Source organism: Hydra viridissima, unplaced genomic scaffold (assembly GCF_058129835.1).
Source record: "Hydra viridissima isolate aposymbiotic clone 2 unplaced genomic scaffold, HvirCarnegie_v1 scaffold_3, whole genome shotgun sequence".
Classification (NCBI taxonomy): Eukaryota; Metazoa; Cnidaria; class Hydrozoa; order Anthoathecata; family Hydridae; genus Hydra; species Hydra viridissima.
Window position 1 is genome coordinate 29971 of NW_028324302.1, and position 70974 is coordinate 100944.

Sequence of the window (70974 nt, forward strand, 5' to 3'; positions counted from 1 at the left end):
TGCCCTGGGCATCGGACAGTCCTTCGGAGTCATAGAGTCTTTGACTGTTGAAAAGTCTGAGAGACCACCAAAGAAGGAGAAGGATGTGATGGACTGGCTCCAAACTAATGCAGAGGAGTACGGTTTTCATGAGGTTGAGGACATCTTTGAGGAAGATTTAGACTCCGGTTCTGACTCTGAAGAATGTGCTGCTACTTTCAGCTGTACCACAGTGGTTCCGTTTGCTCCAGCTGTAGAAAACAATGTTCCTTTAGAGGATAGCAACGACCATGCTGTAGATTTCTTGTGTGAACCTACCTCAACTCCTGTTTCGTCTGTTCCATCTGAACAAACAATCGCTGGTCCAGTTCTTGAACTATCCCCTGCTCTTGCACAACTAGTTCCTAATGAACAAACTGTTTGTATGGATGTAGATCAGACTCTAGCTGTTCCTGTTGGCACAGCTTGTTCTCCTCTTGCATTAACATTATTTCCTGATGAACCGGATTTTATTGAACACCATGCAAATCTTTCTCCAGTTTACTTTAGTGAGCAAGTGGTTGCCAAACCTGTTTCTGCTTCTCCTTCTCAGCAAGTCGCTTTCTGTCCTTCAAAAGAGGTCTTTTCTGTTCCTCTGACTCCTAGCCTTGTTGCTTTTCAGCAAACATTGGCCAAACCCAGTTTGTTTCTTTCATCTGATCCAGTTTCAGCTGTTCCAGTCCAACAGGCTGGTACTGTTCTTGCAAAGCAGCTCTCACCTTATGCTGTTCAATCTGTTGGTAGCCTATTTAGCCAAAGTCTTGCCTCTACATCCAGAGGTAAATTCTTTTTGATTTTTGATTTTTGACTTTTATGCAAATCTCAACAAGCTTTCAAAAAATGAAAATGCCCAAATCAACTCCTTGCCCTATTTTTATTGTTAAAGCTGTAAAAAAAACAAAACAAACCAAAAAAACAACACAGAAGTGTGTATGTATTTGTTGCAGGACTAATTCTGTGATTGCTTAAATGTTTATACAAGTGAATGATACTTAAACTGATTATGTTTTAGAAGTAAAAGATCCAAGAAGAAAAAAAATCAAGTTGGAAATGCCATCTTTCACTCAAGAACTCATCGGTAATGTAAAACCTAATTTATACAAAGATATATAAATACAAACCTCTTCTTGCACAATTTCAGATGGTTAACTGTTAACAAAAACTAGCCATCATTGCTAAGTGCACTTTTAGAAAGTTGTGTCTACCCGATTTCTAATGATGAAGTTAGAAACATGACCGTTAGAAATCATGCACAGCTTGTTATCATCTCTAACACTTAGAAACTGTTGATGGTTTTTATGAATTAGAAAAATGAACATGGTTTTATTTTATTTCAGGATCAACTCAGCCAAGAACAAAGGAAAACAAAGCAGAAGTTAGCCAATGCCATTTAGGTAATCTTTCAAAAACCAGTTATTGCTATCAGTGCAAACAATAAGGTCAACAAAAAAAAAATAAATAAAAAAAAAAACAGAATAAATCTTGTCTTACTTCAGAACCAAATGAATATTTGATTTAATCACTTTGTGTTATGACTTGAGTTTGTAAAATTTTAGATGAAATAGTTGAAAAGCTGAATGCTTGCCCTGGCCACAACGAATGGTTCAACACCAGAAGTTTTCCACGATGTGCAGCTTTGGTGTTGGCATACATCTTGCAAGACGTGTTTACAGATGTAAGCTCAAGTTGCTCGTACAAAGATTACCTTGGCATCTTGGCAAATCATAGCAGTGACAAGCTCATTCATGTCTTGCAAAAGTACTCCTACCAAAGCCATATTAAAGACAAAATTAAAAACATGAAGCTAAAAATTCAAAAAGAGGGTAGTTTAGAAAAGTTTGTTCAATATGGCAATATCGTGAGACCATTTATGTAGTTTAGATAAGTTTGTTCAGTTTGGCAATAAAGATGGGCCTTTTGTGTAGTTTGTTTTATCTATGCTTTTGCAAATATTTTTATCTGTTTCGCTAAAGACATAATAAACAAGAAGTTCTGTTAAACTGTTCTCACATTTCTTATTTAAAGATAGTTCAAACTTTTTTTTATCTTTAAAAAAAAAAGAAGTCGTTTTGTTATTCTGTGAAAACTTTTAATAGAGTTGCATTTAGAATTACTTCTGATGTTTTTAAGAGTTTGTTAAAAAGCAAAATAATATTTCCTGTGATGTTAAACTGCATAAGTGAAATTTAAAAAAGGAAAACTGCTCCAAACATTTTTCGGAAAAAGAAATCAAAACGTTCCTTATTTTAAAAGATCTAGACATCCATTTCTTCTTCAGCAAAATAGCGAGGCTTTTTTATGAACTCTTACTCTCTATTTTTTCATATATTTACACAAAGGATTTTATTTAGTTCAATGTAAACATACATAGAAGTATATTATGTTTTTTGTTTGTTTGTTTTTTTTTATGCAGTCTAACTTTTGTTTCACTTCTATTTTATTTTACGTTTATCTTGTATTTTATCATGCCTTATTGGTTTTTGCGTTTTGTGATGTCAAGCTGCGTAAGCTAAACTTAAAAGAGGAAAACTACGCTAACTTTTCTTTGAAAAAATATTCAAAAAGTACCTTAAACGAAAGAGAAAGCACACGAATCTTGCCATTCAATTCTTCTTCTGCAAAGTAGCGAGGCTTTTTATGTACTTTTGCTCTCTAATTTATCTCTATTTACGCAAAGGGTTTTATTTCAATGTAAACACGTATAAAAGAATACTTTGTTAAAAATAATTTTAAAGGAGTTGCGTAAAAAAAACGTCTGAATAAAGTTTCTTTACAAAAAAAAACAACTAAGAAACAAGCGCGCCTAAGAAAAACCAGATCGCGATTCACTAAGTCAATAGACGAAAGAAACAAACTTTAAAAGGTCTTTCTAGACAACAAGTTCTATTTTTGGCAATGCAGTTTTTGTATTTATGCAACCTAACTTTTGTTTGACTTCTATTTTATTTTACGTTTACCTTGTATTTTATCTTGCCTTTTTGTGTTTTGTGATGTCAAGCTACATAATCTAAACTTAAAAGAAGGAAACTAGGCTAACTTTTCTAGTAGAATATTATGTTGTTGGTTTTGTATGCAGCCTAACTTTAGTTTCATCTATATTTTATTTTGCGTTTATCTTATATTTTATCTTGTCTTTTTGAGTTTTGTATTTTGTGATGTCAAGCTACATAATTTAAACTTAAAAGAAGAAAACTAGGCTAACTTTTCTTTGAAAAATTGTTCAAAAACTACCTTACACCGATAGAGATAGCTCACGAATTTAAAAAGTTGCATCTATTCATCTTCTTCTTCAGCAAAGTAAAGCTTTTTATGCACTTTTACTCTCTAACTTACCTATATTTGCGTAAAGGATTTTATTTAATTCAATTTAAACATAACTAGTAGAATATTATGTTGTTGGTTTTGTATGCAGCCTAACTTTAGTTTCATCTATATTTTATTTTGCGTTTATCTTATATTTTATCTTGTCTTTTTGAGTTTTATATTTTGTGATGTCAAGCTACATAAGCTAAACTTTAAAGAGGAAATTTACGCTAACCTGTCTTTGAAAAACTATTCAAAAACTACCTTTAACAAAGTAGCGAGGCTTTTTATGCGTTTTTACTCTCTAACATACCTATTTTTGCGCAAAGGATTTTATTTAATTCAATTTAAACATGCCTAGTAGATTATTATGTTGTTGTTTTTTTATGCAGCCTAACTTTAGCTACATCTATTTTTCATTTTACGTTTGTCTTATATTTTATTTTATCTTTTTGTGTTCTGTGATGTCAAGCTACATAAGCTAATGTTAAAAGAGGAAAGCTGCGCTAACCTTTCTTTGAAAAACTATTCGAAATCTATTTTTGAGATAATCTAGATTTAAAAGAGGAACACTACGCTAATTTTGCTTTGAAAAAACTCTCGAAAACTAACTTATTCGATAGAGATAGCACACAAATTTAAAAAATTGTATCTACTCATCCACTTCTTCTACAGCAAAGTACTGAGGCTTTTTATGCACTTTTATTCTCTAACATACCTATATTTGCGCAAAGGATTTTATTTAACTCAATGTAAACATACATAGAAGAGTATTGTTACCCGTTTATTTTATGCAGCCTAACTTTAGTTTCATCTATGCTTTATATTGCGTTTACCTTATATTTTATCTTGCCTTTGTTAGTTTTGTGTTTTGTTATGTCAAGCTTCATAATCTAATCTTAAAAGGGGAAAACTGCGCTAACTTTTCTTTGAAAAAGTACTCAAAAAGGACCTAAATCGATATAGATAGCTCACGATTTTAAAAAGTTGCAAATAGTCATCTTCTTCTTCAGCAAAGTATCGAGGCTTTTTATGGATTTTTACTCTCTTATTTACCCAAATTTGCGCAAAGGACATTATTTAATTCAACTTAAACATGCCTAGTAGATTATTATGTTGTTGGTTTTTTATGCAGTCTAAACTTTGTTTCATCTATATTTTACGATTAACTTATATTTTATCTTGCCTTTTTGAGCTTTGTGTTTTGTGATGTCAAGCTACATAGTCTAAACATAAAAGAGGAAAACTACGCTAAACTTGCTTTGAAAAACTATTCAAAAACTACCTTTAACAAAGTAGCGAGGCTTTTCATGCACTTTTACTCTCTAACATACCTACATTTGCGCAAAGGATTTTATTTAATTCAATTTAAACATGCCTAGTAGATTATTATGTTGTTGGTTTTTTATGCAGCCTAACTTTAGTTTCATCTATATTATGTTTTAGGTTTATCATATATTTTATCTTTTCTTTTTGAGTTTTGAGTTTTGTGATGCCAAGCAACTTAAGCTAAACTTAAAAGTGGAATGCTACGCTAACCTTTCTTTGAAAATCTATTCATAAACTACCCTAGACAAAAGCTAGATTTAAAAGAGGAAAACTACACTATTTTTACTTTGAAAAAACTTTCGAAAACTACCTTAATCGATAGAGATAGCACACGATTTTAAAAAATTGCATATAGTCATCCACTTCTTCTGCAGCAAAGTAGCGAGGCTCTTTATGCACTTTTTCTCACTAGTTTGCTTATATTTACGCAAAAGAATTCATTTAATTCAATCCAAACATATATAGAAGATTATTATTTCACCTACATTTTATTTTACGATTAACTTTTATATTACCTTTCCTTTTAGTGTTTTGTGTTTTGTGATGTCAAGCTACATAAGCTAAACTTTAAAGAGGAAAACTACGCTAAGCTTTCTTTGAAAAACTATTCAAAAACTACCTTAAACAAAGTAGCGAGGCTTTTTATGCACTTTTACTCTCTAACATACCTACATTTGCGCATAGGGTTTTATTAGATTCTAGTAGATTATTACGTTGTTGTTTTTTTATGCAGTCTAACTTTAGCTTCATCTATATTTTATTTCACGTTTATCTTATATTTTATTTTGTCTTTTTGAGTTTTGTGTTTTGTGATGTCAAGCTACATAAGCTAAACTTAAAAGAGGAAAGCTACGCTAACCTTTCTTTGAAAAGCTGTTCAAAAACTACCTTAGACATAATCTAGATTTAAAAGAGGAAGACTACGCTATTTTTGCTTTGAAAAAACTTTCGAAAACTACCTTAATCGATAGAGATAGCACAGGATTTTAAAAAGTTGTATCTAGTCATCCACTTCTTTCACAGCAAAGTAGCGAGGCTTTCTATGCACTTTTACTCTCTAACATACCTATTTTTGCGCAAAGGATTTTATTTAATTCAATTTAAACATGCCTAGTAGATTATTATGTTGTTGGTTTTTTATGCAGCCTAACTTCAGCTACATCTATTTTTCATTTTACGTTTGTCTTATATTTTATTTTATCTTTTTGTGTTCTGTGATGTCAAGCTACATAAGCTAAACTTTAAAGAGGAAAACTACGCTAACCTTTCTTTGAAAAACTATTCAAAAAGGACCTAAATCGATATAGATAGCTCACGATTTTAAAAAGTTGCATATAGTCATCTTCTTCTTCAGCAAAGTATCGAGGCTTTTTATGGATTTTTACTCTCTTATTTACCCAAATTTGCGCAAAGGACTTTACTTAATTCAACTTAAACATGTCTAGTAGATTATTAAGTTGTTTGTTTTTTATGCAGCCTAACTTTAGTTTCATTTATATTTTATTTTACGTTTATCTGATATTTTATCTTGTCTTTTTGTGTGTTGTTTTGTCAAGCTACATAAGCTAAACTTAAAAGTGGAAAACTACGCTAACCTTTCTTTGAAAATCTATTCAAAAACTGCCATAGACATAAGCTAGATTTAAAAGAGGAAGACTACGCTATTTATGCTTTTAAAAAACTTTCGAAAAATACCTTAATCCATTGAGATAGTACACGAATTTACAAAGTTGTATCTAGTCATCCACTTCTTCTATAGCAAAGTAGCGAGGCTTTTTATGCACTTTTGCGTTCTAATTTATCTCTGTTTACGCATATGGTTTTTGTTTATTTCTATGTAATGAAATACAAAAGAGTATTTTGTTAAAGATTATGCTGCAGGAGCTGCGTAAAAAAACTCTGGCGACCTTGCCTTAAGAAAAAAGCAACTGAAAGACATGTGCGCCTTAGAAAATTCAAATCGCGATTCACCAAATTAAAAGACGAAAAGAACGAACTTTAAAAGCTCTCACTAGACATTTGTGTTTATGATAGGCAATGCAGTTTTTGATTTTATGCAGCCTAACATTTTTTTCATCTATATCTTATTTTACGTTTATCTTATACTTTATCTTGCCTTTTTGAGTTTAGTATTTTATGATGTCATGCTAAATAAACTATACTTTGCTAATTTTTATTTGAAAAAATATTCAAAAACTACCTGAATTATAAGCTAGATCTAAAAGAGGAAAACTACGCTAACTTTTCTTTAAAAAAATATTTAAAAACTACCTTAAACATAAGCTATATCCAAAAGAGGAAAACTATGCCAACTTTTCTTTAAAAAAAAATTTAAAAACTACCTTAAACATAAGCTATATCCAAAAGAGGAAAACTATGCCAACTTTTCTTTAAAAAAATATTTAAAAACTACCTTAAACATAAGCTAGATCTAAAAGAGGAAAACTACGCTAACTTTTCTTTGAAAAAATACTCAAAAACTACCTTAAACATAAGCTAGATCTAAAAGAGGAAAACTACGCTAACATTTCTTTGAAAAAATATTCGAAAACTACCTTTAAACATGATTTAGATTTAATAGATGAAAACTACGCTAACATTTCTTTGAAAAAACATTCAAAAACTACCTTTAAACATGATTTAAATTTAAAAAAGGAAAACTACGCTAACATTTCTTTGAAAAAACATTCAAAAAGTACCTTAATCGAAAGAGATAGCACACGAAATTAAAAAGTTGCATCTAGTCATCCGTTTCTTCTTCATCAAAGTAGCGAGGCGTTTATGCACTTTTTATTCTCTAATTTATCTCTACTTACGCAAATGGCTTTTGTTTATTTCAATGTAAAACTTTTCAAAAGAGTATTTTGTTAAAGATTATGCTGCAGGAGCTGTGTAAGAAAACTCTGGTGACCTTTCTAAAAAGCAACTAAAGTAGATGTGCGCCTAAAAAAATCCAAATTGCGATTCACTAAATTAAAAGACATATACAACAAACTTTAAAAGTGAAACTATTCTTACAAGCGTATTTGGTAAAGATGAAATGTTCTTATGACATTTTAACGTTACGAAAAGGATTTTCTTCTGTTCAAATATTTATTACAATTTAAAGTGTTAAATAATGTTACAGAAACGACCTAAAACGCCTGTTGTATTAATTTAAACGAACAAAATAGATAAAAAAAAAAGAAAAACTATCATTAAAAAAAAAAAAGAAAAAAAGAAAAGAAATAGAAGTTGAGGAAAAATAAAAATAAGAACTTCTAACAAAGAGCTCTTCTTTTTATTTTTCAGATTTTAGATGCTTAATTCCTTGAATGAAAAGTTCAACTGATGACCCACTACTAAGGTTGTTCCTAGCCTTCCGTTCTCAAACTAGGCCATTCTGAGAGGCTGTTTGATTAAGTACCGTTGATAGTAGTATCGCACGTAAGAGACTTCTAAAACTCTGATTATTAATTCCTTGAATGAAGAGATGACTTCATACTCACTAACGAGGTTGTTCTTAGCCATCCGTTCTTAAACTAAGCAAAACAGTGAAGTTGTTTGATTAAGTATCACAGTTTGCTGATTTGCACATGCACCATTGCCGAAACTGTGATGCTTGGTTCCTTGATTGGATTGAAGAAGCTCATCACCATGCTTTTTACAAGCTGTCCGTTGTTATGTTTTGCAATTCAGTGGTTCTGTTTTGCAATTCATTTTCTGTTTGTTTAAGTATCATCGATGGTGGTGTCGTGCATGCAAACTTTCCGAAACTCTGATGCTTGTTTTTCTTGAATGGAGAGATGAGCTTATACTTTAGGTGACTTTTAAAACTGCAGTAATTAGTGCCTCGAATGGAAAAACCCTAACTCATTCATTACAGACCAAAGTTGTTCCTGGCCATCCGTTAACATATTAGGCAACAGTACAGCGAAGCTGTTTGTTTTACAAGCTTTTGTCGTTTCGAGAAATCACTACATTAAGCATTCGATGGTGATACACTACTGATGGCCAGGTTCTGATTTTCGAATGAAAAGAAGAGTCGCATCCGACCACCGGTCGGCTTTCGACGCAAAACAGCTGTACATACTCGTCCAACGTCCAGTGACTAACTGTTGCAACGAGAAAGTTAGCTTTATTTGTCGTGCAGATTGTCCGCATTGACGTAAAATGCTAGAAATTTGCTGAACGCTCGGTTTGCGCCGCCCAAGAGTCATTCTGTTTCTGCGTTGCCAGCATCTGTCGGCTAAATACAACTGTAGACTCCGCGCAAGCTTTTTCACCGCAAAAGTTGTACAGAGCCACACCGAAGGCTAAAATCGACTTTAAGGTCGAAGGTTAAAATCGACCCTAGAGGTTTGAAAACGACGTCACTAAATTTTCAAGACATCATCGAAGAAAATTACGGCGGCCAGATGCAACTCTTAGTACTAACTCTACTAATCTTAGTACGTTAAGCATTCCAGTCGAGAGATCAGACGTTTTTTCGTCACCTAAGAGACCGGCCGATGCGTTTGCGACGCTGCGGAAAGAAAGAAGATGGCAAACCACAGGGTTGTTACCGTAACAAACCTCCGTGAGTACCTCCATCTCGAGTGGCTTTTGAAGAAACGTTCGTTTTAAACTCAAAGGGATGGTTGTTAAAGCTCACAAACGCCTGGTTAACGATTTTCTAACGGCAGACACCGTGTTTACAATGGATACAGACCGATTAACTGAGCCCAAAGCGCAAGATCTATCAGAAAACTCCTCTAGGTCGATGCAACGAGACGACTAGACACGTGCGTCTAAAGGCATTTTACAATTGAAGGACGCCCCTCGTGGGCCCTTTAACCTTAACACTAAACTCCTGCTTGATATCCTCGTCCCCAGGTTTCCAAACCGTAACCCCAACCCCCTCTAATCCTAACCCCCTTACCCTCTAACTCTCCCCCCTCAAAAAAACAAAAAACATAAAAAAGCAAACAAAACGAAAAAAAACTTGCTTCCCTCCTCCCTTTTAGCTCTAGGATGCAATACCTTTTTGCCGCCCTCCGCTAGAAGGGAGTAGGGAGTAACGAAAGCTTGACATCAAAGTAGCGTTTCGTATGAGATTTGTTTGCCAAAATTTGAGCGTTTTTAAAAAAGCCAAGACTTCGTCAGAGGGGTTTCTTCTTTTCTCCTAAAGCTATCGATCGATTAAAAAGCTCAAAGCAAAGAAATTCAAAACAAAATACAAAAACGGGAAGTTTTAGTTTCTGCACCACAAGCCAAGCACTAGTTCAAACTGGAGATAATAAAAGGAAATCGAATGATCTCACTTCTCAAACCACTGAGCTGCCATTGGTTGGCTGTTTAATCGTTGCGATTGGTCGGCAGTTTTATCGTTGGAGACCGTTGAGAGATATAAAAAGAATTTTTTTTTTGAGCACAACATTAAACGTTAAATCGTTAGATGTTGTTATAAAGGCACCATTAGAATGCGATGTCCTCAAATATTTTCCTCGATATTTTAATAAGTAAAAAAAAAAAAAAAAACAAAGTCTTGCAACTGGCGAAAACTTTCAATAAGCAAACAAAGCAACAACTTTCCTTTCGAGTTTTTTACATTTTAAACAAAAGACAAACAAAGAAAAAAAACAAACAAAAACAAAAACAAAAAAACAAAACAGAAAAGGGAGAATGAGTGAGTCGACTGATTTCGCTCAACTGTCTTAAACGAGAAGTCATAAACGTTTGCTTGTGCCAGCAAGTTGCAAATTAAGTTGTAAATGAACTGCACCGCAAAAACTTAACCACAGTTTATTAAGCATATTAAGCCTTTGCTGACATGTTAAGACATTTTAAGCCTTTGCTATTATCATGAGGCTTTTGCTCCACGAGCCAAAAAAATACGCTAGAGTTGACAAACTGCATCGCGGTCGAAAAGTGTAATTACGCCAACACTTTAATCCGTTTTAAGCATTTCGTTTTCGCACGAAAAACAATTAAAGCAGCTCGTTGAGCTTAACGACGTTCGTATTTTTTTTCAAAGCCAAAACTTCGGCTATAAGTAGAGTAAAGAGGCACTTCGAAAAACAACAAAGCTGTTCGCAGTCGATAGCAACGAGCGACAACATCTCTGCGAGTCTGGCATCAAGGTAAACAGTTTTTTTACATTTCCATTTGTTAGTGCCACTTTTGTGTACATTATGTATTCAAAAATTTCTTGCGGACGCTAGATTTTTCGTTTTCAATGAACAACAGTTGCAACCTCTAGCCGTTTGCTAAAACAGCTTGCTAGGACAACCAAATCAATCATATGTTGTGAAAATTTCTTTTTGTTCAACTGACTAAGGAAGATCGAGCGAACGCTTTTTTTTTATATAACTTGTTTGTATCATATTGCTATTAAGAAAACAGCGTTGTGTATACTAAACGTGACATAATTGGCAATTATCCGTAACTAAAAATAAGATAGAAATTACAAACTTGATACCATATTTTAATTACTGTAACAAAACTAGACGTCATCGCGTGAGAAAATAAATGTTTATGACACATAACCTATTTTTTTGTTTTTTTTTTCTTCTCTTTTTTCCTTTTAATCTCTTTTCTTTCGTCCAAAAAGCGTTTTGATTTTTGCCTCGCCACAAGCGATGAAATCGATAAAAAAACCTGCTCGGACATTCTCAATTCTCAACAACAAAAGCAATCAAAGTTCTAGCTCTCGAGCACGTGCGCCAACAGGTTGATGAAACCGTTCAAATATGCTCGATCGCTAGAATTTAAAAAAAAGAAACAAGCCAGAAACAAACCAAAATAAAAAAAACAAAAACAAAAGTGAACATCTTTAGAACGCTTAAATTTTATAAAATATTTTCCTCTGCGTTTTTAACCAGCTAAACTGTCGTAAAGTTTTTTCGGTGCAGTTCATTTAAAAAACTTAGTTTTCAACTTTTAAACGTTTTAGACTTCTCGTTTAAGGCAGTCGAAAGAAATGAGTCGACTCACTCTCTCTCTCTCTCTCCCTTTTCGGTTTTGTTTTTGTTTACTTGTTTTTGTTTTTTCTTCGTTTGCCTTCGTTTGCCTTTGTTTGCTTTTGGAAAAGTTGTCGCCATGCGAGACTTAGTTTTTTTTTGGCTCAACTTGTGATTAAGTGAAGTTCTAGTCTTGAAAGTGTGCAAAGTGTGGGCCAATCTGGTGGCTGGAGTGATGACACGTGAATGCTGGAAATTCCAGACTTTGAGCGGATTCAGCGTACATAGAAAGAAAATGTAACATTCACGTGGGTCTCTCCTAAGCTTGCCATTGGTCGGTCTGCTGGCCTTAAGTACCCCCCCCCCCCCCCTCAACGTCACGTTTGCTCAACTTTCTCGGTCTTTGGCGCCCAAAGAAAGCTCGAGGAAGGATAAAAATGGCGAGGTTTCGGTACTGCGTTTTCTATTTTTCCTATTTGTTTTTGTTTGTTTGTTTGTTTCGTTTGTTTGTTTATTTATTTAATTGTATTTTTGTTTGTTTCGTTCGTTTGTTTGTTTGTTTGTTTCGTTTGCTTCGTTTGTTTCGTGATGTTTTGTTTTCCCTTCTTGATGGCACAAAACAGAAGCAAACAAGACTTTCGGTTATGTTCGGTTATATTCGGTTCAATAAAAGTTTGTTGGTTTCTGCACAACAGCAACAACAAAAGTCCCTCTGTCCCTCAAAAGCAGTTTCTCCTCTGTCTTAAAGAAGAGCCTCTTTGTAATCGATCTTGTCTGAATGCAGCTCTCCTTTTGCCTACAGGTTTTTATTCCAACCCTTTTGTTGTTGTTAGTGCCATTGACACTTGTGTCAGCCATGTTGTTGTTATTGTTATACTCTGTAAAAGCAGTTGTTGCTGTTGTACTTGTTTGTTGTTTCTAAAGACACTGTTGTTGCTGCTGTTAGTAATCACCCACTTGGCTTGTATTTTTGTTTTTTGTTTTTGTTTTTTGTTTTATTTATAAACACTCTCTGAGTAAGTGATGCTGTTGCTGTTGTTGTTGTTATAGTTGCAATGAGTGTTTGTTAATGTTCCCCCACTTGGCTTGTATTTTTGTTTTCTGTTTTGTTTTTTGTTTTTTGTTTTTTTTTTTTCTCAACACTCTCTGAGTAAGTGATGCTGTTGCTGTAGTCGTTGTTATAGTTGCAATGAGTGTTTGTTAATGTTCACCAACTTGGCATGTTTATAATCTATTTTATTTTATCAACACTCTCTGAGTCAGTGATGGTGTTGCTGTTGCTGTTGTTCTTATTCTTATTATAGCTGCAATGAGTGTTTGTTAATGTTCACCAACTTGGCTTGTTTATAAATTATTTTATTTTATCAACACTCTCTGAGTCAGTGATGCTGATGGTGTTGTTGTTATTATGCTTGCAATAAGTGTTGTTAATGTTCACCCACTTTGCTTGTTTTGTTTGTGCTTTTGTTTTTGTTTATCAACACCCTTTGAGTCACTGATGCTGTTGCTGTTGGTGTTATTATAGTTGCAATGAGTGTTAATGTTCACCCACTTTGCTTGCTTTATTTGTTTGTTGTTGTTTTTTTATCAACACCCTGCGAGTTAGTGATGCTGTTGCTGCTTTTGTTATTTTACTTGTAGTTATAGTTGTTACTGTTTAGCCACTTTGCTTGTTTTTTAATCTGTTTTATTTTATCACCACTCTCTGAGTCAGTGATGATGTTGCTGATGCTGTTGTTGTTATTTTACTTGCAATGATAGCTGTTACTGTTCAGCCACTTTGCTTGTTTTTTTTGTTTGTTTGTTTGTTTGTTTGTTTGTTTGTTTTTTTATATATCCTCTGAGTTAGTGATGCTGTTGCTGATGCTGTTGTTGTTATTATGCTTTCAATGAGAGCTGTTACTGTTCACCCACTTTGTTTGTTTATAGTCTGTTTTATTTTATCAACACTCTCTGAGTCAGTGATGCTGATGCTGATGCTGTTGTTGTTATTATGCTTGCAGTGAGAGTTGTTACTGTTCACCCACTTTGCTTGTTTATTATCTATTTTATTTTGTCAACACTCTCTGAGTCAGTGATGCTGATGCTGTTGTTGTTATTATGCTTGCAATGAGAGTTGTTACTGTTCACCCAATTTGCTTGTTTTGTTTTTTTATTTGTTTTTTTTTTTTTTGTTTGTTTTTGTTTTGCTTGTTTTTTTTTATCAATACCCTCTGAGTCAGTGATGCTGTTGCTGTTGTTGTTGTTGTTGTTGTTGTTGTTGTTGTTGTTGTTGTTGTTGTTGTTGTTATACATGCAATGATTGTTGTTACGGTTCAGCCACATTGCTTGTTTTTTTAATCTGTTTTGTTTTGTCAACACTCTCTGAGTCAGTGATGCTGATGCTGTTGTTATTATGCTTGCAATGAGAGTTGTTACTGTTGTAGTTATGTCTGTCATTTGTCCTTGTTAGCAAGTTCTATTTGCCCTCTCTTGCCTTTTTTCAACACAGTTTCTTTCTTTGAGTCATATGGTTGCGAGATCCTCTCAAACTCCATCTCTTTATTTATTTGTTTCTTTTTTTTTTTTTTTTCTCATTCTCCTTCTCATAATAGCAATCACTGCTGCCACCATGCATGTAATGCTAGTTGCTCTCATTCTTTTTCATTTGCTAGTGGAAACTTTGTTTCTTCTTGTTGCTCTCTTTTCTTTCTTTTTTCTCTTTTGCAGAGGATTCGAAAAAACACAGCTCTTCCCTGCAGTTGTAAACATTCCAGGATTGGATGCAGGCAGAAGAAAAACACTCTCACTAACTGTTTTCTTTTTTTTAGCATAAACCGTTGCAAACAAACACCTGAACATGTCTTCTTCACAAGAAAACAACACTGTTGTTGCCCCTTCTCCGAACTCTAAAGCGAAAAAAAAGAAAAGAAGGCAGTCACAAGAACAGAGAGACTTAAAGCTCAAAAGCAAAGTCAGGGCCGCATTAGTTGCAGCGTGTGGCTCCGTAAACAGGGTTGTACCTTTCTATGGTACCAAGAAGAGGTACGCTGTTAGCTGTCCGATGCCTTTGTGCAAACATTCCTCCACAAGCATTAAAAGACACTTGACTAAAAAAGATCATTCTTGGACTTTGGATGAAGCTTCCATCTTTTACTCTGCAATGGTCAGGAAGTTTCAGCATGCTCGTCTCGAACGCAAGTCCGGCTGTCCAAAACCTTACCCCTGTTTGCAATGTTGGAAGTATTACGACCGACTGGACATACACTTGAAAGAGACTCATTTCTACGATTCCAAGACGATCAAACAAAAGATTGCAGAGGCAAAGCGGTACGACAACGACAAGCTCTATGTCCCTCAATTTATTCGACCTGCCTTCTTTGGTATTAAGCCAGTAGCTGAACAAGCGTCTGCATCAGGCTCTGCATCCTCTGCTCCTGGGCCTTCCTCCTCTTTTTCTTCTCCGGTTCTTTCCTCTGATCCTCTTTTAAGCTTGCCCTCATCAGTTGCTGGTTCGTCCGAGGCTCCTTCTGCAAACCACTGCACCTCTGTAGAAAACAAAGAGCTGAACACCGAATCCGTCCTAGACTCTGATTTTAATTCCTTAAAGCACTTGGTTTCCAACTCAACCGTCTTGACAGAAGATAAGAGACTCTTGTTTCAGCTGGACAAAGATGCTTTTCACTTTTATTACCAGTCAGCAGATGAGCTCTTCAGAGATTTTGAAAAGTGGCTTGTGGTAGCCAACAACAACACTTTGTCACAAGCAAAGATCTACAAAAATGCAGTTGTTGAAATATTGACATGTTGTGACAGCACGCTGACGCTGCACCCGAACGCTCTCACCAATTCCAACGTTTTGGAGGATAGATACTTTTCCATGCACTTTAAAAACATTCAGCTCAATTCCAAGCTGAGTGAACTTGACCAAACAAAAGCCATGTCTTGTCACACGTTGTACAACCGCCTTGTCTACCTTTGTCTCCTGTTTCGTTTCAGTGAAGCCAGGAATGTCTATTTCGGACTTTCTCATGAGGCCATCCGACGTTTGCGCTGCAAGGTGGAGGAGTTACAAAAAGTGCTGAGGCCCTTTCGTTCTTTGAGGAGGAGCCTTGTGAAAAGCAAAAAATGCATCAACATCATCAATGTCAGTTTGCTGAACGAATATGGCAAGTCTGCATACGTAAGACAGTTAGTGGAATCGATTAGAAAGCCGTCTCTTACACCGACTAGAGACAATGCTGTGTCTCTACGAAACCATCTTCTGCTCTCTGTCACTGTAATTAACAGTTTAAGAAAATCTAACATTGCTCTTTTAAACATTAGAGACTACATGGCTGCTGAGAAGAGTGAGTGTGGATATTGCATTGTGCAAGAGCGCTACAAAACAGCATACAAGTACGGAGCCAAAAACATTCTAGTGCCGAACGACTTGAAAGTGTTGATCGATATTTATTTGCTGAGATACAGAGACCTTCTTGTCAACGACTCTCACTACATGGCTGCAGACACCAAGACTGTTTTGGAGTTGAGCGACTGCTACAGGCCCCTTTTTCCATCGATGAGACCCAACAAAGACGAATGTGTGACACTCGGTGCAACTAGAGTGCCTGTTTACCAGATGGGTTCCTCTGCTATCTCCTCTTGCCTGACGTCCTGCTTCAGAAAAAGCCAAGTAAACATTCCCATGAAGCGTCTTACTCCCACTTGCATTCGCGGTTCGATAGCCACTTACTTTGCCAACAACAGCAAAGAAGATCGCGAGCGGTTCGCTACACTCTACATGAAGCACAGCAGGAACACAATGGATAGCTTTTATGTGTCCCAGTGGAACGCTGCAGAGGAGTTGCGCTTTGCCCTGGGCATCGGACAGTCCTTCGGAGTCATAGAGTCTTTGACTGTTGAAAAGTCTGAGAGACCACCAAAGAAGGAGAAGGATGTGATGGACTGGCTCCAAACTAATGCAGAGGAGTACGGTTTTCATGAGGTTGAGGACATCTTTGAGGAAGATTTAGACTCCGGTTCTGACTCTGAAGAATGTGCTGCTACTTTCAGCTGTACCACAGTGGTTCCGTTTGCTCCAGCTGTAGAAAACAATGTTCCTTTAGAGGATAGCAACGACCATGCTGTAGATTTCTTGTGTGAACCTACCTCAACTCCTGTTTCGTCTGTTCCATCTGAACAAACAATCGCTGGTCCAGTTCTTGAACTATCCCCTGCTCTTGCACAACTAGTTCCTAATGAACAAACTGTTTGTATGGATGTAGATCAGACTCTAGCTGTTCCTGTTGGCACAGCTTGTTCTCCTCTTGCATTAACATTATTTCCTGATGAACCGGATTTTATTGAACACCATGCAAATCTTTCTCCAGTTTACTTTAGTGAGCAAGTGGTTGCCAAACCTGTTTCTGCTTCTCCTTCTCAGCAAGTCGCTTTCTGTCCTTCAAAAGAGGTCTTTTCTGTTCCTCTGACTCCTAGCCTTGTTGCTTTTCAGCAAACATTGGCCAAACCCAGTTTGTTTCTTTCATCTGATCCAGTTTCAGCTGTTCCAGTCCAACAGGCTGGTACTGTTCTTGCAAAGCAGCTCTCACCTTATGCTGTTCAATCTGTTGGTAGCCTATTTAGCCAAAGTCTTGCCTCTACATCCAGAGGTAAATTCTTTTTGATTTTTGATTTTTGACTTTTATGCAAATCTCAACAAGCTTTCAAAAAATGAAAATGCCCAAATCAACTCCTTGCCCTATTTTTATTGTTAAAGCTGTAAAAAAAACAAAACAAACCAAAAAAACAACACAGAAGTGTGTATGTATTTGTTGCAGGACTAATTCTGTGATTGCTTAAATGTTTATACAAGTGAATGATACTTAAACTGATTATGTTTTAGAAGTAAAAGATCCAAGAAGAAAAAAAATCAAGTTGGAAATGCCATCTTTCACTCAAGAACTCATCGGTAATGTAAAACCTAATTTATACAAAGATATATAAATACAAACCTCTTCTTGCACAATTTCAGATGGTTAACTGTTAACAAAAACTAGCCATCATTGCTAAGTGCACTTTTAGAAAGTTGTGTCTACCCGATTTCTAATGATGAAGTTAGAAACATGACCGTTAGAAATCATGCACAGCTTGTTATCATCTCTAACACTTAGAAACTGTTGATGGTTTTTATGAATTAGAAAAATGAACATGGTTTTATTTTATTTCAGGATCAACTCAGCCAAGAACAAAGGAAAACAAAGCAGAAGTTAGCCAATGCCATTTAGGTAATCTTTCAAAAACCAGTTATTGCTATCAGTGCAAACAATAAGGTCAACAAAAAAAAAATAAATAAAAAAAAAAACAGAATAAATCTTGTCTTACTTCAGAACCAAATGAATATTTGATTTAATCACTTTGTGTTATGACTTGAGTTTGTAAAATTTTAGATGAAATAGTTGAAAAGCTGAATGCTTGCCCTGGCCACAACGAATGGTTCAACACCAGAAGTTTTCCACGATGTGCAGCTTTGGTGTTGGCATACATCTTGCAAGACGTGTTTACAGATGTAAGCTCAAGTTGCTCGTACAAAGATTACCTTGGCATCTTGGCAAATCATAGCAGTGACAAGCTCATTCATGTCTTGCAAAAGTACTCCTACCAAAGCCATATTAAAGACAAAATTAAAAACATGAAGCTAAAAATTCAAAAAGAGGGTAGTTTAGAAAAGTTTGTTCAATATGGCAATATCGTGAGACCATTTATGTAGTTTAGATAAGTTTGTTCAGTTTGGCAATAAAGATGGGCCTTTTGTGTAGTTTGTTTTATCTATGCTTTTGCAAATATTTTTATCTGTTTCGCTAAAGACATAATAAACAAGAAGTTCTGTTAAACTGTTCTCACATTTCTTATTTAAAGATAGTTCAAACTTTTTTTTATCTTTAAAAAAAAAAGAAGTCGTTTTGTTATTCTGTGAAAACTTTTAATAGAGTTGCATTTAGAATTACTTCTGATGTTTTTAAGAGTTTGTTAAAAAGCAAAATAATATTTCCTGTGATGTTAAACTGCATAAGTGAAATTTAAAAAAGGAAAACTGCTCCAAACATTTTTCGGAAAAAGAAATCAAAACGTTCCTTATTTTAAAAGATCTAGACATCCATTTCTTCTTCAGCAAAATAGCGAGGCTTTTTTATGAACTCTTACTCTCTATTTTTTCATATATTTACACAAAGGATTTTATTTAGTTCAATGTAAACATACATAGAAGTATATTATGTTTTTTGTTTGTTTGTTTTTTTTTATGCAGTCTAACTTTTGTTTCACTTCTATTTTATTTTACGTTTATCTTGTATTTTATCATGCCTTATTGGTTTTTGCGTTTTGTGATGTCAAGCTGCGTAAGCTAAACTTAAAAGAGGAAAACTACGCTAACTTTTCTTTGAAAAAATATTCAAAAAGTACCTTAAACGAAAGAGAAAGCACACGAATCTTGCCATTCAATTCTTCTTCTGCAAAGTAGCGAGGCTTTTTATGTACTTTTGCTCTCTAATTTATCTCTATTTACGCAAAGGGTTTTATTTCAATGTAAACACGTATAAAAGAATACTTTGTTAAAAATAATTTTAAAGGAGTTGCGTAAAAAAAACGTCTGAATAAAGTTTCTTTACAAAAAAAAACAACTAAGAAACAAGCGCGCCTAAGAAAAACCAGATCGCGATTCACTAAGTCAATAGACGAAAGAAACAAACTTTAAAAGGTCTTTCTAGACAACAAGTTCTATTTTTGGCAATGCAGTTTTTGTATTTATGCAACCTAACTTTTGTTTGACTTCTATTTTATTTTACGTTTACCTTGTATTTTATCTTGCCTTTTTGTGTTTTGTGATGTCAAGCTACATAATCTAAACTTAAAAGAAGGAAACTAGGCTAACTTTTCTAGTAGAATATTATGTTGTTGGTTTTGTATGCAGCCTAACTTTAGTTTCATCTATATTTTATTTTGCGTTTATCTTATATTTTATCTTGTCTTTTTGAGTTTTGTATTTTGTGATGTCAAGCTACATAATTTAAACTTAAAAGAAGAAAACTAGGCTAACTTTTCTTTGAAAAATTGTTCAAAAACTACCTTACACCGATAGAGATAGCTCACGAATTTAAAAAGTTGCATCTATTCATCTTCTTCTTCAGCAAAGTAAAGCTTTTTATGCACTTTTACTCTCTAACTTACCTATATTTGCGTAAAGGATTTTATTTAATTCAATTTAAACATAACTAGTAGAATATTATGTTGTTGGTTTTGTATGCAGCCTAACTTTAGTTTCATCTATATTTTATTTTGCGTTTATCTTATATTTTATCTTGTCTTTTTGAGTTTTATATTTTGTGATGTCAAGCTACATAAGCTAAACTTTAAAGAGGAAATTTACGCTAACCTGTCTTTGAAAAACTATTCAAAAACTACCTTTAACAAAGTAGCGAGGCTTTTTATGCGTTTTTACTCTCTAACATACCTATTTTTGCGCAAAGGATTTTATTTAATTCAATTTAAACATGCCTAGTAGATTATTATGTTGTTGTTTTTTTATGCAGCCTAACTTTAGCTACATCTATTTTTCATTTTACGTTTGTCTTATATTTTATTTTATCTTTTTGTGTTCTGTGATGTCAAGCTACATAAGCTAATGTTAAAAGAGGAAAGCTGCGCTAACCTTTCTTTGAAAAACTATTCGAAATCTATTTTTGAGATAATCTAGATTTAAAAGAGGAACACTACGCTAATTTTGCTTTGAAAAAACTCTCGAAAACTAACTTATTCGATAGAGATAGCACACAAATTTAAAAAATTGTATCTACTCATCCACTTCTTCTACAGCAAAGTACTGAGGCTTTTTATGCACTTTTATTCTCTAACATACCTATATTTGCGCAAAGGATTTTATTTAACTCAATGTAAACATACATAGAAGAGTATTGTTACCCGTTTATTTTATGCAGCCTAACTTTAGTTTCATCTATGCTTTATATTGCGTTTACCTTATATTTTATCTTGCCTTTGTTAGTTTTGTGTTTTGTTATGTCAAGCTTCATAATCTAATCTTAAAAGGGGAAAACTGCGCTAACTTTTCTTTGAAAAAGTACTCAAAAAGGACCTAAATCGATATAGATAGCTCACGATTTTAAAAAGTTGCAAATAGTCATCTTCTTCTTCAGCAAAGTATCGAGGCTTTTTATGGATTTTTACTCTCTTATTTACCCAAATTTGCGCAAAGGACATTATTTAATTCAACTTAAACATGCCTAGTAGATTATTATGTTGTTGGTTTTTTATGCAGTCTAAACTTTGTTTCATCTATATTTTACGATTAACTTATATTTTATCTTGCCTTTTTGAGCTTTGTGTTTTGTGATGTCAAGCTACATAGTCTAAACATAAAAGAGGAAAACTACGCTAAACTTGCTTTGAAAAACTATTCAAAAACTACCTTTAACAAAGTAGCGAGGCTTTTCATGCACTTTTACTCTCTAACATACCTACATTTGCGCAAAGGATTTTATTTAATTCAATTTAAACATGCCTAGTAGATTATTATGTTGTTGGTTTTTTATGCAGCCTAACTTTAGTTTCATCTATATTATGTTTTAGGTTTATCATATATTTTATCTTTTCTTTTTGAGTTTTGAGTTTTGTGATGCCAAGCAACTTAAGCTAAACTTAAAAGTGGAATGCTACGCTAACCTTTCTTTGAAAATCTATTCATAAACTACCCTAGACAAAAGCTAGATTTAAAAGAGGAAAACTACACTATTTTTACTTTGAAAAAACTTTCGAAAACTACCTTAATCGATAGAGATAGCACACGATTTTAAAAAATTGCATATAGTCATCCACTTCTTCTGCAGCAAAGTAGCGAGGCTCTTTATGCACTTTTTCTCACTAGTTTGCTTATATTTACGCAAAAGAATTCATTTAATTCAATCCAAACATATATAGAAGATTATTATTTCACCTACATTTTATTTTACGATTAACTTTTATATTACCTTTCCTTTTAGTGTTTTGTGTTTTGTGATGTCAAGCTACATAAGCTAAACTTTAAAGAGGAAAACTACGCTAAGCTTTCTTTGAAAAACTATTCAAAAACTACCTTAAACAAAGTAGCGAGGCTTTTTATGCACTTTTACTCTCTAACATACCTACATTTGCGCATAGGGTTTTATTAGATTCTAGTAGATTATTACGTTGTTGTTTTTTTATGCAGTCTAACTTTAGCTTCATCTATATTTTATTTCACGTTTATCTTATATTTTATTTTGTCTTTTTGAGTTTTGTGTTTTGTGATGTCAAGCTACATAAGCTAAACTTAAAAGAGGAAAGCTACGCTAACCTTTCTTTGAAAAGCTGTTCAAAAACTACCTTAGACATAATCTAGATTTAAAAGAGGAAGACTACGCTATTTTTGCTTTGAAAAAACTTTCGAAAACTACCTTAATCGATAGAGATAGCACAGGATTTTAAAAAGTTGTATCTAGTCATCCACTTCTTTCACAGCAAAGTAGCGAGGCTTTCTATGCACTTTTACTCTCTAACATACCTATTTTTGCGCAAAGGATTTTATTTAATTCAATTTAAACATGCCTAGTAGATTATTATGTTGTTGGTTTTTTATGCAGCCTAACTTCAGCTACATCTATTTTTCATTTTACGTTTGTCTTATATTTTATTTTATCTTTTTGTGTTCTGTGATGTCAAGCTACATAAGCTAAACTTTAAAGAGGAAAACTACGCTAACCTTTCTTTGAAAAACTATTCAAAAAGGACCTAAATCGATATAGATAGCTCACGATTTTAAAAAGTTGCATATAGTCATCTTCTTCTTCAGCAAAGTATCGAGGCTTTTTATGGATTTTTACTCTCTTATTTACCCAAATTTGCGCAAAGGACTTTACTTAATTCAACTTAAACATGTCTAGTAGATTATTAAGTTGTTTGTTTTTTATGCAGCCTAACTTTAGTTTCATTTATATTTTATTTTACGTTTATCTGATATTTTATCTTGTCTTTTTGTGTGTTGTTTTGTCAAGCTACATAAGCTAAACTTAAAAGTGGAAAACTACGCTAACCTTTCTTTGAAAATCTATTCAAAAACTGCCATAGACATAAGCTAGATTTAAAAGAGGAAGACTACGCTATTTATGCTTTTAAAAAACTTTCGAAAAATACCTTAATCCATTGAGATAGTACACGAATTTACAAAGTTGTATCTAGTCATCCACTTCTTCTATAGCAAAGTAGCGAGGCTTTTTATGCACTTTTGCGTTCTAATTTATCTCTGTTTACGCATATGGTTTTTGTTTATTTCTATGTAATGAAATACAAAAGAGTATTTTGTTAAAGATTATGCTGCAGGAGCTGCGTAAAAAAACTCTGGCGACCTTGCCTTAAGAAAAAAGCAACTGAAAGACATGTGCGCCTTAGAAAATTCAAATCGCGATTCACCAAATTAAAAGACGAAAAGAACGAACTTTAAAAGCTCTCACTAGACATTTGTGTTTATGATAGGCAATGCAGTTTTTGATTTTATGCAGCCTAACATTTTTTTCATCTATATCTTATTTTACGTTTATCTTATACTTTATCTTGCCTTTTTGAGTTTAGTATTTTATGATGTCATGCTAAATAAACTATACTTTGCTAATTTTTATTTGAAAAAATATTCAAAAACTACCTGAATTATAAGCTAGATCTAAAAGAGGAAAACTACGCTAACTTTTCTTTAAAAAAATATTTAAAAACTACCTTAAACATAAGCTATATCCAAAAGAGGAAAACTATGCCAACTTTTCTTTAAAAAAAAATTTAAAAACTACCTTAAACATAAGCTATATCCAAAAGAGGAAAACTATGCCAACTTTTCTTTAAAAAAATATTTAAAAACTACCTTAAACATAAGCTAGATCTAAAAGAGGAAAACTACGCTAACTTTTCTTTGAAAAAATACTCAAAAACTACCTTAAACATAAGCTAGATCTAAAAGAGGAAAACTACGCTAACATTTCTTTGAAAAAATATTCGAAAACTACCTTTAAACATGATTTAGATTTAATAGATGAAAACTACGCTAACATTTCTTTGAAAAAACATTCAAAAACTACCTTTAAACATGATTTAAATTTAAAAAAGGAAAACTACGCTAACATTTCTTTGAAAAAACATTCAAAAAGTACCTTAATCGAAAGAGATAGCACACGAAATTAAAAAGTTGCATCTAGTCATCCGTTTCTTCTTCATCAAAGTAGCGAGGCGTTTATGCACTTTTTATTCTCTAATTTATCTCTACTTACGCAAATGGCTTTTGTTTATTTCAATGTAAAACTTTTCAAAAGAGTATTTTGTTAAAGATTATGCTGCAGGAGCTGTGTAAGAAAACTCTGGTGACCTTTCTAAAAAGCAACTAAAGTAGATGTGCGCCTAAAAAAATCCAAATTGCGATTCACTAAATTAAAAGACATATACAACAAACTTTAAAAGTGAAACTATTCTTACAAGCGTATTTGGTAAAGATGAAATGTTCTTATGACATTTTAACGTTACGAAAAGGATTTTCTTCTGTTCAAATATTTATTACAATTTAAAGTGTTAAATAATGTTACAGAAACGACCTAAAACGCCTGTTGTATTAATTTAAACGAACAAAATAGATAAAAAAAAAAGAAAAACTATCATTAAAAAAAAAAAAGAAAAAAAGAAAAGAAATAGAAGTTGAGGAAAAATAAAAATAAGAACTTCTAACAAAGAGCTCTTCTTTTTATTTTTCAGATTTTAGATGCTTAATTCCTTGAATGAAAAGTTCAACTGATGACCCACTACTAAGGTTGTTCCTAGCCTTCCGTTCTCAAACTAGGCCATTCTGAGAGGCTGTTTGATTAAGTACCGTTGATAGTAGTATCGCACGTAAGAGACTTCTAAAACTCTGATTATTAATTCCTTGAATGAAGAGATGACTTCATACTCACTAACGAGGTTGTTCTTAGCCATCCGTTCTTAAACTAAGCAAAACAGTGAAGTTGTTTGATTAAGTATCACAGTTTGCTGATTTGCACATGCACCATTGCCGAAACTGTGATGCTTGGTTCCTTGATTGGATTGAAGAAGCTCATCACCATGCTTTTTACAAGCTGTCCGTTGTTATGTTTTGCAATTCAGTGGTTCTGTTTTGCAATTCATTTTCTGTTTGTTTAAGTATCATCGATGGTGGTGTCGTGCATGCAAACTTTCCGAAACTCTGATGCTTGTTTTTCTTGAATGGAGAGATGAGCTTATACTTTAGGTGACTTTTAAAACTGCAGTAATTAGTGCCTCGAATGGAAAAACCCTAACTCATTCATTACAGACCAAAGTTGTTCCTGGCCATCCGTTAACATATTAGGCAACAGTACAGCGAAGCTGTTTGTTTTACAAGCTTTTGTCGTTTCGAGAAATCACTACATTAAGCATTCGATGGTGATACACTACTGATGGCCAGGTTCTGATTTTCGAATGAAAAGAAGAGTCGCATCCGACCACCGGTCGGCTTTCGACGCAAAACAGCTGTACACACTCGTCCAACGTCCAGTGACTAACTGTTGCAACGAGAAAGTTAGCTTTATTTGTCGTGCAGATTGTCCGCATTGACGTAAAATGCTAGAAATTTGCTGAACGCTCGGTTTGCGCCGCCCAAGAGTCATTCTGTTTCTGCGTTGCCAGCATCTGTCGGCTAAATACAACTGTAGACTCCGCGCAAGCTTTTTCACCGCAAAAGTTGTACAGAGCCACACCGAAGGCTAAAATCGACTTTAAGGTCGAAGGTTAAAATCGACCCTAGAGGTTTGAAAACGACGTCACTAAATTTTCAAGACATCATCGAAGAAAATTACGGCGGCCAGATGCAACTCTTAGTACTAACTCTACTAATCTTAGTACGTTAAGCATTCCAGTCGAGAGATCAGACGTTTTTTCGTCACCTAAGAGACCGGCCGATGCGTTTGCGACGCTGCGGAAAGAAAGAAGATGGCAAACCACAGGGTTGTTACCGTAACAAACCTCCGTGAGTACCTCCATCTCGAGTGGCTTTTGAAGAAACGTTCGTTTTAAACTCAAAGGGATGGTTGTTAAAGCTCACAAACGCCTGGTTAACGATTTTCTAACGGCAGACACCGTGTTTACAATGGATACAGACCGATTAACTGAGCCCAAAGCGCAAGATCTATCAGAAAACTCCTCTAGGTCGATGCAACGAGACGACTAGACACGTGCGTCTAAAGGCATTTTACAATTGAAGGACGCCCCTCGTGGGCCCTAACCCTAACCCTAACCCTAACCCTAACCCTAACCCTAACCCTAACCCTAACCCTAACCCTAACCCTAACCCTAACCCTAACCCTAACCCTAACCCTAACCCTAACCCTAACCCTAACCCTAACCCTAACCCTAACCCTAACCCTAACCCTAACCCTAACCCTAACCCTAACCCTAACCCTAACCCTAACCCTAACCCTAACCCTAACCCTAACCCTAACCCTAACCCTAACCCTAACCCTAACCCTAACCCTAACCCTAACCCTAACCCTAACCCTAACCCTAACCCTAACCCTAACCCTAACCCTAACCCTAACCCTAACCCTAACCCTAACCCTAACCCTAACCCTAACCCTAACCCTAACCCTAACCCTAACCCTAACCCTAACCCTAACCCTAACCCTAACCCTAACCCTAACCCTAACCCTAACCCTAACCCTAACCCTAACCCTAACCCTAACCCTAACCCTAACCCTAACCCTAACCCTAACCCTAACCCTAACCCTAACCCTAACCCTAACCCTAACCCTAACCCTAACCCTAACCCTAACCCTAACCCTAACCCTAACCCTAACCCTAACCCTAACCCTAACCCTAACCCTAACCCTAACCCTAACCCTAACCCTAACCCTAACCCTAACCCTAACCCTAACCCTAACCCTAACCCTAACCCTAACCCTTTAACCTTAACACTATACGAACGCAATTTTTCATTGTCCCCAGGCTTCCAAACCGTAAAACCATCCCCCTCCAATCCTAACCCCGTAATTTTCTTACTCTTTCCCCCCCCCCCCCACCCCTCTTAATAAAAAAAAAAAAGTTTCCTTCTCTCTTTTTTTCTAGCTTTTAGCCGGCCCTCCGCTAGAAGGGAATAGGGAGTAACGAAGGTTTGACATCAAAGTAGCGTTTCGTATAAGATTTGTTTGGAAAAATTTGACAATTTTTATGAAAGCCAAGCACTAGTTCAAACTGGAGATAATAAAACGAAGTCGAATGATCTCACTTCTCAAACCACTGAGCTGCCATTGGTCGGCAGTTTCATGTTTGGAGACTATTGAGCTGCCATTGGTCGGCTGTTTAATCGTTGCGATTGGTCGGCAGTTTTATCGTTGGAGACCATTGAGAGATATAAAAGGCACTTTTTTTTTTTTTTTGAGCACAACATTAAACGCTTAATCGTTAGATCTTGTTACAAAGGCACCCTTAGAATGCCGAATTGAAAAAAAAAAACAAAAACCAAAACAAACAGAAAAAAAAAAAAAAATGAAACCGAAACGGGCATTCTTTTGAGCATAACGTTAAAAGCTAAGTCGTTAGAGGTTTTATTAAAAAGGCTCCTTTAGGATGCAAAAGACAAAAACGGAAAGTTTTGCTTTCCTGGCCACAAGCGATAAAATTGTTAGTAAAACGCACTCTAGCATTCTCACGTTTCAGACGTGACCCAATGTTCGAGTACTCGAACAGGTCCGCTCTACCGTGAATAAAGGTGGAACTAACACACACTACGAACTAGTCACTGTGTTGGTTTCCTGAAATTTCTACAGTCCATGAAACGTATCTTGTACAGAGTTCATAATTTTGGATCATGGGTGGGCTGCTCAAATGAGCACTCTGCCCAATTGAAACAAAGGAAAAAAAAGAAAAAAAAGAAAAAAGAAACCGAAACGGGCATTCTTTTGAGCATAACGTTAAAAGCTAAATCGTTAGATGTTTTATTAAAAAGGCACCTTTAGAATGCGATGTCCTAAAATATTTTCCTCGATATTTTAAAAAGTAAACAAATACAAAACTAAGCCTCACAACTGGCGACAACTTTCAATAAGCAAACAAAGCAACAACCTTCCTTTCGAATTCTTTATATTTTAAACGAAGACGAACAAACAAAAACACAAACAAAAACAAAAACACAAACAAAAACAAAAACACAAACAAAAACAAAAACACAAACAAAAACAAAAACACAAACAAAAACAAAAACAAAAACAAAAACGTGAGTCGACTGATTTCGCTCAACTGCCTTAGACGAGAAGTCATAAACGTTTGCTTGTGCCAGCAAATTGCAAATTAAGTTGTAAATGAACTGCACCGCAAAAGCTTAACCACAGTTTATTAAGCATATTAAGCCTTTGCTGACATGTTAGGACATTTTAAGCCTTTGCTATTATCATGAGGCTTTTGCTCCACGAGCCAAAAAAGTACGCTAGAGTTGACAAACTGCATCGCGGTCGAAAAGTGTAATTACGCCAACACTTTTATCCGTTTTAAGCATTTCGTTTTCGCACGAACAACAATTAAAGCAGCTCGTTGAGCTTAACGACGTTCGTGTATTTTTTTTCGAAGCCAAAACTTCGGCTATAAGTAGAATGAAGAGGCACTTCGAAAAACAACAAAGCTGTTCGCAGTCGATAGCAACGAGCGACAACATCTCTGCGAGTCTGGCATCAAGGTAAACATTTTTTTTTACATTTTCATTTGTTAGTGCCACTTTTGTGTACATTATGTATTCAAAAATTTCTTGCTGACGCTAGATTTTTCGTTTTCAATGAACAACAGTTGCAACCTCTAGTCGTTTGCTAAAACAGCTTGCTAGGACAACCAAATCAATCATATGTTGTGAAAATTTCTTTTTGTTCAACTGACTAAGGAAGATCGAGCGAACGCTTTTTTTTTTATAACTTGTTTGTATCATATTGCTATTAAGAAAACAGCGTTGTGTATACTAAACGTGACATAATTGGCAATTATCCGTAACTAAAAATAAGATAGAAATTACAAACTTGATACCATATTTTAATTACTGTAACAAAACTAGACGTCATCGCGTGAGAAAATAAATGTTTATGACACATAACCTATTTTTTTGTTTTTTTTTTTCTTCTCTTTTTTCCTTTTAATCTCTTTTCTTTCGTCCAAAAAGCGTTTTGATTTTTGCCTCGCCACAAGCGATGAAATCGATAAAAAAACCTGCTCGGACATTCTCAATTCTCAACAACAAAAGCAATCAAAGTTCTAGCTCTCGAGCACGTGCGCCAACAGGTTGATGAAACCGTTCAAATATGCTCGATCGCTAGAATTTAAAAAAAGAAACAAGCCAGAAACAAACCAAAATAAAAAAAAGCCAAAAACAAAAATGGACATCTTTAGAACGCTTAAATTTTATAAAATATTTTCCTCTGCGTTTTTAACCAGCTAAACTGTCGTAAAGTTTTTTCGGTGCAGTTCATTTAAAAAACTTAGTTTTCAACTTTTAAACGTTTTAGACTTCTCGTTTAAGGCAGTCGAAAGAAATGAGTCGACTCACTCTCTCTCTCCCTTTTCGGTTTTGTTTTTGTTTACTTGTTTTTGTTTTTTCTTCGTTTGCCTTCGTTTGCCTTTGTTTGCTTTTGGAAAAGTTGTCGCCATGCGAGACTTAGTTTTTTTTTGGCTCAATTTGTGATTAAGTGAAGTTCTAGTCTTGAAAGTGTGCAAAGTGTGGGCCAATCTGGTGGCTGGAGTGATGACACGTGAATGCTGGAAATTCCAGACTTTGAGCGGATTCAGCGTACATAGAAAGAAAAAGTAACATTCACGTGGGTCTCTCCTAAGCTTGCCATTGGTCGGTCTGCTGGCCTTAAGTACCCCCCCCCCCCCCTCAACGTCACGTTTGCTCAACTTTCTCGGTCTTTGGCGCCCAAAGAAAGCTCGAGGAAGGATAAAAATGGCGAGGTTTCGGTACAGCGTTTTCTGTTTTTCCTATTTGTTTTTGTTTGTTTGTTTGTTTGTTTCGTTTGTTTGTTTATTTATTTAATCGTTTTTTTGTTTGTTTCGTTCGTTTGTTTGTTTGTTTCGTTTGCTTCGTTTGTTTCGTGATGTTTTGTTTTCCCTTCTTGATGGCACAAAACAGAAGCAAACAAGACTTTCGGTTATGTTCGGTTATATTCGGTTCAATAAAAGTTTGTTGGTTTCTGCACAACAACAACAACAAAAGTCCCTCTGTCCCTCAAAAGCAGTTTCTCCTCTGTCCAAAAGAAGAGCTTCTTTGTAATCGATCTTGTCTGAATGCAGCTCTCCTTTTGCCTATAGGTTTTTATTCCAACCCTTTTGTTGTTGTTAGTGCCATGTTGTTGTTATTGTTATACTCTGTAAAAGCAGTTGTTGCTGTTGTACTTGTTTGTTGTTTCTAAAGACACTGTTGTTGCTGCTGTTTGCGCTGTTAGTAATCACCCACTTGGCTTGTATTTTTGTTTTTTGTTTTTTGTTTTATTTATAAACACTCTCTGAGTAAGTTTTTATGCTTGCAATGAGTGTTTGTTAATGTTCACCCACTTTGCTTGTTTATAATCTATTTTATTTTATCAACACTCTCTGAGTCAGTGATGGTGTTGCTGTTGTTTTTGTTAGAGCTGCAATGAGTGTTTGTTAATGTTCACACACTTTGCTTGTTTTGTTTTTATTTCTTTATTTTATCAACACCCTTTGAGCCAGTGATGCTGTTGCTGTTGTTTTTGTTATAGCTGCAATGAGTGTTGTTAATGTTCACCCACTTTGCTTGTTTTGTTTTTTTTAATTTATTTATTTTACCAACACCCTTTGAGCCAGTGATGCTGTTGCTGTTGTTTTTGTTATAGCTGCAATGAGTGTTGTTAATGTTCACCCACTTTGCTTGTTTTGTTTTTATTAATTTTTTTATTTTACCAACACCCTTTGAGCCAGTGATGCTGTTGCTGTTGTTTTTGTTATAGCTGCAATGAGTGTTTGTTAATGTTCACCCACTTTGCTTGTTTTGTTTTTATTTATTTTTTTATTTTACCAACACCCTTTGAGCCAGTGATGCTGTTGCTGTTGTTTTTGTTATAGCTGCAATGAGTGTTGTTAATGTTCACCCACTTTGCTTGTTTTGTTTTTATTAATTTTTTTATTTTACCAACACCCTTTGAGCCAGTGATGCTGTTGCTGTTGTTTTTGTTATAGCTGCAATGAGTGTTGTTAATGTTCACCCACTTTGCTTGTTTTGTTTTTATTAATTTTTTTATTTTACCAACACCCTTTGAGCCAGTGATGCTGTTGCTGTTGTTTTTGTTATAGCTGCAATGAGTGTTTGTTAATGTTCACCCACTTTGCTTGTTTTGTTTGTGTTTTTGTTTTTGTTTATCAATACCCTTTGAGTCAGTGATGCTGTTTCTGTTGTCGTTGTTATAGTTGCAATGAGTCTTATTAATGTTCACCCACTTTGCTTGTTTTGTTTGTGTTTTTGTTTGTTTTTTTTTCATCAACACCCTCCTAGTCAGTGATAGTGTTGCTGTTGTTTTTGTTATAGTTGCAATGAGTCTTAATAATATTCACCCACTTTGCTTGTTTTGTTTGTGTTTTTGTTAGCTTTTTTTTCATCAACACCCTCTGAGTCAGTGATAGTGTTGCTGTTGTCGTTGTTATAGTTGCAATGAGTCTTATTAATGTTCACCCACTTTGCTTGTTTTGTTTGTGTTTTTGTTTGTTTTTTTTTCATCAACACCCTCCTAGTCAGTGATAGTGTTGCTGTTGTTTTTGTTATAGTTGCAATGAGTCTTAATAATATTCACCCACTTTGCTTGTTTTGTTTGTGTTTTTGTTAGCTTTTTTTTCATCAACACCCTCTGAGTCAGTGATAGTGTTGCTGTTGTCGTTGTTATAGTTGCAATGAGTCTTATTAATGTTCACCCACTTTGCTTGCTTTGTTTGTGTTTTTGTTAGCTTTTTTTTCATCAACACCCTCTGAGTCAGTGATAGTGTTGCTGTTGTCGTTGTTATAGTTGCAATGAGTCTTATTAATGTTCACCCACTTTGCTTGTTTTGTTTGTGTTTTTGTTTGTTTTTTTTTCATCAACACCCTCCTAGTCAGTGATAGTGTTGCTGTTGTTTTTGTTATAGTTGCAATGAGTCTTAATAATATTCACCCACTTTGCTTGTTTTGTTTGTGTTTTTGTTAGCTTTTTTTTCATCAACACCCTCTGAGTCAGTGATAGTGTTGCTGTTGTCGTTGTTATAGTTGCAATGAGTCTTATTAATGTTCACCCACTTTGCTTGCTTTGTTTGTGTTTTTGTTAGCTTTTTTTTCATCAACACCCTCTGAGTCAGTGATAGTGTTGCTGTTGTCGTTGTTATAGTTGCAATGAGTCTTATTAATGTTCACCCACTTTGCTTGTTTTGTTTGTGTTTTTGTTTGTTTTTTTTTCATCAACACCCTCCTAGTCAGTGATAGTGTTGCTGTTGTTTTTGTTATAGTTGCAATGAGTCTTAATAATATTCACCCACTTTGCTTGTTTTGTTTGTGTTTTTGTTAGCTTTTTTTTCATCAACACCCTCTGAGTCAGTGATAGTGTTGCTGTTGTCGTTGTTATAGTTGCAATGAGTCTTATTAATGTTCACCCACTTTGCTTGCTTTGTTTGTGTTTTTGTTTTTGTTTATTAACACCCATTGAGTCAGTGATGCTGTTGCTGTTGTTGTTATTATAGTTGCAATGAGTGTTTGTTAATGCTCACCGACTTGGCTTGCTTTGTTTGTTTTTTGTTTTTTGTTTTATCAAAACCTTGTGAGTCAGTGATGCTGCTTTTGTTATTTTACTTGTAATTAGAGTTGTTACTGTTCAGCCGCTTTGGTTGTTTTTTAATCTATCTTATTTTATCACCACTCTCTGATTCGGTGATGATGTTGCTGATGCTGTTGTTGTTGTTTTACTTGCAATGATAGTTGTTACTGTTCAGCAACTTTGCTTTTATTCGTTTTTGTTTGTGTGTTTGTTAGTTGTTTTTTTTTTATCAATATCCTCTGAGTCAGTGATGCTGTTGCTGATGCTGCTGTTGCTGTAGTTGGTTTTTATGCTTGCAATGAGAGTTGTTACTGTTCACCCACTTTGCTTGTTTATAATCTATTTTATTTTGTTAACACTCTCTGAGTCAGTGATGTTGTTGTTGTTATTATGCTTGCAATGAGAGTTGTTACTGTTCACCCAGTTTGCTTGTTTTGTTTTTTTATTTGTTTTGTTTTTTTTTCTTTTTTGTTTTTGTTTTGTTTGTTTTTTTTATCAATACCCTCTGATTAAGTGATGCTGTTGCTGTTGTTATACATGCAATGGTTGTTGTTACTGTTCAGCCACTTTGCTTGTTTTTTTTAATCTGTTTTGTTTTTTCAACACTCTCTGAGTCAGTGATGCTGATGCTGTTGTTGTTATTATGCTTGCAATGAGAGTTGTTACTGTTGTAGTTATGTCTGTCATTTGTCCTTGTTAGCAAGTTCTATTTGCCCTCTCTTGCCTTTTTTCAACACAGTTTCTTTCTTTGAGTCATATGGTTGCGAGATCCTCTCAAACTCCATCTCTTTATTTATTTGTTTCTTTTTTTTTTCTCATTCTCCTTCTCATAATAGCAATCACTGTTGCCACCATGCATGTAATGCTAGTTGCTCTCGTTCTTCTTCTTTTGCTAGTGCAAGCTTTGTTTCTTCTTGTTGCTCTCTTTACTTTCTTCTTGCTCTTTTGCAGAGGACTCGAAAAAACACAGCTCTTCGCTGTAGTTGTGTTTCTCATCAATCCACGCAACATTCCAGGATTGGATACAGGCAGAAGAAAAAAAACTCTCACTAACTGTTTTCTTTTTTTTTTAGCTTAAACCGTTGCAAACAAACACCTGAACATGTCTTCTTCACAAGAAAACAACTCTGTTGTTGCTTCTTCTCCAAACTCTAAAGCAAAAAAAAAGAAAAGAAAGCAGTCACAAGAACAGAGAGACTTAAAGCTCAAAAACAAAGTCAGGGCCGCATTAGTTGCAGCGTGTGGCTCCGTAAACAGGGTTGTACCTTTCTATGGTACCAAGAAGAGGTACGCTGTTAGCTGTCCGATGCCTTTGTGCAAACATTCGTCCACAAGCATTAAAAGACACTTGACTAAAAAAGATCATTCTTGGACTTTGGATGAAGCTTCCATCTTTTACTCTGCAATGGTCAGGAAGTTTCAGCATGCTCGTCTCGAACGCAAGTCCGGCTGTCCAAAACCTTACCCCTGTTTGCAATGTTGGAAGTATTACGACCGACTGGACATACACTTGAAAGAGACTCATTTCTACGATTCCAAGATGATCAAACAAAAGATTGCAGAGGCAAAGCGATACGACAACGAGAAGCTCTATGTCCCTCAATTTATTCGACCTGCCTTCTTTGGTATTAAGCCAGTAGCTGAACAAGCGTCTGCATCAGGCTCTGCATCCTCTGCTCCTGGGCCTTCCTCCTCTTTTTCTTCTCCGGTTCTTTCCTCTGATCCTCTTTTAAGCTTGCCCTCACCAGTTGCTGGTTCGTCCGAGGCTCCTTCTGCAAACCAATGCACCTCTGTAGAAAACAAAGAGCTGAACACCGAATCCGTCCTTGACTCTGATTTCGATTCCTTAGAGCACTTGGTTTCCAGCTCCTATGTCTTGACCGAAGAAAAGAGACTCTTGTTTCAGCTGGACAAAGATGCTTTTCACTTTTATTACCAGTCAGCAGATGAGCTCTTCAGAGACTTTGAAAAGTGGCTTGTGGTAGCCAACAACAACACTTGGTCACAAGCAAAAATCTACAAAAATGCAGTTGTGGAAATATTGACTTGTTGTGACAGCACGTTGACGCTGCACCCAAACGCCCTCACCAATTCCAATGTTTTGGAGGATAGATACTTCTCCTTGCACTTTAAGAAAATTCAGCTCAATTCCAAGCTGAGTGAACTTGACCAAACAAAAGCCATGTCTTGTCACACGTTGTACAACCGCCTCGTCTCCCTTTGTCTCCTGTTTCGTTTCAGTGAAGCCAGAAACGTCTATTTCGGACTTTCTCATGAGGCCATCCGACGTTTGCGCTGCAAGGTGGATGAGTTGCGAAAAGTGCTGAGGCCCTTTCGTTCTTTGAGGAGGAGCCTTGTGAAAAGAAGAAAAAGCATCAACATCATCAATGTCAGTTTGCTGACCGAATATGGCAAGTCTGCATACGTAAGAGACTTAGTGGAATCGATTAGAAAGGCGTCTCTTCCGCTGACTAGAGACAATGCTGTGTCTCTACGAAACCATCTTCTGCTCTCTGTCACTGTAATTAACAGTTTAAGAAAATCTAACATTGCTCTTTTAAACATTAGAGACTACATGGCTGCTGAGAAGAGTGAGTGTGGATATTGCATTGTGCAAGAGCGCTACAAAACAGCATACAAGTACGGAGCCAAAAACATTCTAGTGCCGAACGACTTGAAAGTGTTGATCGATATTTATTTGCTGAGATACAGAGACCTTCTTGTCAACGACTCTCACTACATGGCTGCAGACACCAAGACTGTTTTGGAGTTGAGCGACTGCTACAGGCCCCTTTTTCCTTCGGTGAGAGCCAACAAAGACGAAGGTGTGACACTAGGTGCAACTAGAGTGCCTGTTTACCAGATGGGTTCCTCTGCTATCACCTCTAGCCTGACGTCCTGCTTCAGAAAAAGCCAAGTAAACATTCCCATGAAGCGTCTTACTCCCACTTGCATTCGCGGTTCGATAGCCACTTACTTTGCCAACAACAGCAAAGAAGATCGCGAGCGGTTTGCTACACTCTACATGAAGCACAGCAGACACACAATGGATAGCTTTTATGTGTCCCAGTGGAACGCTGCAGAGGAGTTGCGCTTTGCCCTGGGCATCGGACAGTCCTTCGGAGTCATAGAGTCTTTGACTGTTGAAAAGTCTGAGAGACCACCAAAGGAGGAGAAGGATGTGATGGACTGGCTCCGAACTAATGCAGAGGAGTACGGTTTTCATGATGTTGAGGACATTTTTGAGGAAGATTCAGACTCCGGTTCTGACTCTGAAGAATGTGCTGCTACTTTCGGTTGTACCACAGTGGTTCCATTTTCTCCAGCTGTAGAAAACAATGCTCCTTTAGAGGACAGCAACGAACATGTTGTAGATTTCTTGTGTGAACCTAGCTCAACTCCTGTTTCGTCTGTTCCTTCTGAACAAACAATCGCTGGTCCAGTTCTTGAACTATCCTCTGCTCTTGCACAACTAGTTCCTAATGAACAAGCTGTTTGTATGGATGTAGATCAGACTCTAGCTGTTCCTGTTGGCACAGCTTGTTCTCCTCTTGCATTAACATTATTTCCTGATGAACCGGATTTTATTGAACACCATGCACAACTTTCTCCAGTTTACTTTAGTGAGCAAGTGGTTGCCAAACCTGTTTCTGCTGCTCCTGCTGAACAAGTTGCTTTCAGTCCTTCAAAAGAGGTTTTTTCTGTTCTGCTGGAAACAGTGTCTAATGTTGCTTCACAGCAAGATAATCTTATGGCTGTCACACGTGTTTTCCATGCTCCTCCTGAAGCTGCTCTTCTTGAACCTGCTCTTCTTGAACCTGCTCTTCTTGAACCTGCTCTTCTTGAACCTGCTCATAAGCAAGTGGTTGCCAAACCTGTTCATGTTGCTCCTTCTCTGCAAGTTGTTTTTAATCCTTCAAAAGAGGTCTTTTCTGTTCCTCTGGCTCCTAATCTTGTTGCTCGTCAGCAAACGATGGCCAAACCCAGTTTGTTTCTTTCAGCTGTTCCAGTCCAACAGGCTGGTACTGTTCTTGAAAAACAGCCCTCACCTGGTGCTGTTCAATCTGTTGGTAGTCTATTTAGCCAAAGTCTTGCTTGTACATCCAGAGGTAAATTCTTTTTGATTTTTGATTTTTATGCAAATCTCAACACGCTTTCAAAAAATAAAAATGCCCAAATTAACTCCTTGCCCTATTGTTATTGTTAAAGCTGTAAAAAAAAAAAAAAAAAAGAAAAACAATAAAAAAAACAAAAAAAAAACAAAAAAAACAACACAGAAGTGTGTATGTATTTGTTGCAGGACTAATTCTGTGATTGCTTAAATGTTTACACAAGTGAATGATACTAAAACTGATTATGTTTTAGAAGTAAAAGATCCAAGAAGAAAAAAAATCAAGTTGGAAATGCCATCTTTTACTCAAGAACACATCGGTAATGTAAAACCTAATTTATACAAACATATATAAACACAAACCTCTTCTTGCACAATTTCAGATGGTTAACTGTTAATAAAAACTTGCCATCATTGCTAAGTGCACTTTTAGAAAGTTGTGTCTACCCGATTTCTAATGATGAAGTTAGAAACTTCACCGTTAGAAATCATGCACAGCTTGTTATTATCTCTAACACTTAGAAACTGTTGATGGTTTTTTTATGAATTAGAAAAATGAACATGGTTTTATTTTATTTCAGGATCAACTCAGCCAAGAACAAAGGAAAACAAAGCAGAAGTTAGCCAATGCCAATTAGGTAATCTTTCAAAAACCAGTTGTTGCTATCAGTGCAAACAATAAGGTCAACAAAAAAAAACAAATAAAAAAACAAAATTAATCTTGTCATGCTTCAGAACCAAATGAATATTCGATTTAATCTCTTTGTGTTATGACTTGAGTTTGTAAAATTTTAGATGAAATAGTTGAAAAGCTGAATGCTTGCCCTGGCCACAACGAATGGTTCAACACCAGAAGTTTTCCACGATGTGCAGCTTTGGTGTTGGCATACATCTTGCAAGACGTGTTTACAGATGTAAGCTCAAGTTGCTCGTACAAAGATTACCTTGGCATCTTGGCAAATCATAGCAGTGACAAGCTCATTCATGTCTTGCAAAAGTACTCCTACCGAAGCCATATTAAAGACAAAATTAAAAACATGAAGCTAAAAATTCAAAAAGAGGGTAGTTTAGAAAAGTTTGTTCAATATGGCAATATAGTGAGACCATTTATGTAGTTTAGAAAAGTTTGTTCAGTTTGGCAATAAAGATGGGCCTTTTGTGTAGTTTGTTTTCTCTATGCTTTTGCAAATATATTTATCTGTTTCGCTAAATACATAATAAACAAGAAGTTCTGTTAAACTGTTCTCACATTTCTTATTTAAAGATAGTTCAAACTTTTTTTATCTTTAAAAAAAAAAAAAAGTCGTTTTGTTATTCTGTTAACACTTTTAATAGAGTTGCATTTAGAATTATTTCTGATGTTTTTAAGAGTTTGTTAAAAAGCAAATTAATATTTTCTGTGATGTTAAACTGCATAAGTGAAATTTAAAAAAGGAAAACTGCTCCAACCATTTTTCGGAAAAAGAAATCAAAAAGTTCCTTATTTTAAAAGATCTAGACATCCATTTCTTCTTCAGCAAAATAGCGAGGCTTTTTTTATGAACTCTTACTCTCTATTTTTTCATATATTTACACAAAGGATTTTATTTAGTTCAATGTAAACATACATAGAAGTATATTATGTTTTTTTTTTGTTTTTTTTTTTTTTATGGTGTCTAACTTTTGTTTCACTTCTATTTTATTTTACGTTTATCTTGTATTTTATCATGCCTTATTGGTTTTTGCGTTTTGTGATGTCAAGCTGCGTAAGCTAAACTTAAAAGAGGAAAACTACGCTAACTTTTCTTTGAAAAAATATTCAAAAAGTACCTTAAAAGAGAAAGCACACGAATTTAAAAAGTTGTATCTTGCCATCCAATTCTTCTTCTGCAAAGTAGTGAGGCTTTTGCTCTCTAACTTATCTCTATTTACGCAAAGGGTTTTATTTCAATGTAAACACGTATAAAAGAATACTTTGTTAAAAATAATGTTAAAGGAGTTGCGTAAAAAAAACGTCTGAATAAACTTTCTTTACAAAAAAAAACAACTAAGAAACAAGCGCGCCTAAGAAAAACCAGATCGCGATTCACTAAGTCAATAGACGAAAGAAACAAACTTTAAAAAGTCTTTCTAGACAACAAATTCTATTTTTGGCAATGCAGTTTTTGTATTTATGCAACCTATCTTTTGTTTCACTTCTACTTTATTTTACGTTTACCTTGTATTTTGTCTTGCCTTTTTGCGTTTTGTGATGTCAAGCTACATAATCTAAACTTAAAAGAGGAAAACTAGGCTAGTAGAATATTATGTTGTTGGTTTTATATGCAGCCTAACTTTAGTTTCATCTATATTTTGTTTTGCGTTTATCTTATATTTTATCTTGTCTTTTTGAGTTTTGTGTTTTGTGATGTCAAGCTACATAAGCTAAACTTTAAAGAGGAAAACTACGCTAACCTTTTTTTGAAAAACTATTCAAAAACTACCTTTAACAAAGTAGCGGGGCTTTTTATGCACTTTTACTCTCTAACATACCTATATTTGCGCAGAGGATTTTATTTAACTCAATGTAAACATACGTAGAAAAATATTGTTACCCGTTTATTTTATGCAGCCTAACTTTAGCTTCATCTGTATTTTATTTTACGTTTATCTTATATTTTATTTTGTCTTTTTGAGTTTTGTGCTTTGTGATGTCAAGCTACATAAGCTAATGTTAAAAGAGGAAAACTACGCTAACCTTTTTTTGAAAAACTATTCAAAAACAACCTTTAACAAAGTAGCGAGGCTTTTTATGCACTTTTACTCTCTAACATACCTATATTTGCGCAGAGGATTTTATATAACTCAATGTAAACATACATAGAAAAATATTGTTACCCGTTTATTTCATGCAGCCTAACTTTAGCTTCATCTACATTTTATTTTACGTTTATCTTATATTTTATTTTGTCTTTTTGAGTTTTGTGTTTTGTGATGTCAAGCTACATAAGCTAATGTTAAAAGAGGAAAGCTACGCTAACCTTTCTTTGAAAAACTGTTCAAAAACTACCTTAGACATAATCTAGATTTAAAAGAGGAAGACTACGCTATTTTTGCTTTGAAAAAACTTTCGAAAACTACCTTAATCGATAGAGATAGCACACGATTTTAAAATGTTGTATCTAGTCATGCACTTCTTTTACACCAAAGTAGCGAGGCTTTCTATGCACTTTTACTCTCTAACATAGCTATTTTTGCGCAAACGGTTTTATTTATTTCAATTTAAACATGCCTAGTAGATTATTATGTTGTTGGTTTTTTATGCAGCCTAACTTTAGTTTCATCTATATTTTATTTTGCGTTTATCTTATATTTTATCTTGTCTTTTTGAGTTTTATATTTTGTGATGTCAAGCTACATAAGCTAAACTTTAAAGAGGAAATTTACGCTAACCTGTCTTTGAAAAACTATTCAAAAACTACCTTTAACAAAGTAGCGAGGCTTTTTATGCCTTTTTACTCTCTAGCATACCTATATTTGCGCAGAGGGTTTTATTTAATTCAACTTAAACATACCTGTTAGATTATTATGTTGTTGGTTTTTTATGCAGTCTAACTTAAGCTACATCTATTTTTCATGTTACGTTTGTCTTATATTTTATTTTATGTTTTTGTGTTCTGTGATGTCAAGCTACATAAGCTAATGTTAAAAGAGGAAAGCTACGCTAACCTTTCTTTGAAAAACTATTCGAAATCTATTTTTGAGATAATCTAGATTTAAAAGAGGAACACTACGCTAATTTTGCTTTGAAAAAACTCTCGAAAACTACCTTATTCGATAGAGATAGCACACAAATTTAAAAAAGTGTATCTAGTCATCCACTTCTTCTACAGCAAAGTAGCGAGGCTTTCTATGCACTTTTACTCTCTAACATTATGCATTTTACTCTCTATTTTTGCGCAAAGGGTTTTATTTAATTCAATTTAAACATGCCTAGTAGATATTTTATGTTGTTGGTTTTTTATGCAGCCTAACTTTAGCTACATCTATTTGTCTTATATTTTATTTTATGTTTTTGTGTTCTGTGATGTCAAGCTACATAAGCTAATGTTAAAAGAGGAAAGCTACGCTAACTTTTCTTTGAAAAACTATTCAAAATCTACCTTTGAGATAATCTAGATTTAAAAGAGGAACACTACGCTAATTTTGCTTTGAAAAAACATTCGAAAACTACCTTATATTTTATCTTGCCTTTGTTAGTTTTGTGTTTTATTATGTCAAGCTTCATAATCTAATCTTAAAAGAGGAAAACTGCGCTAACTTTCCATTGAAAAAGTACTCAAAAAGGACCTAAATCGATATAGATAGCTCACGATTTTAAAAAGTTGCATATAGTCATCTTCTTCAGCAAAGTATCGAGGCTTTTTATGGATTTTTACTTTAACAAAGTTGCGAGGCTTTTAATGCTTTTTTACTAACATACCTATATTTGCGCAAAGGATTTTATATAATTCAATTTAAACATGCCTAGTAGATTATTATGTTGTTAGTTTTTTATGCAGCTTATCTTTAGTTTCATTTATATTATGTTTTAGGTTTATCTTATATTTTATCTTATCTTTTTGAGTTTTGTGTTTTGTGATGCCAAGAATTTTAAGCTAAACTTAAAAGAGGAATGCTACGCTAACCTTTCTTTGAAAATCTATTCATAAACTACCTTAGACAAAAGCTAGATTTAAAAGAGGAAAACTACGCTATTTTTGCTTTGAAAAAACTTTCGAAAACCACCTTAATCGATAGAGATAGCACACAATTTTAAAAAGTTGCATATAGTCATCCACTTCTTCTGCAGCAAAGTAGCGATGCTTTTTATGCACTTTTTCTCACTAGTTTGCTTATATTTACGCAAAGGAATTCATTTAATTCAATCCAAGCATATATAGAAGATTATTATGCTATGATTTTTTTTTTCTTTTATGCAGCCTAACAATTATTTCACCTATATTTTATTTTACGATTAACTTTTATCTTACTTTTCTTTTTTGAGTTTTGTGTTTTGTGATATCAAGCTACATAAACTAAACTTTAAAGAGGAAAACTACGCTAACCTTTCTTTGAAAAACTATTCAAAAACTACCTTTAACAAAGTAGCGAGGCTTTTTCTCTCTAACATACCTATATTTGCGCATAGGATTTTATTTAATTTAATGTAAACATACCTAGTAGATTATTATGTTGTTGGTTTTTTATGCAGTCTAACTTTAGCTTCATCTGTATTTTATTTTACGTTTATCTTATATTTTATTTTGTCTTTTTGAGCTTTGTGTTTTGTGATGTCAAGCTACATAAGCTAAACTTAAAAGAGGAAAGCTACGCTAACCTTTCTTTGAAAAACTATTCAAAAACTACCTTTAACAAAGTAGCGAGGCTTTTTCTCTCTAACATACCTATATTTGCGCATAGGATTTTATTTAATTTAATGTAAACATACCTAGTAGATTATTATGTTGTTGGTTTTTTATGCAGTCTAACTTTAGCTTCATCTGTATTTTATTTTACGTTTATCTTATATTTTATTTTGTCTTTTTGAGCTTTGTGTTTTGTGATGTCAAGCTACATAAGCTAAACTTAAAAGAGGAAAGCTACGCTAACCTTTCTTTGAAAAACTATTCAAAATCTACCTTTGAGATAATCTAAATTTAAAAGAGGAACACTGCGCTATTTTTGCTTTGAAAAAACTTTCGAAAACTACCTTATTCGATAGAGACAGCACACAAATTTAAAAGTTTGTATCTAGTCATCCACTTCTTCTACAGCAATGTAGCGAGGCTTTTTATGCACTTTTACTCTCTAACATACCTATATTTGCGCAAAGGATTTTATTTAACTCAATGTAAATATACATAGAAGAGTATTGTTACCCGTTTATTTTATGCAGCCTAACTTTAGTTTCATCTATATTTTATATTGCGTTTACCTTATATTTTGTCTTGCCTTTGTTACTTTTGTGTTTTGTTATGTCAAGCTTCATGATCCAATCTTAAAAGAGGAAAACTGCGCTAACTTCTCATTGAAAAAGTACTCAAAAAGGACCTAAATCGATATAGATAGCTCACGATTTTAAAAAGTTGCATATAGTCATCTTCTTCTTCAGCAAAGTATCGAGGCTTTTTATGGACTTTTAATCTCTTATTTACCCAAATTTGCGCAAAGGACTTTACTTAATTCAACTTAAACATGTCTAGTAGATTATTAAGTTGTTTGTTTTTTATGCAGCCTAACTTTAGTTTCATTTATATTTTATTTTACGTTTATCTGATATTTTATCTTGTCTTTTTGTGTGTTGTTTTGTCAAGCTACATAAGCTAAACTTAAAAGTGGAAAACTACGCTAACCTTTCTTTGAAAATCTATTCAAAAACTGCCTTAGACATAAGGTAGATTTAAAAGAGGAAGACTGCGCTATTTTTGCTTTAAAAAAACTTTCGAAAAATACCTTAATCCATCGAGGTAGTACACGAATTTACAAAGTTGTATCTAGTCATCCACATCTTCTATAGCAAAGTAGCGAGGCTTTTTATGCACTTTTGAGTTCTAATTTATCTCTGTTTACGCAAATGGTTTTTGTTTATTTCTGTGTAATGATATACAAAAGAGTATTTTGTTAAAGATTATGCTGCAGGAGCTGCGTAAAAAAACTCTGGTGACCTTTCCTTAAGAAAAAAGCAACTGAGAGGCATGTGCGCTTTAGAAAATTCAAATCGCGATTCTTCAAATTAAAAGACGAAAAGAACGAACTTTAAAAGCTCTTACTAGACGTTTGTGTTTATGATAGGCAATGCAGTTTTAGATTTTATGCAGCCTAACATTTGTTTCATCTATATCTTATTTTACGTTTATCTTATACTTTATCTTGCCTTTTTGAGTTTAGTATTTTGTGATGTCATGCTAAATAAGCTAAACTTTGCTAATTTTTATTTGAAAAAATATTCAAAAACTACCTGAATTATAAGCTAGATCTAAAAGAGGAAAACTGCGCTAACTTTTCTTTGAAAAAATATTTAAAAACTACCTTAAACATAAGCTAGATCTAAAAGAGGAAAACTACGCTAACTTTTCTTTGAAAAAATATTCAAAAACTACCTTAAACATGATTTAAATTTAAAAAAGGAAAACTACGCTAACATTTCTTTGAAAAAATATTTAAAAACTACCTTAAACATAAGCTAGATCTAAAAGAGGAAAACTACGCTAACTTTTCTTTGAAAAAATATTCAAAAACTACCTTAAACATAAGCTAGATCTGAAAGGGGAAAACTACGCTAACTTTTCTTTGAAAAAATATTCAAAAACTACCTTTAAACATGATTTAAATTTAAAAAAGGAAAACTACGCTAACATTTCTTTGAAAAAATATTCAAAAAGTACCTTAATCGAAAGAGATAGCACACGAATTTAAAAAGTTGCATCTAGTCATCCGTTTCTTCTTCATCATCAAAGTAGCACACGAATTTAAAAAGTTGCATCTAGTCATCCGTTTCTTCTTCATCAAAGTAGCGAGGCGTTTATGCACTTTTTATTCTCTAATTTATCTCTACTTACGCAAATGGCTTTTGTTTATTTCAATTTAAAAATTTTCAAAAGAGTATTTTGTTAAAGATTATGCTGCAGGAGCTGTGTAAAAAAACTCTGGTGACCTTTCCTTAAGAAAAAGCAACTAAAATAGATGTGCGCCGAAGAAAATCCAAATTGCGATTCACTAAATTAAAAGACAAAAACAACAAACTTTAAAAGTGAAACCATTTTTACAAGCGTATTTTGTAAAGATGAAATGTTCTTATTACATTCTAACGTTACGAAAAGGATTTTCTTCTGTTCAAATATTTATTACAATTTAAAGTGTTAAATAATGTTACAGAAACGACCTAAGACGCCTGTTATATTAATTTAAACGAACAAAATAGATAAAAAAAAAAGAAAAACTATCATTTAAAAAAAAAAGAAAAAAAGAAAAGAAATAGAAATTGAGGAAAAACAAAAATAAGAACTTCTAACAAAGAGCTTTTCTTTTTATTTTTCAGATTTTAGATGCTTAATTCCTTGGAATGAAAAGTTGAACTGATGACCCACTACTAAGGTTGTTCCTAGCCTTCCGTTCTCAAACTAGGCAATTCTGAGAGGCTGTTTGATTAAGTACCGTTGATAGTAGTATCGCACGTAAGAGACTTCTAAAACTCTGATTATTAATTCCTTGAATGAAGAGATGACTTCATACTCACTAACGAGGTTGTTCTTAGCCATCCGTTCTCAAACTATGCAAAACAGTGAAGTTGTTTGATTAAGTATCACAGTTTGCTGATTTGCACGTGCACCATTGCCGAAACTGTGATGCTTGGTTCCTTGATTGGATTGAAGAAGCTCATCACCATGCTTTTTACAAGCTGTCCGTTGTTATGTTTTGCAATTCAGTGGTTCTGTTTTGCAATTCATTTTCTGTTTGTTTAAGTACCATCGATGGTGGTGTCGTGCATGCAAACTTTCCGAAACTCTGATGCTTGTTTTTCTTGAATGGAGAGATGAGCTTATACTTTAGGTGACTTTTAAAACTGCAGTAATTAGTGCCTCGAATGGAAAAACGAACTCATTCATTACAGACCAAGGTTGTTCCTGGCCATCCGTTAACATATTAGGCAAAGGAGAAAGTTAGCTTTATTTGTCGTGCAGATTGTCCGCTTTGACGTAAAATGCGACAAATTTGCTGAACGCTCTGTTTGCGCCGCCCAAGAGTCATTCTGTTTCTGCGTTGCTAGCGTCTGTCGGCTAAATACAACTGTAGACTCCGCGCAAGCTTTTTCACCGCAAAAGTTGTACAGAGCCACACCGAAGGCTAAAATCGACTTTAAGGTCGAAGGTTAAAATCGACCCTAGAGCTTTGAAAACGACGTCACGAAATTTTCAAGTACATCATCGAAGAAAATTACGGCGGCCAGATGCGACTCTTAGTACTAACTCTTCTAATCTTAGTACGTTAAGCATTCCAGTCGAGAGATCAGACGTTTTTTCGTCACCTAAGAGACCGGCCGATCCGTTTGCGACGCTGCGGAAAGAAAGAAGATGGCAAACCACAGGGTTGTTACCGTAACAAACCTCCGTGAGTACCTCCATCTCGAATGGCTTTTGGGGAAACGTTCGTTTTAAACTCAAAGGGATGGTTGTTAAAGCTCACAAAAGCCTGGTTAACGATTTTCTAACGGCAGAGACCGTGTTTACAATGGATGCAGGCCGTTTGCCCGAGCCCAAAGCGCAAGACCTTTCGGAGAACTCCTCTAGGTCGATGCAACGAAACTACTAGACGCGTGCACCTAGCGGCACGTTACAACCGAAGGACGCCCCTCGTGGACACTAAACTCCTGCTTGATATCCTCGTCCCCAGGTTTCCAAACCGTAACCCCAACCCCCTCTAATCCTAACCCCCTTACCCTCTAACTCTCCCCCCTCAAAAAAACAAAAAACATAAAAAAGCAAACAAAACGAAAAAAAAACTTGCTTCCCTCCTCACTTTTAGCTCTAGGATGCAACACCTTTTTGCCGCCCTCCGCTAGAAGGGAGTAGGGAGTAACGAAAGCTTGACATCAAAGTAGCGTTTCGTATGAGATTTGTTTGCCAAAATTTGAGCGTTTTTAAAAAAGCCAAGACTTCGTCAGAGGGGTTTCTTCTTTTCTCCTAAAGCTATCGATCGATTAAAAAGCTCAAAGCAAAGAAATTCAAAACAAAATACAAAAACGGGAAGTTTTAGTTTCTGCACCACAAGCCAAGCACTAGTTCAAACTGGAGATAATAAAAGGAAATCGAATGATCTCACTTCTCAAACCACTGAGCTGCCATTGGTCGGCAGTCTCTCGTTTGGAGACCATTGAGCTGCCATTGGTTGGCTGTTTAATCGTTGCGATTGGTCGGCAGTTTTATCGTTGGAGACCATTGAGAGATATAAAAGGAATTTTTTTTTTGAGCACAACATTAAACGTTAAATCGTTAGATGTTGTTATAAAGGCACCATTAGAATGCGATGTCCTCAAATATTTTCCTCGATATTTTAATAAGTAAACAAAAACAAAACTAAGTCTTGCAACTGGCGAAAACTTTCAATAAGCAAACAAAGCAACAACTTTCCTTTCGAGTTTTTTACATTTTAAACAAAAGACAAACAAAGAAAAAAAAAAAACAAACAAAAACAAAAACAAAAACAAAAAAACAAAACAAAAACAAAACAGAAAAGGGAGAATGAGTGAGTCGACTGATTTCGCTCAACTGTCTTAAACGAGAAGTCATAAACGTTTGCTTGTGCCAGCAAGTTGCAAATTAAGTTGTAAATGAACTGCACCGCAAAAACTTAACCACAGTTTATTAAGCATATTAAGCCTTTGCTGACATGTTAAGACATTTTAAGCCTTTGCTATTATCATGAGGCTTTTGCTCCACGAGCCAAAAAAATACGCTAGAGTTGACAAACTGCATCGCGGTCGAAAAGTGTAATTACGCCAACACTTTAATCCGTTTTAAGCATTTCGTTTTCGCACGAACAACAATTAAAGCAGCTCGTTGAGCTTAACGACGTTCGTATTTTTTTTCAAAGCCAAAACTTCGGCTATAAGTAGAATGAAGAGGCACTTCGAAAAACAACAAAGCTGTTCGCAGTCGATAGCAACGAGCGACAACATCTCTGCGAGTCTGGCATCAAGGTAAACAGTTTTTTTTTACATTTTCATTTGTAAGTGCCACTTTTGTGTACATTATGTATTCAAAAATTTCTTGCTGACGCTAGATTTTTCGTTTTCAATGAACAACAGTTGCAACCTCTAGTCGTTTGCTAAAACAGCTTGCTAGGACAACCAAATCAATCATATGTTGTGAAAATTTCTTTTTGTTCAACTGACTAAGGAAGATCGAGCGAACGCTTTTTTTTTTATAACTTGTTTGTATCATATTGCTATTAAGAAAACAGCGTTGTGTATACTAAACGTGACATAATTGGCAATTATCCGTAACTAAAAATAAGATAGAAATTACAAACTTGATACCATATTTTAATTACTCTAACAAAACTAGACGTCATCGCGTGAGAAAATAAATGTTCATAACACATAACCTATTTTTTTGTTTTTTTTTTCTTCTCTTTTTTCCTTTTAATCTCTTTTCTTTCGTCCAAAAAGCGTTTTGATTTTTGCCTCGCCACAAGCGATGAAATCGATAAAAAAACCTGCTCGGACATTCTCAATTCTCAACAACAAAAGCAATCAAAGTTCTAGCTCTCGAGCACGTGCGCCGACAGGTTGATGAAACCGTTCAAATATGCTCGATCGCTAGAATTTAAAGAAAGAAACAAGCCAGAAACAAACCAAAATAAAAAAAACAAAAACAAAAATGGACATCTTTAGAACGCTTAAATTTTATAAAATATTTTCCTCTGCGTTTTTGACCAGCTAAACTGTCGTAAAGTTTTTTCGGTGCAGTTCATTTAAAAAACTTAGTTTTCAACTTTTAAACGTTTTAGACTTCTCGTTTAAGGCAGTCGAAAGAAATGAGTCGACTCACTCTCTCTCTCCCTATTCGGTTTTGTTTTTGTTTATTTGTTTTTGTTTTTTCTTCGTTTGCCTTCGTTTGCCTTTGTTTGCTTTTGGAAAAGTTGTCGCCATGCGAGACTTAGTTTTTTTTTTTTTTTGCTCAAATTGAGCACAAGTGAGTTTCTAGTCTTGAAAGTGTGCAAAGTGTGGGCCAATCTGGTGGCTGGAGTGATGACACGTGAATGCTGGAAATTCCAGACTTTGAGCGGATTCAGCGTACATAGAAAGAAAATGTAGCATTCACGTGGGTCTCTCCTAAGCGTGCCATTGGTCGGTCTGCTGTCCTTAAGTACCCCCCTCCCCCCCCTCAACGTCACGTTTGCTCAACTTTCTCGGTCTTTGGCGCCCAGAGAAAGCTTGAGGAAGGATAAAAAATGGCGAGGTTTCGGTACTGCGTTTTCTGTTTTTCTTATTTGTTTTTGTTTGTTTGCTTGTTTGTTTGTTTGTTTGTTTGTTAATTTTTTTAATTTTTTTTTTTTTTTGTTTGTTTCGTTCGTTTGTTTGTTTGTTTGTTTCGTTTGCTTCGTTTGTTTTGTGATGTTTTGTTTTCCCTTCTTGATGGCACAAAACAGAAGCAAACAAGACTTTCGGTTATATTCGGTTATATTCGGTTCAATAAAAGTTTGTTGGTTTCTGCACAACAACAACAACAACCACAACAACAAAAGTCCCTCTGTCCCTCAAAAGCAGTTTCTCCTCTGTCCTAAAGAAGAGCCTCTTTGTAATCGATCTTGTCTGAATGCAGCTCTCCTTTTGCCTACAGGTTTTTATTCCAACCCTTTTGTTGTTGTTAGTGCCATGTTGTTGTTATTGTTATACTCTGTAAAAGCAGTTGTTGCTGTTGTACTTGTTTGTTGTTTCTAAAGACACTGTTGTTGCTGCTGTTAGCGCTGTTAGTAATCACCCACTTGGCTTGTATTTTTGTTTCTTGTTTTTGTTTTTTGTTTTATTTATAAACACTCTCTGAGTAAGTGATGCTGTTGCTGTTGTTGTTGTTACAGTTGCAATGAGTGTTTGTTAATGTTCCCCCACTTGGCTTGTACTTTTGTTTTCTGTTTTGTTTTGTTTTTTTTTTGTTTTTGTTTTTTTTTTCTCAACACTCTCTGAGTAAGTGATGCTGTTGCTGTAGTCGTTGTTATAGTTGCAATGAGTGTTTGTTAATGTTCACCAACTTGGCTTGTTTATAATCTATTTTATTTTATCAACACTCTCTGAGTCAGTGATGGTGTTGCTGTTGCTGTTGTCGTTCTTATGCTTGCAATGGGAGTTGTTACTGTTCACCCACTTTGCTTGTTTTGTTTTTATTTCTTTATTTTATCAACACCCTTTGAGCCAGTGATGCTGTTGCTGTTGTTGTTGTTATAGTTGCAATGAGTGTTGTTAATGTTCACCCACTTTGCTTGTGTTTTTGTTTTTGTTTATCAACACCCTTTGTGTCAGTGATGCTGTTGCTGTTGTTCTTATTACAGTTGCAATGAGTGTTTGTTAATGTTCACCAACTTGGCTTGTTTATAATCTATTTTGTTTTATCAACACTCTCTGAGTCAGTGATGCTGATGCTGTTGTTGTTATTGTGCTTGCAATAAGTGTTGCTAATGTTCACCCACTTTGCTTGTTTTGTTTGTGCTTTTGTTTTTGTTTATCAACACCCTTTGAGTCACTGATGCTGTTGCTGTTGGTGTTATTATAGTTGCAATGAGTGTTAATGTTCACCCACTTTGCTTGCTTTTTTTGTTTGTTGCTTTTTTTTTTATCAACACCCTGCGAGTTAGTGATGCTGTTGCTGCTTTTGTCATTTTACTTGTATTTATAGTTGTTACTGTTCAGCCACTTTGCTTGTTTTTTAATCTGTTTTATTTTATCACCACTCTCTGAGTCAGTGATGATGTTGCTGATGCTGTTGTTGTTATTTTACTTGCAATGATAGCTGTTACTGTTCAGCCACTTTGCTTGTTTTGTTTGTTTGTTTGTTTGTTTTTTTTATCAATATCCTCTGAGTAAGTGATGCTGTTGCTGTTGTTGTTGTTATAGTTGCAATGAGTGTTTGTTAATGTTCCCCCCCTTGGCTTGTACTTCTGTTTTCTGTTTTGTTTTGTTTTTGTTTTTTTTGTTGTTTTTTTTCTCAACACTCTCTGAGTAAGTGATGCTGTTGCTGTAGTCGTTGTTATAGTTGCAATGAGTGTTTGTTAATGTTCACAAACTTGGCATGTTTATAATCTATTTTATTTTATCAACACTCTCTGAGTCAGTGATGCTGATGCTGTTGTTGTTATTATGCTTGCAATAAGTGTTGTTAATGTTCACCCACTCTGCTTGTTTTGTTTGTGCCTTTGTTTTTGTTTATCAACACCCTTTGAGTCACTGATGCTGTTGCTGTTGGTGTTATTATAGTTGCAATGAGTGTTAATGTTCACCCACTTTGCTTGCTTTATTTGTTTGTTGCTTTTTTTTTTATCAACACCCTGCGAGTTAGTGATGCTGTTGCTGCTTTTGTCATTTTACTTGTATTTATAGTTGTTACTGTTTAGCCACTTTGCTTGTTTTTTAATCTGTTTTATTTTATCACCACTCTCTGAGTCAGTGATGATGTTGCTGATGCTGTTGTTGTTATTTTACTTGCAATGATAGCTGTTACTGTTCAGCCACTTTGCTTGTTTTGTTTGTTTGTTTGTTTGTTTTTTTTATCAATATCCTCTGAGTTAGTGATGCTGTTGTTGTTATTATGCTTTCAATGAGAGCTGTTACTGTTCACCCACTTTGTTTGTTTATAATCTGTTTTATTTTATCAACACTCTCTGAGTCAGTGATGCTGATGCTGATGCTGTTGTTGTTATTATGCTTGCAGTGAGAGTTGTTACTGTTCACCCACTTTGCTTGCTTATTGTCTATTTTATTTTGTCAACACTCTCTGAGTCAGTGATGCTGATGCTGATGCTGTTGTTGTTATTATGCTTGCAATGAGAGTTGTTACTGTTCACCCAATTTGCTTGTTTTGTTTTTTTATTTGTTTTTTTGTTTGTTTTTGTTTTGCTTGTTTTTTTTTATCAATACCCTCTGAGTCAGTGATGCTGTTGCTGTTGTTGTTGTTGTTGTTATAGTTGCAATGAGTGTTTGTTAATGTTCCCCCACTTGGCTTGTACTTTTGTTTTCTTTTTTGTTATGTCAACACTCTCTGAGTCAGTGATGCTGATGCTGTTGTTATTATGCTTGCAATGAGAGTTGTTACTGTTGTAGTTATGTCTGTCATTTGTCCTTGTTAGCAAGTTCTATTTGCCCTCTCTTGCCTTTTTTCAACACAGTTTCTTTCTTTGAGTCATATGGTTGCGAGATCCTCTCAAACTCCATCTCTTTATTTATTTGTTTCTTTTTTTTTTTTTTTTTTTTTCTCATTCTCCTTCTCATAATAGCAATCACTGCTGCCACCATGCATGTAATGCTAGTTGCTCTCATTCTTTTTCATTTGCTAGTGGAAACTTTGTTTCTTCTTGTTGCTCTCTTTTCTTTCTTTTTTCTCTTTTGCAGAGGATTCGAAAAAACACAGCTCTTCCCTGCAGTTGTAAACATTCCAGGATTCCAGGATGCAGGCAGAAGAAAAACACTCTCACTAACTGTCTTCTTTTTTTTAGCATAAACCGTTGCAAACAAACACCTGAACATGTCTTCTTCACAAGAAAACAACACTGTTGTTGCCCCTTCTCCGAACTCTAAAGCGAAAAAAAAGAAAAGAAGGCAGTCACAAGAACAGAGAGACTTAAAGCTCAAAAACAAAGTCAGGGCCGCATTAGTTGCAGCGTGTGGCTCCGTAAACAGGGTTGTACCTTTCTATGGTACCAAGAAGAGGTACGCTGTTAGCTGTCCGATGCCTTTGTGCAAACATTCCTCCACAAGCATTAAAAGACACTTGACTAAAAAAGATCATTCTTGGACTTTGGATGAAGCTTCCATCTTTTACTCTGCAATGGTCAGGAAGTTTCAGCATGCTCGTCTCGAACGCAAGTCCGGCTGTCCAAAACCTTACCCCTGTTTGCAATGTTGGAAGTATTACGACCGACTGGACATACACTTGAAAGAGACTCATTTCTACGATTCCAAGACGATCAAACAAAAGATTGCAGAGGCAAAGCGATACGACAACGACAAGCTCTATGTCCCTCAATTTATTCGACCTGCCTTCTTTGGTATTAAGCCAGTAGCTGAACAAGCGTCTGCATCAGGCTCTGCATCCTCTGCTCCTGGGCCTTCCTCCTCTTTTTCTTCTCCGGTTCTTTCCTCTGATCCTCTTTTAAGCTTGCCCTCATCAGTTGCTGGTTCGTCCGAGGCTCCTTCTGCAAACCACTGCACCTCTGTAGAAAACAAAGAGCTGAACACCGAATCCGTCCTAGACTCTGATTTTAATTCCTTAAAGCACTTGGTTTCCAACTCCTCCGTCTTGACAGAAGATAAGAGACTCTTGTTTCAGCTGGACAAAGATGCTTTTCACTTTTATTACCAGTCAGCAGATGAGCTCTTCAGAGATTTTGAAAAGTGGCTTGTGGTAGCCAACAACAACACTTTGTCACAAGCAAAGATCTACAAAAATGCAGTTGTTGAAATATTGACATGTTGTGACAGCACGCTGACGCTGCACCCGAACGCTCTCACCAATTCCAACGTTTTGGAGGATAGATACTTTTCCATGCACTTTAAAAACATTCAGCTCAATTCCAAGCTGAGTGAACTTGACCAAACAAAAGCCATGTCTTGTCACACGTTGTACAACCGCCTTGTCTACCTTTGTCTCCTGTTTCGTTTCAGTGAAGCCAGGAATGTCTATTTCGGACTTTCTCATGAGGCCATCCGACGTTTGCGCTGCAAGGTGGAGGAGTTACAAAAAGTGCTGAGGCCCTTTCGTTCTTTGAGGAGGAGCCTTGTGAAAAGCAAAAAATGCATCAACATCATCAATGTCAGTTTGCTGAACGAATATGGCAAGTCTGCATACGTAAGACAGTTAGTGGAATCGATTAGAAAGCCGTCTCTTACACCGACTAGAGACAATGCTGTGTCTCTACGAAACCATCTTCTGCTCTCTGTCACTGTAATTAACAGTTTAAGAAAATCTAACATTGCTCTTTTAAACATTAGAGACTACATGGCTGCTGAGAAGAGTGAGTGTGGATATTGCATTGTGCAAGAGCGCTACAAAACAGCATACAAGTACGGAGCCAAAAACATTCTAGTGCCGAACGACTTGAAAGTGTTGATCGATATTTATTTGCTGAGATACAGAGACCTTCTTGTCAACGACTCTCACTACATGGCTGCAGACACCAAGACTGTTTTGGAGTTGAGCGACTGCTACAGGCCCCTTTTTCCATCGATGAGACCCAACAAAGACGAATGTGTGACACTCGGTGCAACTAGAGTGCCTGTTTACCAGATGGGTTCCTCTGCTATCTCCTCTTGCCTGACGTCCTGCTTCAGAAAAAGCCAAGTAAACATTCCCATGAAGCGTCTTACTCCCACTTGCATTCGCGGTTCGATAGCCACTTACTTTGCCAACAACAGCAAAGAAGATCGCGAGCGGTTTGCTACACTCTACATGAAGCACAGCAGGAACACAATGGATAGCTTTTATGTGTCCCAGTGGAACGCTGCAGAGGAGTTGCGCTTTGCCCTGGGCATCGGACAGTCCTTCGGAGTCATAGAGTCTTTGACTGTTGAAAAGTCTGAGAGACCACCAAAGAAGGAGAAGGATGTGATGGACTGGCTCCAAACTAATGCAGAGGAGTACGGTTTTCATGAGGTTGAGGACATCTTTGAGGAAGATTTAGACTCCGGTTCTGACTCTGAAGAATGTGCTGCTACTTTCAGCTGTACCACAGTGGTTCCGTTTTCTCCAGCTGTAGAAAACAATGTTCCTTTAGAGGATAGCAACGACCATGCCGTAGATTTCTTGTGTGAACCTACCTCAACTCCTGTTTCGTCTGTTCCATCTGAACAAACAATCGCTGGTCCAGTTCTTGAACTATCCCCTGCTCTTGCACAACTAGTTCCTAACGAACAAGCTGTTTGTATGGATGTAGATCAGACTCTAGCTGTTCCTGTTGGCACAGCTTGTTCTCCTCTTGCATTAACATTATTTCCTGATGAACCGGATTTTATTGGACACCATGCAAAACTTTCTCCAGTTTACTTTAATGAGCAAGTGGTTGCCAAACCTGTTTCTGCTTCTCCTTCTCAGCAAGTCGCTTTCTGTCCTTCAAAAGAGGTCTTTTCTGTTCCTCTGACTCCTAGCCTTGTTGCTTTTCAGCAAACATTGGCCAAACCCAGTTTGTTTCTTTCATCTGATCCAGTTTCAGCTGTTCCTGTCCAACAGGCTGGTACTGTTCTTGCAAAGCAGCTCTCACCTTATGCTGTTCAATCTGTTGGTAGCCTATTTAGCCAAAGTCTTGCCTCTACATCCAGAGGTAAATTCTTTTTGATTTTTGATTTTTGATTTTTATGCAAATCTCAACACGCTTTCAAAAAATGAAAATGCCCAAATCAACTCCTTGCCCTATTGTTATTGTTAGAGCTGTAAAAAAAACAAAACAAAACAAAAAAACAACACAGAAGTGTGTATGTATTTGTTGCAGGACTAATTCTGTGATTGCTTAAATGTTTATACAAGTGAATGATACTAAAACTGATTATGTTTTAGAAGTAAAAGATCCAAGAAGAAAAAAAATCAAGTTGGAAATGCCATCTTTCACTCAAGAACTCATCGGTAATGTAAAACCTAATTTATACAAAGATATATAAACACAAACCTCTTCTTGCACAATTTCAGATGGTTAACTGTTAACAAAAACTAGCCATCATTGCTAAGTGCACTTTTAGAAAGTTGTGTCTACCCGATTTCTAATGATGAAGTTAGAAACATCACCGTTAGAAATCATGCACAGCTTGTTATCATCTCTAACACTTAGAAACTGTTGATGGTTTTTATGAATTAGAAAAATGAACATGGTTTTATTTTATTTCAGGATCAACTCAGCCAAGAACAAAGGAAAACAAAGCAGAAGTTAGCCAATGCCATTTAGGTAATCTTTCAAAAACCAGTTATTGCTATCAGTGCAAACAATAAGGTCAACAAAAAAAAATAAATAAAAAAACAGAATAAATCTTGTCTTACTTCAGAACCAAATGAATATTTGATTTAATCACTTTGTGTTATGACTTGAGTTTGTAAAATTTTAGATGAAATAGTTGAAGAGCTGAATGCTTGCCCTGGCCACAACGAATGGTTCAACACCAGAAGTTTTCCACGATGTGCAGCTTTGGTGTTGGCATACATCTTGCAAGACGTGTTTACAGATGTAAGCTCAAGTTGCTCGTACAAAGATTACCTTGGCATCTTGGCAAATCATAGCAGTGACAAGCTCATTCATGTCTTGCAAAAGTACTCCTACCAAAGCCATATTAAAGACAAAATTAAAAACATGAAGCTAAAAATTCAAAAAGAGGGTAGTTTAGAAAAGTTTGTTCAATATGGCAATATCGTGAAACCATTTATGTAGTTTAGATAAGTTTGTTCAGTTTGGCAATAAAGATGGGCCTTTTGTGTAGTTTGTTTTATCTATGCTTTTGCAAATATTTTTATCTGTTTCGCTAAAGACATAATAAACAAGAAGTTCTGTTAAACTGTTCTCACATTTCTTATTTAAAGATAGTTCAAACTTTTTTTTATCTTTAAAAAAAAAAAAAAGAAGTCGTTTTGTTATTCTGTGAAAACTTTTAATAGAGTTGCATTTAGAATTACTTCTGATGTTTTTAAGAGTTTGTTAAAAAGCAAAATAATATTTCCTGTGATGTTAAACTGCATAAGTGAAATTTAAAAAAGGAAAACTGCTCCAACCATTTTTCGGAAAAAGAAATCAAAAAGTTCCTTATTTTAAAAGATCTAGACATCCATTTCTTCTTCAGCAAAATAGCGAGGCTTTTTTATGAACTCTTACTCTCTATTTTTTCATATCTTTACACAAAGGATTTTATTTAGTTCAATGTAAACATACATAGAAGTATATTATGTTTTTTTTTTTTTTTTTGTTTTTATGCAGTCTAACTTTTGTTTCACTTCTATTTTATTTTACGTTTATCTTGTATTTTATCATGCCTTATTGGTTTTTGCGTTTTGTGATGTCAAGCTGCGTAAGCTAAACTTAAAAGGGGAAAACTACGCTAACTTTTCTTTGAAAAAATATTCAAGAAGTACCTTAAACGAAAGAGAAAGCACACGAATCTTGCCATCCAATTCTTCTTCTGCAAAGTAGCGAGGCTTTTTATGTACTTTTGCTCTCTAATTTATCTCTATTTACGCAAAGGGTTTTATTTCAATGTAAACACGTATAAAAGAATACTTTGTTAAAAATAATGTTAAAGGAGTTGCGTAAAAAAAAACGTCTGAATAAAGTTTCTTTACAAAAAAAACAACTAAGAAACAAGCGCGCCTAAGAAAAACCAGATCGCGATTCACTAAGTCAAAAAACGAAAGAAACAAAGTTTAAAAGGTCTTTCTAGACAACAAATTCTATTTTTGGCAATGCAGTTTTTGTATTTATGCAACCTAACTTTTGTTTGACTTCTATTTTATTTTACGTTTACCTTGTATTTTATCTTGCCTTTTTGTGTTTTGTGATGTCAAGCTACATAATCTAAACTTAAAAGAAGGAAACTAGGCTAACTTTTCTAGTAGAATATTATGTTGTTGGTTTTGTATGCAGCCTAACTTTAGTTTCATCTATATTTTATTTTGCGTTTATCTTATATTTTATCTTGTCTTTTTGAGTTTTGTATTTTGTGATGTCAAGCTACATAATTTAAACTTAAAAGAAGAAAACTAGGCTAACTTTTCTTTGAAAAATTGTTCAAAAACTACCTTACACCGATAGAGATAGCTCACGAATTTAAAAAGTTGCATCTATTCATCTTCTTCTTCAGCAAAGTAAAGCTTTTTATGCACTTTTACTCTCTAACTTACCTATATTTGCGTAAAGGATTTTATTTAATTCAATTTAAACATAACTAGTAGAATATTATGTTGTTGGTTTTGTATGCAGCCTAACTTTAGTTTCATCTATATTTTATTTTGCGTTTATCTTATATTTTATCTTGTCTTTTTGAGTTTTATATTTTGTGATGTCAAGCTACATAAGCTAAACTTTAAAGAGGAAATTTACGCTAACCTGTCTTTGAAAAACTATTCAAAAACTACCTTTAACAAAGTAGCGAGGCTTTTTATGCGTTTTTACTCTCTAACATACCTATTTTTGCGCAAAGGATTTTATTTAATTCAATTTAAACATGCCTAGTAGATTATTATGTTGTTGGTTTTTTATGCAGCCTAACTTTAGCTACATCTATTTTTCATTTTACGTTTGTCTTATATTTTATTTTATCTTTTTGTGTTCTGTGATGTCAAGCTACATAAGCTAATGTTAAAAGAGGAAAGCTGCGCTAACCTTTCTTTGAAAAACTATTCGAAATCTATTTTTGAGATAATCTAGATTTAAAAGAGGAACACTACGCTAATTTTGCTTTGAAAAAACTCTCGAAAACTAACTTATTCGATAGAGATAGCACACAAATTTAAAAAATTGTATCTACTCATCCACTTCTTCTACAGCAAAGTACTGAGGCTTTTTATGCACTTTTATTCTCTAACATACCTATATTTGCGCAAAGGATTTTATTTAACTCAATGTAAACATACATAGAAGAGTATTGTTACCGGTTTGTTTTATGCAGCCTAACTTTAGTTTCATCTATACATTATATTGCGTTTACCTTATATTTTATCTTGCCTTTGTTAGTTTTGTGTTTTGTTATGTCAAGCTTCATAATCTAATCTTAAAAGGGGAAAACTGCGCTAACTTTTCTTTGAAAAAGTACTCAAAAAGGACCTAAATCGATATAGATAGCTCACAATTTTAAAAAGTTGCATATAGTCATCTTCTTCTTCAGCAAAGTATCGAGGCTTTTTATGGATTTTTACTCTAACTTTCCTATATTTGCGCAAAGGACATTATTTAATTCAACTTAAACATGCCTAGTAGATTATTATGTTGTTGGTTTTTTATGCAGTCTAAACTTTGTTACATCTATATTTTACGATTAACTTATATTTTATCTTGCCTTTTTGAGCTTTGTGTTCTGTGATGTCAAGCTACATAGTCTAAACATAAAAGAGGAAAACTACGCTAAACTTGCTTTGAAAAACTATTCAAAAACTACCTTTAACAAAGTAGCGAGGCTTTTCATGCACTTTTACTCTCTAACATACCTACATTTGCGCAAAGGATTTTATTTAATTCAATTTAAACATGCCTAGTAGATTATTATGTTGTTGGTTTTTTATGCAGCCTAACTTTAGTTTCATCTATATTATGTTTTAGGTTTATCATATATTTTATCTTTTCTTTTTGAGTTTTGAGTTTTGTGATGCCAAGCAACTTAAGCTAAACTTAAAAGTGGAATGCTACGCTAACCTTTCTTTGAAAATCTATTCATAAACTACCCTAGACAAAAGCTAGATTTAAAAGAGGAAAACTACACTATTTTTACTTTGAAAAAACTTTCGAAAACTACCTTAATCGATAGAGATAGCACACGATTTTAAAAAATTGCATATAGTCATCCACTACTTCTGCAGCAAAGTAGCGAGGCTCTTTATGCACTTTTTCTCACTAGTTTGCTTATATTTACGCAAAGGAATTCATTTAATTCAATCCAAACATATATAGAAGATTATTATGTTACGATTTTTTTTTTCTTTTATGCAGCCTAACATTTATTTCACCTACATTTTATTTTACGATTAACTTTTATATTACCTTTCCTTTTAGTGTTTTGTGTTTTGTGATGTCAAGCTACATAAGCCAAACTTTAAAGAGGAAAACTACGCTAAGCTTTCTTTGAAAAACTATTCAAAAACTACCTTAAACAAAGTAGCGAGGCTTTTTATGCACTTTTACTCTCTAACATACCTACATTTGTGCATAGGGTTTTATTAGATTCTAGTAGGTTATTACGTTGTTGTTTTTTTATGCAGTCTAACTTTAGCTTCATCTATATTTTATTTTACGTTTATCTTATATTTTATTTTGTCTTTTTGAATTTTGTGTTTTGTGATGTCAAGCTACATAAGCTAAACTTAAAAGAGGAAAGCTACGCTAACCTTTCTTTGAAAAGCTGTTCAAAAACTACCTTAGACATAATCTAGATTTAAAAGAGAAAGACTACGCTATTTTTGCTTTGAAAAATCTTTCGAAAACTACCTTAATCGATAGAGATAGCACAGGATTTTAAAAAGTTGTATCTAGTCATCCACTTCTTTCACAGCAAAGTAGCGAGGCTTTCTATGCGCTTTTACTCTCTAACATACCTATTTTTGCGCAAAGGATTTTATTTAATTCAATTTAAACATGCCTAGTAGATTATTATGTTGTTGGTTTTTTATGCTGCCTAACTTTAGCTACATCTATTTTTCATTTTACGTTTGTCTTATATTTTATTTTATCTTTTTGTGTTCTGTGATGTCAAGCTACATAAGCTAATGTTAAAAGAGGAAAGCTGCGCTAACCTTTCTTTGAAAAACTATTCGAAATCTATTTTTGAGATAATCTAGATTTAAAAGAGGAACACTACGCTAATTTTGCTTTGAAAAAACTCTCGAAAACTACCTTATTCAATAGAGATAGCACACAAATTTAAAAAATTGTATCTACTCATCCACTTCTTCTTTTTATGGATTTTTACTCTCTTATTTACCCAAATTTGCGCAAAGGACTTTACTTAATTCAACTTAAACATGTCTAGTAGATTATTAAGTTGTTTGTTTTTTATGCAGCCTAACTTTAGTTTCATTTATATTTTATTTTACGTTTATCTGATACTTTATCTTGTCTTTTTGTGTGTTGTTTTGTCAAGCTACATAAGCTAAACTTAAAAGTGGAAAAGTACGCTAACCTTTCTTTGAAAATCTATTCAAAAACTGCCTTAGACATAAGCTAGATTTAAAAGAGGAAGACTACGCTATTTATGCTTTTAAAAAACTTTCGAAAAATACCTTAATCCATTGAGGTAGTGCACGAATTTACAAAGTTGTATCTAGTCATCCACTTCTTCTATAGCAAAGTAGCGAGGCTTTTTATGCACTTTTGCGTTCTAATTTATCTCTGTTTACGCATATGGTTTTTGTTTATTTCTATGTAATGATATACAAAAGAGTATTTTGTTAAAGATTATGCTGCAGGAGCTGCGTAAAAAAACTCTGGCGACCTTTCCTTAAGAAAAAAGCAACTGAAAGACATGTGCGCCTTAGAAAATTCAAATCGCGATTCACCAAATTAAAAGACGAAAAGAACGAACTTTAAAAGCTCTCACTAGACATTTGTGTTTATGATAGGCAATGCAGTTTTTGATTTTATGCAGCCTAACATTTGTTTCATCTATATCTTATTTTACGTTTATCTTATACTTTATCTTGCCTTTTTGAGTTTAGTATTTTGTGATGTCATGCTAAATAAACTATACTTTGCTAATTTTTATTTGAAAAAATATTCAAAAACTACCTGAATTATAAGCTAGATCTAAAGGAGGAAAACTACGCTAACTTTTCTTTAAAAAAAATATTTAAAAACTACCTTAAACATAAGCTATATCCAAAAGAGGAAAACTATGCTAACTTTTCTTTAAAAAAATATTTAAAAACTACCTTAAACATAAGCTAGATCTAAAAGAGGAAAACTACGCTAACTTTTCTTTGAAAAAATACTCAAAAACTACCTTAAACATAAGCTAGATCTAAAAGAGGAAAACTACGCTAACTTTTCTTTGAAAAAATACTCAAAAACTACCTTAAACATAAGCTAGATCTAAAAGAGGAAAACTACGCTAACAATTCTTTGAAAAAATATTCGAAAACTACCTTTAAACATGATTTAGATTTAATAGATGAAAACTACGCTAACATTTCTTTGAAAAAACATTCAAAAACTACCTTTAAACATGATTTAAATTTAATAGATGAAAACTACGCTAACATTTCTTTGAAAAAACATTCAAAAACTACCTTTAAACATGATTTAAATTTAAAAAAGGAAAACTACGCTAACATTTCTTTGAAAAAATATTCAAAAAGTACCTTAATCGAAAGAGATAGCACACGAAATTAAAAAGTTGCATTTAGTCATCCGTTTCTTCTTCATCAAAGTAGCGAGGCGTTTATGCACTTTTTATTCTCTAAGTTATCTCTACTTACGCAAATGGCTTTTGTTTATTTCAATGTAAAACTTTTCAAAAGAGTATTTTGTTAAAGATTATGCTGCAGGGGCTGTGTAAGAAAACTCTGGTGACCTTTCTTTAAGAAAAAGCAACTAAAGTAGATGTGCGCCTAAGAAAATCCAAATTGCGATTCACTAAATTAAAAGACATATACAACAAACTTTAAAAGTGAAACTATTTTTACAAGCGTATTTGGTAAAGATGAAATGTTCTTATGACATTTTAACGTTACGAAAGGGATTTTCTTCTGTTCAAATATTTATTACAATTTAAAGTGTTAAATAATGTTACAGAAACGACCTAAAACGCCTGTTGTATTAATTTAAACGAACAAAATAGATAAAAAAAAAGAAAAACTATCATTAAAAAAAAAAAAGTAAAAAAAGAAAAGAAATAGAAGTTGAGGAAAAATAAAAATAAGAACTTCTAACAAAGAGCTCTTCTTTTTATTTTTCAGATTTTAGATGCTTAATTCCTTGAATGAAAAGTTGAACTGATGACTCACTACTAAGGTTGTTCCTAGCCTTCCGTTCTCAAACTAGGCCATTCTGAGAGGCTGTTTGATTAAGTACCGTTGATAGTAGTATCGCACGTAAGAGACTTCTAAAACTCTGATTATTAATTCCTTGAATGAAGAGATGACTTCATACTCACTAACGAGGTTGTTCTTAGCCATCCGTTCTTAAACTAAGCAAAACAGTGAAGTTGTTTGATTAAGTATCACAGTTTGCTGATTTGCACATGCACCATTGCCGAAACTGTGATGCTTGGTTCCTTGATTGGATTGAAGAAGCTCATCACCATGCATTTTACAAGCTGTCCGTTGTTATGTTTTGCAATTCAGTGGTTCTGTTTTGCAATTCATTTTCTGTTTGTTTAAGTATCATCGATGGTGGTGTCGTGCATGCAAACTTTCCGAAACTCTGATGCTTGTTTTTCTTGAATGGAGAGATGAGCTTATACTTTAGGTGACTTTTAAAACTGCAGTAATTAGTGCCTCGAATGGAAAAACGAACTCATTCATTACAGACCAAGGTTGTTCCTGGCCATCCGTTAACATATTAGGCAACAGTACAGCGAAGCTGTTTGTTTTACAAGCTTTTGTCGTTTCGAGAAATCACTACATTAAGCATTCGATGGTGATACACGACTGATGGCCAGGTTCTGATTTTCGAATGAAAAGAAGAGTCGCATCCGACCACCGGTCGGCTTTCGACGCAAAACAGCTGTACACACTCGTCCAACGATCCAGTGACTAACTGTTGCAACGAGAAAGTTAGCTTTATTTGTCGTGCAGATTGTCCGCTTTGACGTAAAATGCTAGAAATTTGCTGAACGCTCGGTTTGCGCCGCCCAAGAGTCATTCTGTTTCTGCGTTGCCAGCGTCTGTCGGCTAAATACAACTGTAGACTCCGCGCAAGCTTTTTCACCGCAAAAGTTGTACAGAGCCACACCGAAGGCTAAAATCGACTTTAAGGTCGAAGGTTAAAATCGACCCTAGAGGTTTGAAAACGACGTCACGAAATTTTCAAGACATCATCGAAGAAAATTACGGCGGCCAGATGCAACTCTTAGTACTAACTCTACTAATCTTAGTACGTTAAGCATTCCAGTCGAGAGATCAGACGTTTTTTCGTCACCTAAGAGACCGGCCGATGCGTTTGCGACGCTGCGGAAAGAAAGAAGATGGCAAACCACAGGGTTGTTACCGTAACAAACCTCCGTGAGTACCTCCATCTCGAGTGGCTTTTGAAGAAACGTTCGTTTTAAACTCAAAGGGATGGTTGTTAAAGCTCACAAACGCCTGGTTAACGATTTTCTAACGGCAGACACCGTGTTTACAATGGATACAGACCGATTAACTGAGCCCAAAGCGCAAGATCTATCAGAAAACTCCTCTAGGTCGATGCAACGAGACGACTAGACACGTGCGTCTAAAGGCATTTTACAATTGAAGGACGCCCCTCGTGGGCCCTAACCCTAACCCTAACGGCCCCTCGTGGGCCCTAACCCTAACCCTAACCCTAACCCTAACCCCTAACCCTAACCCTAACCCTAACCCTAACCCTAACAAAAAACAAAAAATAAACACATAAGAAATAATAAAAAATAATGTAAAAGTATAAATAAATATAATAAATAGTAATAAATAAAAAATAAATAATAAAAAACAAGAAACAAACAATTAACAAACAATAAATACTGAAAAAATGGCATATAATGGGAAAATAATATATACATAACAACAGATAATAACAATAATAAATAACATAATAAATATACAATAAATAATCAATAACGAATTACTAATAAAAAACAATTAAAACAACTAAGTAAGTATTAAAAAAAACTTAATAATGAATAAATAATATATGTATAACTTTAATATAATAAATAATAATAAATGTTAAATAACAACTAAAAACAACTAATAAAGAATGATAAGTTATATATAATAAATTAGATGTAATAAATTATATATAATAAGTTACAAATAATGAATAACAAACAACAGAGAAGAAAACATTAAAAGAGTAAATACCTCCACGGCATACCCATATCCAGCCGTCTTCGCGCCCACTCTTATCTACACTCTCTCTACGTAAATATCTGCACCCGTACATCTTACAAGGAAATAATATAAGAGTTAAAATAAAAGAATTAAAATAAAAACTTAAAATCAAAATAAACATTAAAATAAAAAACAAAAACTATACACACCCGCACCCCTTAAATAGCAAAATTAAAATAAAAAATAAAAAATACACACACCCGCACGTCTTAACTGAAAAATAGAAAACACAGGACACGGGAATAAAATAGTAACAAAATAAACATACAAACCTCCACACACAACCCCGCGCTTATTCCTGCTATCACTCCCTTTATCCTGACATGCGCGCCCCAACACCACTGCGCGCACACGCAACATAAAATACAAAATAAAATATAATATAAAATAGGATATGAATAATAAAGAATAAAAAATAAAAAGAAAAAGAAAAAATAAGATATAAAATATGATATAAAATATTAAATATAAATTATAAAATATAAGAAATTAAAATATAAAAAATATAAAAAACAAAAGATAAAGAAAAGCACCACACACCAACGCACACCCTCACGGCATACCTACCATACTCTACCGGCTCCGCGCTCACTCTCACCTAAACCTCCCAACGTTAATGCACACACCCGTACATCTTAACAGAGAAATAAACAATACACGCACCCTTGCATCATAACAGAGTAAGGTTAAAATAAAAACATAAAAGAATAAAATAAAAACATAGAGAATAAAAATACACAAGAACATAAGAGAATAAAATAAACACACAAGAGAATAAAATAAATAATTAATAAATACACAAGAGAATAAAATAAATATTTAATAAAACTCAAATTAAATAAATTAAAATAAACAGATAACACACACACGGCGAAGAATGTATCACGGGAATAGATATCTCCACGGCATATCCATGTCTAGCAGTCTTCGCGCTCACTCTTGTCTTAACTCTCTCTGCGTAAATACATGCACCCGTACATCTTACAATGAAAAAATGTAAGAGTTAATATAAAAAAATAAAAAAATATACAAACCCGCACATCTCAACAGAAAAATAAAATTAAAATAAAAAATAAACAAAAAATAAATAAAAAATGAATAAAAAAATATACACACTTGGACATCTTAACAGAAAAATTAAAATAAAAAATAAAAAATACACACACCCGCACATCTTAACAGAAAAACAGGGAAAATAGGAAGCATAGGACACGGGAATAAAATGATAACAAAGTAAATATACAAACTTCCACACACAGCCCCGCGCTCACTCTTCCTATCACTCTCTTTATCCTGACATGCGCGCCCCAACACCACAGCGCGCACACGCAACATAAAATACAAAATAAAATATAAAATAGGAATTGAATAATAAAAAATAAAAAACAAAAAATGGAATATAAGAAATAAAATAAAAAATATATGAAATGGCAAATAAGACATGTAATAGAATGAGGGATAAGAAAGTAATAACATGTAATAGAATGAGGGATAAGAAAGCGCACCACACACCAACGCACACCCTCACGGTATACCACACCATACTCTACCGGCTCCGCGCTCACTTTCACCGAATCCTCCCAACGTTTATGCACACGCCCGTAAGTCTTGACAGAGAAATAAACAATACACGCACCCGTGCATCTTAACAGAGTAAGATATAAATAAAAACACAAGAAAATAAAATAAATAAACATTAAATATCTAGTATAACATAAATTAAATTAATATACACGACGTAGAATAAAACACAAGAATAATTATCTCCGTGGCATATCCATTTCGGCCGTCTTCGTGCTCGCCCTTATCAAAACTCTCTCTACGTAAATACATGCACCCGTACATATTACAAGGAAATAATATAAAACTAAAATAAAAAACAAAAAACAATAAAAAAATATACACACCCGCACATCTTACCATAAAAATTAAAATAAAACATTAAAATTAAAATATAAAAATAAAAAATTTGCACACCCGCACATCTTAAACAGAAAAATTAAAATAAAAAATAAATAAAAAATATATACAACCGCACACCTGAACAGAAAAATCAAAATAATAAAAAATAAATAATAAAAGATAAACACACACACCCGCACATCTTAACGGAGAAATAAATACACACACCCGCACATCTTAACGGAAAAATAGGACACGGGAATAAATTAATAACAAAATAAATATACAAACTTCCACACACAACCCCGCACTCATTTCTGCCATCACTCCCTTTATACTTACATGCGCGCCCCAACACCACTGCGCGCACACGCAACATAAAATACAAAATAAAAAAATATAAAATAAAAAATAAAATATAAAATAGGAATTGTATAATAAAAAATAAAATACAAAAAATAAAAAACAAAAAATAAAATAATAAAAAATAAAAAATAAGTTATAAAATATATAATAAAATAAAAAATAAAAAAGCGCGCCACACACCAACGCACACCCTCACGGCATACCATACAATACTTTACCGGCTCCGCGCTCACTTTCACCTGATCCTCCCAACGTTTATGCACACACCCACACATCTTAACAAAGAAATAAACAATACGCGCACCCGTGCATCTTAACAAAGTGAGATATAAATAAAAACACAAGAGAATAAAATAAATACACAAGAAAATAAAATAAATAATTAATAAATACACAAGAGAATAAAGTAAATATGCAATAAAACATAAACTAAATATATTAAAATTAAATAAATCAAAATTAACAGATAACACACACACGGCGTAGAATGTAACACAAGAATAAATACCTCCACGGCATATCCATATCCAGCCGTCTTCGCGCTCGCCCTTATCTAAACTCTCTCTGCGAAAATACATGCACCCGTATATCTTACTAGGAAATAATATAAAAGATAAAATAAAAAATTAAAATAAAAAATGAAAAATGAAAATAAAAAATAAAAAATAAATACACCCGCACATCTTAACAGAAAAACTAAAATAAAAAATAAAAAATTAAAATAAAAAACATACACACCCGCACATCTTAACAGAAAAATAGAAAACATTGGATACGGGAATAAAATAATAACAAAATAAATATACAAACTTCCACACACAACCCCGCACTCCTGACATGCCTTTATCCTGACATGCGCGCCCCAACACAATGGCGCGCACACGCAACATAAAATATAAAATAATATAAAATAATATATAAAATAGGAAATGAATAATAAAAAATAAAAAATAAAAAATATAAAATAAAAAATATAAAATAAAAAATAAGATATAAATATAAAAAATATAAGGATAAATAAGCGCACCACGCATCTACGCACATCCTCACGGCATACCCTACCGTCTCCGCGCTCGCTTAAGTCAAACTCTCTCTGCGTAAATACACACATATAAAGAATCATCCGCACGAGTCCGCGAAATTAGGATAGGAATGGAAAGTATTTCATAGTCATAACAAATAAACAACTTAAACCAAAATAAAAAATAAAAAATAAAAAATCACGCGCATCATCACCACACTTAAAACCTCTATCACACATACGCATGCATCCGCACACTTTTCTGCTGTGAAAATAAAATATAAAATAAAAAATTTAAAAAACTAAAAAATAAAAAAAAAATTTTTTAAAAAAATATAAAAAGTAAAAAACAAAAAATGAACAAAAAATTCAAATAAAATATACAACACATACTCTAAATAACGATAACTCTATAATACCCGTGTAAATCAGGAATGATAATAATAAATGAATAAAAAATAAAAAATATAAAAATTCACGCGCATTACTCCTACACATCCTGCCATGCCCGTACTCACCATATTTTTGCATTCTCACCTTCCTACACGTCCTGTACATACGCGCTAGTCATTTCCTAATCGTTTCTCACCCTTCTCTTCGCACTTTTTTGCTTCCTAATTGTTCATCACCTTTCTCTCAGTACTGACTACTCAACACATATTATTAACATTCGTCTCGCAGTAGCAACAACTAGTCTTTTACATTATTTACATTCGCTTGTACCAGCGCTTTTTGATACATTTGTATACAAACTTTTGGTTATTAAAACATATATCGAATTAGACAATTCTTACATCTTGGATTAGTTGCTAGTTCTTGGAATATAATTCTTACTTCTGGATAGTGGTTACTAGTTAGCTGTAAAATTAGTTGTTTTAATATGGCTTACGTAAGGGCATTAGACACAAACTCCACAAGGGACAACCAACCACCCAAGGTAATCTACTTCTTTCTTGCTTTTTATAGTTCACCTCCCTGCTCACCCCCACATCACTCGCTAGCTCTAGTTTTGTTTTAACTTTTTTTATTATTTATTTATTTATTTACTTGTACGCGCCATTTTTGCCACCTCAAAAGAACTCCCAAAATAATGGAACACTCTATAGAGGTGAACAAAAACAATGATACAGCCTCACTACCACAACTCCTCGAAAAGTTGAGCGGTTGTCACAGTGAAGCTGCGCATGCGCCCTCTCACCACCCACCCCCATCACGGACTAGTCCCCGTTGTCAAGGCGAATGTGCTGGCGGCTCTAAAAACACGGGTCGAGGCTAGGGTAATTGGCTCACGGTAGTATGTCATCACTTGGTGCATCTCATATGAAGACTTGACGTAGGGATGGGTTTCGTCCGCCGATCTCGATGACAACTCCCCGACGGGGCAGTTTAGATATGGGTCGACGAAACATTCGAAAACGTCAAATACCAGGGTGTGCGCTCCTACCCATGGGACGCATACGCTCACCATCTCCTGAAGAGAATCTGGTATTCTAGTACCATTTTCACGATTTATAACTACCCGCCCGCACACCAGCATAAGACAACGCTTACACCATTTTTTAAAAAAAGCTCACCTGCACCACCTGCGTTTACCTTACATCGTTCTTTGATTCATTTATTTATTGGTTTGTTTTTGATTTGTTATTGATTTGTTATTTACATTTTTATTTGTTGCTGACCCTTTAATTTGTTGTTGATTTACTGATTTGTTATTGATCACTCATACCACAATCCGCACACCACCATCGCTTACTCCTTACCCATCTCACACCATACTAATTACACGACCTCCCCCCCTCCCACCCAAACTTAGCGTAAAGATCCACCGGAATAACCACATCCTAATATATTAACAATAAGTAGTTAATGAATAGTATACTAAAAATAAAAAAATAGCAAATAATACGCACACTACTATATATAAGTTATATAATATAAGTTATATACCATATACGATAAGCAACATATACTAAATAGCACACAACTAATAATAATAAATAACACATACCAAACAACATAATATAACATAACAATAGTTAATGAACAGTATACTAAAAATAAATAATGGCAAATAATACACACACAACTAAATATAAGTTATAATTTAAGTTATATACCATATACAACAATAAACTGTGTACGATAAGCAACATATATTAAATAGCACACGAATAGTAAATAATAAATTACAAACAATAAATAACCAAAAAACACATAACAGATAATCACAACTAATAATAATAAATAACCCTAACCATACAACATAGTATAATATAACATTAGTACATAACATATAACAACAACAATACATATATATAACAAATAATAACATACAATGAATAGCAAATAATAGACCACAATAATAAATATTACAACAAATTACATATAAAAATTAGCATAATACATATAATAAACAATAAATAAATATGGTATATTTCACGCAACATACAATAAACAATAAATTATAAAAAACTAAAAAAACATAATAATAAAAAATAAATAATAAATAATAGACACACCAAAACCCTCACCCCATCCCTAGATCTCCTGCACCACGCAGGTGCTCACCTCTCCCCACACCACGCAGTCTCCCCACACCACGCAGTCACCCCTCGCACCTGACACCCTGCACCTTTATACACTCCAATGCGCACCCCATGCGTTACTTAATGGCTTTGGGTCAACAGTCTGTACCCGAGCCTTCCCAACACTTTCTCTGCATAATAAACCCTCTCCTGGACACCTGTCCTTTTTTGATTTTTTATCAATGCTACACTAACACTAGATCTAACCGAGCTCCTTCCTTCTCCTTCCACTTGGGCTTCCACGGCCTTATGTGTTCCACCTGAGTAGCCGAACTTCAGTGGTTTTGGGAAGGTGACCCTGGATGCCTGACCGTCCTCGCCGAGCAGCTGGGCGAGCTGCTACGGGTAATTTGCACTTAATAGCTCATGGCGGGGTTCCTGGTCAACTTTCGCCTCCTGGTCTGGGGAATTGCTTCGGATAATTTGCACTTTGCAGTTCTGGTCGGTTGCTCCAGGTGAAACCCTCGTCGTTCGGCCGGGTGAACTGCTCCCGATAACTTGCACTTTGTGGTTCCCGACTGGTCTCTGGCCATCCATACCTCGTTCGGTTTGGTGAAGCCGCTTCGGATAAGTTGCACTCTGCGGCTCATGGCTGGTCTCCGGTCAACCCATGCCGTTCGGCCTGAGGAGCCACCTCTATCAGTTTGCACCGTGTGGACCGCCACCGGAGACTTTCAAACCCGCACCGCTGGGTCGAGTGGGACCGTTACCCTTGCCGGCCCGTGCTGGGAGGCCTGGAGAATCACCCTGGATTTGTGGCCGGGGTCCTGTGAGATCTGAACCTTACCGAGAAGGGAGGCTACAAACAAAAAAGCAACTAACCCTAACCCTAACCCTAATCCAAAGCTCCTCTAGGTCGATGCAACGAGACGACTAGACATGTCCATCTAAAAGCGCTTTACAATTGAAGGATGCCCCTCGTGGGCACCTTAACCCTAACCCTTACGTTGATCAAGGCGTCTCCATCTCTCCTGTCCATGCGGTAGAATAACGTGAAGTTGTTTTGTGTGTGTTTTTTTGCTATAGACTCAATATTTAGTTTTTTCTAGTAAGCTACTCTTTCGTGAATTACAAGCAGGATTGTATGTTAAGTCTATACAAACCGGTACTTGGTCAAACTTGGTGTTGCA

The 70974-nt window shown here is 34.6% G+C and overlaps 4 protein-coding genes and 1 long non-coding RNA gene across 8 annotated transcripts in view; 4 read left to right on the top strand and 1 right to left on the bottom strand.

Moving 5' to 3' along the window:
• LOC149890465 (uncharacterized) overlaps window positions 1-2593 on the top strand; it is a 7030-nt gene extending 4437 nt beyond the window's left edge. The window contains exons 2-5 of the mRNA XM_090081739.1: window positions 1-797; window positions 1031-1096; window positions 1356-1412; window positions 1575-2593. The exon at window positions 1-797 is cut by the window's left edge and continues 2023 nt beyond it. Coding sequence (XP_089937865.1) covers window positions 1-797; window positions 1031-1096; window positions 1356-1412; window positions 1575-1894 — 1240 coding nt within the window. The 3' untranslated portion in view covers window positions 1895-2593. The remainder of the gene's footprint in view (window positions 798-1030; window positions 1097-1355; window positions 1413-1574) is intronic.
• The window catches only part of LOC149890464 (uncharacterized), an 8906-nt gene extending 6251 nt beyond the window's left edge, over window positions 1-2655 (bottom strand). Inside the window, exons 1-2 of one of the 2 annotated variants that reach the window (XR_016450718.1) lie at window positions 2587-2655; window positions 1510-1782 (exon numbers count right to left, since the gene is read on the bottom strand). This is a non-coding gene — a long non-coding RNA (uncharacterized LOC149890464). Of the gene's footprint in view, window positions 1783-2586 lie in introns of both variants that reach the window. The other variant, XR_016450717.1, reaches the window with a different exon arrangement.
• Window positions 2656-11952: 9297 nt separating this feature from the next.
• On the top strand, window positions 11953-18409 carry LOC149890466 (uncharacterized). The gene is made up of 5 exons (XM_090081427.1): window positions 11953-12021; window positions 14381-17200; window positions 17434-17499; window positions 17759-17815; window positions 17978-18409. The coding sequence occupies exons 2-5, from the start codon at window positions 14410-14412 to the stop codon at window positions 18295-18297; spliced, it is 3234 nt and encodes a 1077-aa protein (XP_089937553.1). The 5' UTR covers window positions 11953-12021; window positions 14381-14409; the 3' UTR covers window positions 18298-18409.
• An 11092-nt stretch (window positions 18410-29501) lies between these two features.
• Window positions 29502-37761, top strand: LOC149890467 (uncharacterized). Of its 2 annotated transcripts, XM_090081424.1 has the most exons (5): window positions 29502-29573; window positions 33481-36516; window positions 36773-36838; window positions 37100-37156; window positions 37314-37761. In XM_090081424.1, the coding sequence occupies exons 2-5, from the start codon at window positions 33510-33512 to the stop codon at window positions 37631-37633; spliced, it is 3450 nt and encodes a 1149-aa protein (XP_089937550.1). In that variant the 5' UTR covers window positions 29502-29573; window positions 33481-33509; the 3' UTR covers window positions 37634-37761. The 2 variants fall into 2 exon arrangements, 1 of the variants encoding a protein (XP_089937550.1); XR_016450623.1 differs by lacking the exons at window positions 29502-29573; window positions 37314-37761 and having other exon boundaries at window positions 33510-36516; window positions 36773-36939; window positions 37111-37156.
• A 10650-nt stretch (window positions 37762-48411) lies between these two features.
• Window positions 48412-55677, top strand: LOC149890468 (uncharacterized). Of its 2 annotated transcripts, XM_090081426.1 has the most exons (5): window positions 48412-48484; window positions 51723-54542; window positions 54776-54841; window positions 55101-55157; window positions 55315-55677. In XM_090081426.1, exons 2-5 carry the CDS (start codon window positions 51752-51754, stop codon window positions 55632-55634), a joined length of 3234 nt encoding a protein of 1077 aa, XP_089937552.1. In that variant the 5' UTR covers window positions 48412-48484; window positions 51723-51751; the 3' UTR covers window positions 55635-55677. The 2 variants fall into 2 exon arrangements, with proteins under 2 accessions (XP_089937552.1, XP_089937551.1); XM_090081425.1 differs by lacking the exon at window positions 48412-48484 and having other exon boundaries at window positions 50855-54542.
• Window positions 55678-70974: the final 15297 nt, after the last annotated feature.

Excerpts from the sequence above, each read along its gene's own strand:
- LOC149890466 (XM_090081427.1), top strand. The coding sequence starts at position 14,410 with ATGTCTTCTTCACAAGAAAACAACACTGTTGTTGCCCCTTCTCCGAAC. Across the intron at positions 17,500-17,758 it reads TTTCACTCAAGAACTCATCG|GATCAACTCAGCCAAGAACA; the intron begins GTAATGTAAAAC and ends ATTTTATTTCAG. Across the intron at positions 17,816-17,977 it reads AGTTAGCCAATGCCATTTAG|ATGAAATAGTTGAAAAGCTG; the intron begins GTAATCTTTCAA and ends GTAAAATTTTAG.
- LOC149890467 (XM_090081424.1), top strand. The coding sequence starts at position 33,510 with ATGTCTTCTTCACAAGAAAACAACTCTGTTGTTGCTTCTTCTCCAAAC. Across the intron at positions 36,839-37,099 it reads TTTTACTCAAGAACACATCG|GATCAACTCAGCCAAGAACA; the intron begins GTAATGTAAAAC and ends ATTTTATTTCAG. Across the intron at positions 37,157-37,313 it reads AGTTAGCCAATGCCAATTAG|ATGAAATAGTTGAAAAGCTG; the intron begins GTAATCTTTCAA and ends GTAAAATTTTAG.
- LOC149890468 (XM_090081426.1), top strand. The coding sequence starts at position 51,752 with ATGTCTTCTTCACAAGAAAACAACACTGTTGTTGCCCCTTCTCCGAAC. Across the intron at positions 54,543-54,775 it reads TCTTGCCTCTACATCCAGAG|AAGTAAAAGATCCAAGAAGA; the intron begins GTAAATTCTTTT and ends ATTATGTTTTAG. Across the intron at positions 54,842-55,100 it reads TTTCACTCAAGAACTCATCG|GATCAACTCAGCCAAGAACA; the intron begins GTAATGTAAAAC and ends ATTTTATTTCAG.